Source organism: Manis pentadactyla, chromosome 12, assembly GCF_030020395.1.
Source record: "Manis pentadactyla isolate mManPen7 chromosome 12, mManPen7.hap1, whole genome shotgun sequence".
NCBI lineage: Eukaryota > Metazoa > Chordata > Mammalia > Pholidota > Manidae > Manis > Manis pentadactyla.
Genome location: NC_080030.1, coordinates 73,039,353 through 73,111,441, shown reverse-complemented (window position 1 = coordinate 73,111,441; position 72,089 = coordinate 73,039,353). Strand labels below are relative to the sequence as shown.

The 72,089-nt window shown below is 37.7% G+C and overlaps 1 protein-coding gene across 5 annotated transcripts; it reads right to left on the bottom strand.

Moving 5' to 3' along the window:
• Positions 1-28,885: 28,885 nt before the first annotated feature.
• LOC118916505 (amine sulfotransferase-like) lies at positions 28,886-65,701 on the bottom strand. Of its 5 annotated transcripts, XM_036893558.2 has the most exons (9): positions 65,605-65,659; positions 65,184-65,243; positions 64,072-64,130; positions 47,917-48,069; positions 37,824-38,035; positions 34,009-34,135; positions 32,996-33,090; positions 30,918-31,104; positions 28,886-29,145 (listed from the first exon to the last, which is right to left on the bottom strand). In XM_036893558.2, exons 4-9 carry the CDS (start codon positions 48,056-48,058, stop codon positions 29,024-29,026), a joined length of 885 nt encoding a protein of 294 aa, XP_036749453.2. In that variant the 5' UTR covers positions 48,059-48,069; positions 64,072-64,130; positions 65,184-65,243; positions 65,605-65,659; the 3' UTR covers positions 28,886-29,023. The 5 variants fall into 5 exon arrangements, with proteins under 5 accessions (XP_036749453.2, XP_036749454.2, XP_036749455.2 ...); XM_036893559.2 differs by lacking the exon at positions 64,072-64,130 and having other exon boundaries at positions 65,605-65,666; XM_036893560.2 differs by lacking the exons at positions 65,184-65,243; positions 65,605-65,659 and adding an exon at positions 65,073-65,146.
• Between the last annotated feature and the right edge of the window lie 6,388 nt (positions 65,702-72,089).

Genomic DNA, 72,089 nt, shown 5'->3' with positions numbered 1-72,089 from the left:
GGTTATCTTGCCTTGCATATTCTAGAGGTCCTCACCCTACCGTAAGCCCATGGTCCCTGTGTCAATGTTTCTAGACTTAATGGACATTTTAATCTCCGTTTCTTACTGGACTCCTCAGCAGACTTAAAGATCTTTTTAAAAAATCCTAAAATGATTTTTACACACATGCTTGATTTCTATATCAAGACAAATTCCTTATTTCCATTCTACCTCTCAGATTATTCCTTCTCTGTTTCCTTGTTCTCATCCCTCTCTAGCCACCCTTCATATCTTAAGGTCTTTTAGTAATCAATTCTAGCTCCCCTTTTCTTCTCCCTTCACCTCTCCTTCCCACACAATCTTATCCATGCTCATAGTTTCTTTTATATTGTATACAGTGATGATGCCCAAATTAGAATCATTAATATTTTAGCCCAGACTTCTTCTTTGAACTTTAGACTTGTGTTTTACACTTATTTCCAAATATATTCATTTGATTACCTCTAAATTGCCTTAAACGCTATGTCAAAATCCACCTCATAATCTTCTTCCTCTTGCCTCATCCTACTAGAGTGTTTCCTACTCATATTCATGAGTGACACCATAATCTACCCTGATATGTGAGCCAGAAATATAGGAAACACCCTTGTCAACTCTCTTATTTTTCCTAAATATAATATTTTTCCTTTTTACCTCATAAATATGACTTAAAACTATGCATTCTCTCTAATCCCAATTATATGATTCTAATCTAAAACTCCACTTATTTTCAGTGGATTAGCACACTGGTCTCTACCTAGTTTGCCTATATTTGTTAGAATTACTTTTCAACCCACTAACAGGAATGACATTCTAAAAATATTAATTCTATCACATTGCTATCCTTCATATAACTCTTTTAGGGCTCCTTATTGCCTTTAAGATTAAAGAAATTATTATCATTAACATGTCTGAAGACCTTGTCCAGTCTGTGTCCTACACACCTCCCTATTTTAATCTTTTATCACTGCTACCTTGCTCCTTAACTTTTTCCTTCATTTTTTAAATGATGTCATGCACTTTACTGCTTTAGGAAATTTACACATTCTCTTTCTTGGTTTAGCATTTTCTCTTACCTCACGTCCCTTTGTTAACTCATCGCCTATCACCTTTGACTATGCCAGACCCATAATTCCATGTACTGACTTCATACCCTCAGTTTTCCTTAATAACACTCAGGACAGTTTCTAATTATATACATCTGCTTGGTAAATGTGTCTCCCATGTTGAATTATAAGCTCTATAAATAAAAGATTCCGTCTTCTTGGAGTGAACCTCAAATGTGTATTTCTTGGTCTACACAAAGTTTTAAGACAGCTTGGATTTGATGCCAACATGTGATTTTACATGAAAGCTAGCTACATTTCAAGACTTTATTAATAAAACAGAAAGAAATTACATCACAGGGCATACATTCATCTCTGGCCAACTCACTGTATGTTAGCTCTTCGTACCCCAGTGCTCCACAGTACCCTTCATCTTTTTTAAGCTATGGCTGCTCTGTATAGTCAAGTTTCCCTTTATAGTTGTCTAGATATTTACATGAAAAGGAATCATGAAAGATGACTATGTACAGTGAGAAGAGAGCACTACAGAAGACCAGGAGCTAAGGGATGGGCAGGAAATTAGAAACCCAAAAAGAAGCCTGATAAAGGAATTAGGTACAAAGATAACTAGGAGAATGTGTTTCATTGAGACCAGATAAGAAAGCATTTCAAATAAATAATTGAAGAAGAAACCAACCTTCTCCTCTTACTTCTTCATCTCCTCATACATCATGAACAGAATATTGAAGTCATGTCTGTACTAAACAGAAAACTTCCCACCACTGATGGAAAAACTAACAAGTTATAAAATAAGGATGTTGCATTTATTGTGAAGCAAACTGCAGTCTTCTTTTCTGGGATCCTCAGGAAGAAAAATGAAGCTCCTACCTCTGGACATCTATGCTACGTTTTTTAAATGGTGTTTTGGGTTATGCTTGCAATAGAAACCTGCATTTCCTATGTATTTAGGAAAGCAGCAATGAAGAAGAAAGAAGTCCAGAACTAATTTTGAAGATTTCTTTAGTGCAAACTCCTTCCTTTTCATCTCTCTTCCACCTGTAAAAACATATCTGTATTTCTCCTCTTATTGTCCATTTTAAGATCTCTGGATAGCAACTTTAGCTATTTACAATGAGGCAGAGTTTGAATATAATCTAAAAGAATGGGAAAAGTGATTCCAAATTCTATAAGCCTGTTGCACCAATCTATGGTCCTTAGTAGAGGAATGAAAGTCCCACAGCACCCATATAAAGCCTACTACAGGTCCACCCATGACAGAGCACAAAACCTATATCCACCCTGAGCATCAGCTATTCTGGAACACATGGATCTAGCTAGTTTGAATTGCTAGAACATTTGGGGTTCTCATATGATCTAATCAAAATACTGCTTAAACAATATACCTTTGTGATCTTGACTACCCCCAAAGTGGTCCTGGTGAGGATAAAAAGTCCTTGGGCGGCAGATTAAGTTGATTGACAAAAGTAACCACATGTATATTTCACCTTCTATGATTAACCTTCTCTATCTCTCTAAAATATGTTCCCCAAATTTGAAAATTTGCCTAAATGGCAACATTGCCTCATAAAAATACTGCTTGACAAATGAATTGTTTCCTTTTCCATTCAGAAAGCTTTCCATGAACTGTTTTGTTATCTGAAGCTCCTAATGTAATCAACAAATTTGAAAAAATGAAAATATGAGGTCAAAATATCCTTGGGGTTTATGTAGATATAAACAATCTGCAGGGAAAAATAATAAAAGTTTTCACAATTCTTGGATAGTCTTACAGTTTTTTTTATTAACCCATGCATAGTATTTCATTACGTGGTTGCATAAAAATTTATTTTTCTAGCTTACTACTCATGGAAATTTAGGTTATTTCCAATTTGTGCTATACTAGGACAGTTGCAATAAAATACTTTATTCACATGACATTTCACATGTGCAAGCATATAGGACTAATTTCTACAAGTGTCATTACTTATTTATAAGATTGTTTTGTATTGCAAACTTCCTTGCATAGAACTGTTTCAGTTTACCCTCCATGAGCATTAAGTGACATGTGACATATAGCCAAAGTAGCATTGGAGATTAGTGAAAAAACAAACTGCCTAACAGATGATGTTGGGACAAAAATATTCATACAGAAAAAAGAAAAGGAAATGGATTTCTACTTCACACTATATACAAAAATCATTTACAAATGAATTAGGGTTGAAATATGAAAGCAAAACTTAACATCTAAAAAACAAAGAATATATTTCTGGTCTTGGGAAGGATTTCCTAAACAGGGAAAATTTTATTTTTAATAAGATTGAGCAATTGGACTACTTTAAGTTTAAGAATGCTATTAATCAAAATATACCATAAATTTACAAAAGCAACAAAATATGAGAGAACCTACACATATAACCAGTAATAGCTTTGTAGCCAGAATATATCTGAAACAAATCAGTAAGAAAAGACAAACAATGAAATTACAAATTGGGTAAAAGCCACAATCATTTCTTAGAAAAAGAAGTAATTGTGGCCAAGAAATATAACATAGGTGCTTAATCTCATTACTGATTAGAGAAATGCAAATTAAAATGAGTTTGAGATATTTTACAATTACTATATTGATAAAATTTTAAAGTCTAATTGAAAATATTAGTAGGAAAATTTAGAACTCATCAGTAAAAAAATGCTGATATCAGCGTAACATGGTACAACTGCTTTGGTTGAAACAAATAGCAACATCTTATAAAGTTGAATATTCTTGTACTTTGTAGCTTTACAATTCTATTCTTGGGTGTATGCCCTAAGGAAGCTTCTGCAGATTTACACCAGAGGACATGCTCAGGAATGTTTACAGCAAAATGTGTTATAATAACAAAATATTAGAATAACCTAATCATTCAATGAAGGGAATGCATAGATCTGATAGAATTACTTTCACTACTTTCTTTACATTACTTTAAGCTACCTTAAATACTGTCAACCACAATTAAGAACTATAACCAAGGAAATGAAAGACCTATACCCTGAACACAACAAGTCACTCTTGAGAGAATTTACAGAGGACACTAATAAGTGGAAATTCATCGCATACTCTTGGGTAGGAAGAATTAATATTGTCAAAATGGCCATCCTGCCTAAAGCAATTTACAGATTCAATGCAATCCCTATCAAAATACTGACAATGTTCTTCAATGAACTGGAACAAATAGTTCTAAAATTCATATGGAACCACAAAAGACCCTGAATAGCCAAAGGAACCCTGAGAAGGAAGAATAAAGCTAGGGGGATTATGCTCCCCAACTTCAAGCTCTACTACAAAGCCACAGTAATCCAAATAATTTGGTACTGGCACAAGAACAGACCTATAGACCAGTGGAACAGAATAGAGAGTCCAGATATTCACCCAAGCATATATGATCAATTAATATATGATAAAGGAGCCATGGATATAGAATGGGGAAATGAGAGCCTCTTCAACAGTTGGTGTTGGCAAAACTGGACAGCTACATGTAAGAGAATGAAACTGGATTACTGTCTAACTACACACACAAAAGTAAACTCAAAATGGACCAAAGACCTAAATGTAGGTCATGAAACCATAAAACTCTTAGAAGCAAACATAGGCGAAACTCAGTTGAATATAAACATGAGCCACTTTTTCATGAACATATCTCCCCAGGCAAGGGAAACAAAAGCAAATATGAACAACTGGGATTATATCTAACTAAAAAGCTTCTGTACAGCAAAGGACACCACTAGTAGAACAAAAAGGCATCCAACAGTATGAGAATATATTCATAAATGGCATATCTGATAAAGGGTTGACATCCAAAATATATAAAGAGCTCATGCACCTCAACAAACAAAAAACAAATAATCCAATTAATTAATGGGCAGAGGATCTGAACAGATACTTATCCAAAGAAGAAATTCAGATGACCAACAAGCACATGAAAAGATGCACCACATCGCAAATCATCAGAGAAATGCAAATTAAAACTACAATGAGATATCACCTCACACCAGTTAGGATGCCAACATTCAAAAGACAAACAACAACAAATGTTGGTGAGGATGTGGAGAAAGGGGAAACCTTCAACACTGCTTGTGGGAATGTAAATTAGTTCAACAATTGCAGAAAGCAGTATGAAGGTTTCTCAAAATCTCAAAATAGAAATACCATTTGACCCAGTAATTCCACTCCTTGGAGTTTACTTTAAGAATGCAGGAGCCCAGTTTGAAAAAGAGATATGCACCCCTCTGTTTATCACAACACTATTTACAGTAGCCAAGAAATGGAAGCAACCTAAGTGTCCATCAGTAGATGAATGGATAAAGAAGAGGAGGTACATATACACAATGGAATATTATTCAGCCATACAAAGAAAGCAAATGCTACAATTTGCAACAACATGGATGGAGCTAGAGGGTATTATGCTCAGTGAAATAAGCCAAGCAGAGAAAGACAAGTATCAAATGATTTCACTCATCAGTGGAGTATAACAACTGTTGGAGACGGCCTTTGTCTTCTCACATGTTTATAGGCAGAATGGGAAAGCACCTTCCCCCATGTCTGAATGCAGCATGGGAAAGCACAAACTTGAGAACAACCAGGGCAGTCCTTGGAAGTTATCTGCCCACAAAAACATATCTTGTCCTCGAAGTCAAGCCAGGACTCCTCACTCTGAAAATAGGGAGACCTTGAGGATGTGTGAAAACACCGCCCCTGCTTACCAGGCAGCTTCTAAGAAAATCAACAAGGTGCTTTGGCCTGCCCCCCCTGAGAAGGGAAAGATGAGTATAGCACTTGGCTGAGGTCCGAGAAAGGCAGTATGAAAATAAAGGTGCTGCACCACATCGGGGCTGCAGCCATTGTCTGTCTGTCTGTGTTGTCTGTGTTTTTTGTTCTCTCATTTAATCCAAAGAAGATGAGCGGCACACTACATCAGGTGCCCAAACGTGGGGCATCCTCTCAGAGGGAGTTTTACATATATTCAGCTCCACGCCTCCCCTTCAGACTGTTCGACTTCGACGGCAGGCACCATCAAACAACAAAGCAAAAACTGAAGGAAAACAGCACCAGACTCACAGAACCCAAGAATGGACTAACAGTTACCAAAGGGAAAGGGACTGTGGAGGATGAGTGGGGAGGAATGGATAAGGGGGAAAAAGAGGCATTACGATTAGCACACATAATGTTGGGGGTGCGTACAGGAAAGGCGATTTAACACAGAGAAGATAAGTAGTGGTTGTACAGCATCTTACTACTCTGATGAACAGTGACTATAATGGGCTATGTGGTGGGGAGAATATATACTGGGGGAAGTCTAGTATCCATAGTGTTGCTCATATAATTGTATATTAATGATACCAAAGCAAAAGAGCCTAATGGGAAAAAAAAAACAAGAACCAGTTAGGAGACTTGAAATAATCCAGGAAAGAAATGTAAGAATTAGGCTGGAATAATTAAAGAATCCATTATAGTAGTCCCCCCTTATCTGTGGGGGATACATTCCAAGACCCCCAGTAGATGCCCTAAACCATGAATAGTAATAAACCTTATATATACTAAGTTCCTTATACATACACACCTACGGTAAAGTTCACTTAATAAATTAGACATGATAAGAGATTGACAACATTACTAAAAATAAAATGGAAAAATTATAACAGTATGCTGTGAATGTGGTCTCTCTCTCTCTCAAAATATCTTATTGTATGGTACTCACTGTTCTTCTTGTGATGATGTGAGATGATAAAAAGCCTACATGGTGAGACAAATTGAGGGAATGATGTAGGCATTTGTGATGTAGTATTAGGCTTCTCTTGATTTTCTGTCCTAAATACCAACTGGTGTTCCTGCCTGGACCTCAGAGGACTGACAGCTTCATGTTTTTCCTAGTGCTTGCAGTGTAGTATCTTGCTATTTCTCACACCATCTCCTCAAGCCAGTCTAGAACTTTTCTTCACAAGTATTTCTTATTTAGTTTATTAAGGTATCATTAATATACAATCTTACACTCAGTTTTCATATGAGCAACGATGTGCTGAGTCTGAGAGCCTTCCCTCCTCATGATAACTTTGAGTAAGTGTTCACCGATCTTCAGGGCTTCCTCCTTCTGATGATGGATTTTCTGGGCCTGAATGCTAGTCAGTTATGGTCCTAACACCCTTCTCCTATAACTGGCATCTTCCTTGACCTCTTCTGTCAAGTTTCCTTCTGGTTGTTAGTGCTGAGTATTCAAAGGTTTCTCAACACTAGGGTCATACTACCACCCCACCTTCGGATCTGATTTGCTGTCCTAAATACCAATTGGTGTTCCTGCCTGGACCTCAGAGGACTGGCAGCTTCATGTTTTTCCTAGTGCTTGCACTGCAGCATCTTTCTATTTCTCACAGCATCTCCTCAAGCCAGTCTAGAACTTTTCTTCACAAGCATTTCTTACTTTTTTTATTAAGGTATCATTGATATATAATCTTATGCTCAGTTTTCATATAACGTTGTGGTTACTACATTGCCCCTATGATTAAGTCCCCCGGACATACCCCATTACAGTCACTGTCCATCAGCATAGTAAGATGCAATAGAGTCCTACTTGCCTTCTCTGTGCTATTCTTCCTTCCCCATGCCTCCCCTATATTATGTGTGCTTATCATAATGCCCCTTAATCTCCTTATCCCTCCTTTCCCACTCACTCTCCTCAGTCCCTGTCCCTTTGGTAACTGTTAATCTATTCCTGATTTCTGTGAGTCTGCTGCTGTTCTGTTCCTTCAGTTTTTGCTTTGTTCTTATACTCCATAGATGAGTAAAATGATTTGATACTTGTCTTTCTCCACCTGGCTTATTTCACAAAGCATAATACCCTTTAGCTCCATCCATGTTGTTGCAAATGGTAGGATTTGTTTTCTCCTTATGACTGAATACAATTCCATTGTGTATATGTACCACCTCTTCTTTATCCATTCATCTACTGATGGACACTTAGGTTGCTTCCATTTCTTGGCTATTGTAAGTACTGCTGTGATAAACAGAGGGGTGCATATGTCTTTTTCAAACTGGACTCCTGCATTCTTAAAGTAAATCCCTAGGAGTGGAATTCCTGGGTCAAGTGGTATTTCTATTTTTAGATTTTTGAGGAACCTCCATACTGCTTTCCACAATGGTTGAACTAATTTTCATTTCCCCCAGCTGTGTAGAATGATTCCCCTTTCTCTGCATCCTCGCCAGCATTTGTTGAAATTTGTCATATGGATGTTGGCATCCTAACTGGTGTGAGGTGATATCTCACTGTGGTTTTAATTTGCATTTCTCTGATGATTCACAATGTGGAGCATCTTTTCATGTGCCTGTTGGCCATCAGAATTTTTTCTTTGGAGAAGTGTCTGTTCAGATCCATACCGTAGGATGACTTTTTGTTCTGCTCGTGGTGTCTTTGCTGTACAGAAGCTTTTTAGTTTGATATAGTCCCACTTGTTCATTTATGCTTTTGTTTCCCTTGACCAAGGAGATATGTTCATGAAAAAGCTGTTTATGTTTATATTCAAGAGAGTTTTGCCAATGTTTGCTTCTAAGAGTTTTATGATTTCATGACTTACATTCAAGCCTTTGATCCATTTTGAGTTTCCTTTTGTGTGTGTAGTTAGACAGTAATCCAGTTTCATTCTCTTACATGTACCTGTCCAGTTTTGCCAACACCAGCTGTTGAAAAGGCTGTCATTTCCCCTTTGTATGTCCATGGCTCCTTTATCACAAATTAATTGGCCATACATGTGTGGGTTTATGTCTGGGCTCTCTATTCTGTTCCATTGATCTATGGGGTCTGTTCTTGTGCCAGTACCAAATTATTTGGATTACTGAGGCTTTGTAGTAGAGCTTGAAGTTGGGGCACATAACACCTGCTGCTTTATTCTTCTTTTTCAGGATTGCTTTGTCTATTTGGGATCTTTTTTGGTTCCATATGCATTTTACAACTATTTGTTCTACTTTGTTGAAGAATGCTATCTGTATTTTGATAAGGATTGCATTGAATCTATAGATTGCATTAGGCAGGATGGCCATTTTGACAATATTAAATCTTCCTACCCAAGAGAATGGGATGTAGTTCCCTTTATTACTGTCCTATTTAATTTTTCTCAAGTGTCTTGTAATTTTGAGGATTTAGGTCTTTTACTTTCTTTGTTAGGTTTATTCCTAGGTTATTTTATTCTTTTAGATGCAATTGTAAATGCAATTTTCTTCCTAATTTCCTTTCTGGTAGTTCATCATTAGTGTATAGGAATGCAACAGATTTCTGCATATTAATTTTGTATCCTTCAAATTTGCTGTATTCAGACATTAGTTCTAGTAGTTTTGAAGTAGATTCTACATGATGTTTTATGTACAACATCATGTAATCTGCAAACAGTGACTATTTAACTTCTTCCTTTCCAATCTGGATGCCTTTTATTTTTTTTGTGTTGTCTGATTGCCATGTCTAGAACCTTCAGTACAGTGTTGAATAAAAGTGGTGATTGTGGTCATCCTTGTCTTGTTCTCGATTTTAGAGGAAAAAGCTTTCAGCTTTTCATGGCTACGTATGATGTTGGCTGTGTATTAGTCATATATGGCCTTTTTTATGTTGATGTACTTGCCCTCTATACCCATTTTGTTGAGAGTTTTTATCATGAATGTCTTTTGAATTTTGTCGAATATTTTTTCAGCATCTATGGAGATGATCATGTGATTTTTGTCCTTTTTATTGACGTAGTGGATGATGTTGATGGATTTTTGAATGTTGTAACATCCTTGCATCCTTGGGATGAGTTCCACTTGATCATGATGTATGATTCTCTTGATGTATTTTTGAATTTGGTTTGCTAATATTTTGTTTAGCATTTTTGCATCTATGTTAATCAGGAATTTTGGCCTGTAATTTTCTTGGTTTTTGTATTAGAGTGATGCTGGCTTCATAGAATGAGTTTGAGTATTTCCTCCTCTTCTACTTTTTGGAAAACTTTAAGGAGAATGGGTATGATGTCTTCTCTATATGTCTGATCAAATTCAGCACTGAAACCATCTCATCCAGGGGTTTTGTTCTTGGCTAGTTTTTTGATTACCAATTCAATTTCATTGCTGGTAATTGGTCTGTTCATATTTTCAGTTTCTTTCAGGGTCAGTCTTGGTAGATTGTATTTTTCTAGAAAGTTCTCCACTTCTTCTAGGTTATCCAGTTTGTTAGCATATAACTTTTTATACTGTTCTCTAATAATTCTTTGTATTTCAGTGGTGTCTGTAGCAATTTTTCCTTTCTCATTTCTGATTCTGTTTATGTAAGTCTGATAAATCTGGCTAGGTGTTTATCTTTTTGTTTATTTACAAGAAGAACCAGCTTTTGGTTTCATTAATTCTTTCTATTGTTTTATTCTTCTCAATTTATTTATTTCTTCTCTGATCTTTAATATGTCCCTCCTTCTACTGATTTTGGGCCTCATTTATTATTCTTCATCCGTTTCAATAATTGTGAATTTAGACTATTCATTTGTGATTGTTCTTCCTTCATTAGATATGTCTGAATTGCTATATACTTCCCTCTTAGAACTGCCTTCACTGCATTCCACAGAAGTTGGGGGATAGATCTGTTGTTTTCATTTGTCTCCATATATTGCTTGATCTCTGTTTTAATTTGGTCATTGATCCATTGATAATTTAGGAGCATGTTGTGGTTAATCCTTCATGTGTTTGTGAGCTTTTTGTTTTCTTTGTGGGATTTATTTCTTGTTTTATACCTTTGTGGTCTTAGAAGTTGGTTGGTACAATTTCAATTGTTTTGAATTTTCTCAGTCTCTTTTTGTGGCCTACTATGTGATCCATTCTGGAAAATATTCCTTTTTCACCTGAGAAGAATGTGTATCCTGCTGTTTTTGAGTGGAGTGTTCTATAGATGTATGTTAGGTCCATCTGTTCTAGTGTGTTGTTCTGTGCCTCTGTGTCCTTACTTATTTTATGTCTGGTTGATCTACCTTTGGAGTGAGTGGTGTGTTGAAGTCTTCTAAAATGAATGCATTGCATTCTATATCCCCCTTTAGTTTTGTTAGTATTTGTTTCACATATTTGTGTACTCCTATGTTGAGTGCATAGATATTTATAATGGTTATATTTTCTTGTTGATCTGACCTATTTATCATTACATAATGTCCTTCTTTGTCTCTTGTTACTTTCTTTGTTTTCAAGTCTAGTTTATCTGATACAAGTTTTTCAACTCCTGCTTTATTCTCCTTATAGTTTGCATGAAATATTTTTGCATCCATTCACTATTAGCCTGTGTATGTCTTTGGGTTGGAAGTGAGTCTTTTTTTGGCAGCATATACATCATCTTGCTTTTTCATCCATTCTGTAGCTCTATGTCTTTTGATTGGTGCATTCAGTCCATTTATATTTAAGGTGATTATTGATAGATATATACTTATTGCTATTGCAGGCTTTGGATTCATGGTTACCAAAGGTTCAAGAGCAGCTTCTTTACTATTTAACAGTCTAACAACTCACTTACTATGCTATTATAAACACAATCTAAAGATTGTTTCTCTTCACCCCCTTCTTTTTCTTCCTGCTCCACTCTTTATATGTTAAGTATCATATTTAGTACTCTTTTGGTATCCCTGGACTGACTTTGTGGGTAGCTGATTTAATTTTTCATTTGGTTAGTATTTAATTGGTGTACTTCCATTGCTGTGGGTTTTTTTTCTCTGCTGATACATATTTAGCCTTAGACTCACTTCCATCTAGAGCAATCCCTTTAAAATACACTGTAGAGATGGTTTATGTCAGCTAAATTTACTCAACTTTTGCTTATCTGAAAATTATTTAATCCCTCCTTCAAATTTAAATGATAATCTTTCTGGGTAGAGTATTCTTGGTTTGAGGCCCTTCAGTTTCACTTCATTGAATATATCATGGCACTCCCTTTGGCCTGCAAGGTTTCTGTTGAGAAACCTGATGATAGCCTGATAGATTTTCCTTTGTAAGTCATTTTTTCTCTCTCTCTCTGGCTATTTCTTTTTATTTTGTTATCATTAATCTACACTTACATGAAGAACATTATGTCTACTAGGATCTCCACTGCCCCAAGTACCCCCCACAAACCCCATTACAGTCACTGCCCATCAGCATAGTAAGATTTGTAGAATCACTACTTGTCTTCTCTGTGTTGCACAGGCCTCCCCTTTCCCCCCAACCCCACATTATACATACTAATTGTAATGTCCCCTTCCTTCTTCCCTGCCCTTATCCCTCCCTACCCTTCCATTCTTCTAGGTCTCTTTCCCTTTGGTAACTGTTAGTCCATTCATGGGTTCTGTGATTTAGCTGCTGTTTTGTTCCTTCAGGATTTCCTTTGTTCTTATACTCCACAGATGAGTGAAATCATTTGGTATTTGTCTTTCTCCACTTGGCTTATTTCACTGAGCATTATACACTCTAGCTCCATCCATGTTGTTGCAAATTGTAGGATTTGTTTTCTTCTATGGATGAATAATATTCCATTGTGTATATGTACCACATCTTCTTTATCCATTCATCTACTGATGGACACTTAGGTTGCTTCCATTTCTTGGCTATTGTAAATAGTGCTGTGATAAACAGAGGGGTGCATATGTCTTTTTCAAACTGGGCTCCTGCATTCTTAGGGTAAATTCCTAGGAGTGGAATTCCTGGGTCAAATGGTAAGTCTATTTTGAGCATTTTGAGGAACCTCCATACTACTTTCCACAATGGTTGAACTAATTTACATTCCCACCAGCAGTGTAGGAGCGTTCCCCTTTCTCCACAACCTCACCAACATTTGTTGTTGTTTCTCTTTTGGGTGTTGGCATTCCTTTCTGGTGTGAAGTGATATGTCATTGCGCTTTTAATTTGCATTTCTCTGATAACTAGCTATGTGGAGCATGTTTTCATGTGTCTGTTGGCCATCTGAATTTCTTCTTTGGAGAACTATCTGTTCAGCTCCTCTGCCCATTTTTCAATTGGATTATTTGCTTTTTGTTTGTTGAGGTGCATGAGCTCTTTATATATTTTGGATGTCAAGCCTTTATCGGATCTGTCATTTATGAATATATTCTCCCATACTGTAGGGTACATTTTTGTTCTATTGATGGTGTCCTTTGCTGTACAGAAGCTTTTTAGCTTTATATAGTCCCACTTGTTCATTTTTGCTTTTGTTTTCCTTGCCCGGGGAGATATGTTCATGAAGAAGTCGATAACGTTTATCTCCAAGAGATTTTTGCCTGTTTTTTTTCTAAGAGTTTTATGGTTTCATGACTTAAATTCAGATCTTGGATGCACTTTGAATTTACTTTTGTGTATGGGGTTAGACAGTGATCCAGTTTCATTCTCTTACATGTAGCTGTTCAGTTTTGCCAGCACCATTTGTTGAAGAGACTGTCATTTCCCCATTGTATGTCCATGGCTCCTTTATCGAATATTAATTGACCATATACGTTGGGTTAATGTCTGGAGTCTCTAATCTGTTCCACTGGTCTGTCGCTCTGCTCCTGTGCAAGTACCAAATTGTCTTGATTATTACGGCTTTGTAGTAGAGCTTGAAGTTGGGGAGTGAGATCCCCCCTACTTTATTCTTTCTTCTCAGGACTCCTTTAGCTATTCGGGGTCTTTGGTGTTTCCATATGAATTTTTGAACTATTTGTTCCAGTTTGTTGAAGAATGTTGGTGGTAATTTGATAGGGATTGCATCAAATCTGTATATTGCTTTGGGCAGGATGGCCATTTTGACGATACTAATTCTTCCTACCCAAGGGCATGGGATGAGTTTCCATTTGATAGTGTCCTCTTTAATTTCTCTTAAGAGTGTCTTGTAGTTTACAGGGTATAGGTCTTTCACTTCTTTGGTTAGGTTTATTCCTAGGTATTTTTTTTTCTGATGCAATTGTGAATGGAATTATTTTCCTGATTTCTCTTTCTATTGGTTCATTGTTAGTGTATAGGAAAGCCACAGATTTCTGTGTGTTAATATTGTATCCTGCATCTTTGCTGTATTCCTATATCAGTTCCAGTAGTTTTGGTGTGGAGTCCTTAGGGTTTTCTATGTACAATATCATGTCATCTGCAAATAGTGACAGTTTAACTTCTTCTTTACCAATCTGGATTCCTTGCATTTCTTTGTTTTGTCTAATTGCCATGGCTAGGACCTCCAGTGCTATGTTAAATAACAGTGGGGAGAGTGGGCATCCCTGTCTTGTTCCCAATCGCAGAGGAAAAGCTTTCAGCTTCTTGCTTTTCAGTATGATGCTGGCTGTGGGTTTATCATATATGGCCTTTATTATGTTGAGGTACTTGCCCTCTATAGCCATTTTTATCATGAATGGATGTTGAATTTTGTCGAATGCTTTTTCAGCATCTATGGAGATGATCATGTGGTTTTTGTCTTCTTTTTGTTTATGTGGTGGATGATGTTCATGGATTTTCGGATGTTGTACCATCCTTTCATCCCTGGGATGAATCTCACTTGTTTGTGGTGTATGAACCTTTTGTTATATTTTTGAATTCTTTTTGCTATTATTTTATTGAGTATTATTGCATCTACATTCATCAGGGATATTGGTCTGTAATTTTCTTTTTTGGTGGGGTCTTTGCTTGGTTTTGTTATTAGGGTGATGTTGGCTTCATAGAATGAGATTGGGAGTATTTCCCTCCTCTTCTATTTTTTTGGAAAACTTTAAGGAGCATGGGTATTATGTGTTCTCTGTATGTCTGATAAAATTCCGAGATTAATCCATCTGTCCCAGGGGGTTTTTTCTTGGATAGTTTTTTTATTACCTCTTCAATTTATTTGCTCCTAATTGGTTTGTTTAGATTTTCTGTTTCTTCCTTGGTCAGTCTTGGATGGTTGTATTTTTCTAGACAGTTTTCCATTTCTTCTAGGTTTTCCAGCTTCTTAGCATGTAGGTTTTCATAGTAGTCTCTAATAATTCTTTGTATTTCTGTTGGTTCCATCATGATGTTTCCTTACCCTTTTCTGATTCTGTTGATGTGTGTTTATTCTCTTTTTCTCTTAGTTAGTCTGGCTAGAGGCTTATCTATTTTGTTTATTTTCTCAAAGAACCAGCTCTTGTTTTCATTGGTTTTTTTCTATTGTTTTATTCTTCTCAATTTTGCTTATTTCTTCTCTGATCTTTGTTGTGTCCATCCATCTGCTGACTTTAGGCCTCATTTGTTCTTCTTTTTCCAATTTTGATAACTCTTACGTTAGACTATTCATTTGGGTTTGTTCTTCCTTCTTCATATATTTCTAGATTGCTATATACTTTCCTCTTAAGACTGCTTTCACTGCGTCCCACAGAAGTTGGGGCTTTGTGTTGTTGTTGTCATTTATTTCTATATATTGCTGGATCTCCATTTTAATTTGGTCATTGATCCATTGACTAGTTAGAAGCGTGTTGTTAAGCCTCCATGTGTTTTTGAGACTTTTTGCTTTCTTGTACAATTTATTTCTAGTTTTATACCTTTGTGGTCTGAAAAGTTGGTCGGTAGAATTTCAATCTTTTTGAATTTACTGAGACTCTTTTTGTGGCCTAGTGTGTGGTCTATTCTGGAGAATATTCCATGTGCACTTGAGAAGAATGTGTACCCTGTTGCTTTTGGGTATAGAGTTCTATAGATGTCTCTTAGGTCCATCTGTTCTAGTGTGTTGTTCAGTGTCTCTGTGTGCTTACTTATTTTCTGTCTGGTGGATCTGTCCTTTGGAGTGAATGGTGTGTTGAAGTCTCCTAAAATGAATGCATTGCATTCTATTTCCTCCTTTATTTCTGTTAGTATTTGTTTCACATATGTTGATGCTCCTGTGTTGGGTGTGTATATATTTATAATGGTTATATCCTCTTGTTGAACTGAGCCCCTTATCATTATGCAATGTCCTTCTTTGTCTCTTGTTACTTTCTTTGTTGTGAAGTCTATTTTGTCTGATTCTAGTACTGCAACACCTGCTTTCTTCTCCTTGTTGTTTGCATGACATATCTTTTTCCATCCCTTGACTTTTAGTCCGTGCATGTCTTTGGGTTTGAGGTGAGTCTCTTGTAAGCAGCATATAGATGTGTCCTGTTTTTTCATCCATTCGGTGACTCTATGTCTTTTGATTGGTGCATTCAGTCCATTTACATTTAGGGTGATTATCGATACGTATGTACTTATTGCCATTTCAGGCTTTTGATTCGTGGTTACCAAAGATTCCAGGTTACTTTCCTTACTATCTAAGAGTCTAACTTAACTCACTTAGTATGCTGTTACAAACACAATCTAAAGGTTCTTTTCTATTTCTCCTCCTTTTTCTTCCTCCTCCATTCTTTATATATTAGTTATCAAATTCTGTACTTTTTGTCTATCCCTTGATTGACTTTGGGGATAGTCAATTTAATTTTGCTTTTGCCTTGCAATCAGCTGCTCCACCCTCCCTACCTTGATTTTACTACCTCTGGTGACAGCTATCCAACCCTAGGAACACTTCCATCTATAGCAGTCCCTCCAAAATAGACTGCAGAGATGGTTTGTGGGAAGTAAACTCTCTCAGCTTTTGCTTATCTGAAAATTGTTTAATCCTTCCTTCAAATGTAAATGATAATCTTGCCGGATAAAGTAATCTTGGTTCCAGGTCCTTCTGCTTCATGGCATTAAATACATCATGCCACTCCCTTCTGGCCTGTAAGGTTTCTGCTGAGAAGTCTGATGTTAGCCTGATGGGCTTTCCTTTGTATGTGATCTTATTTCTGTCTCTGGCTGCTTTTAACAGCCTGTCCTTATCCTTGATCTTTCCCATTTTAATTACTATGTATCTTGGTGTTGTCTTTCTTGGGTCCCTTGTGTTGGGAGATCTGTGGATCTCCATGTCCTGAGAGACTATCTCCTTCCCCAGACTGGGGAAGTTTTCAGCAACTACCTCCTCAAAGACATTTTCTGTCCCTTTCTCTCTCTCTTCTTCTTCTGGTATCCCTATAATGTGAATGTTGTTCTGCTTGGATTGGTCACACAGTTCTCTCAATATTCTTTCTTTTTCAGAGATCTTTTTTTCTCTCTGTGCCTCAGCTTCTTTGTATTCCTCTTCTCTAGTTTTTATTTCACTTATTGTCTCCTCCACTGTATCGAAACTTCTTTTAATACCCTCCATCATGCTCTTCAACGATTGGATCTCCGACCTGAATTCAATCCTGAGTTCTTGGATGTCTTTCCGTATCTCCATTTATGATTTTATTTTGAACTCCCTTTCAGGAAGAGTCACGAGGTCCATATCATTTAAATCTTTCTTGGGAGTTGTATTAATAATTTTACTCTGGACAAGGTTCCTTTGGCGTTTCATTTTTGTATATGGCGCCCTCTAGTGTCCAGAAGCTCTACTCTGGATCTTCTCAGCCCCTGAAGCAATGTCTGGGGTTTCAGGTGAGCATTACTGGTGCCTGGCAGGAGGAAAGAGCTGTTCCCCGCCTCCCAGTTGCTGTGCCTGTCTCCACTGCCTGAACCAGTGGGCTGGTCACACAGGTATAAGATTTTGTCCCAGAGAAGCCGGATATGGATCCCTGCTTTCCACAAGCAGCTGGAATCCCAGTCTCCCCAGGAGCCCCACCTGTATTAACTTTCCAACCCAGTAGTCTTGCGAGTCTCATGAAAGCACCATGAAATGTAGGTTTGTGCTCCCAGAGAAGGTCTCCAGAGTGAGGTATTCAGGAGTCCCAAGCCTTCCACTCCCTCCCTGCTCCATTTATCCTCCTCTCGCCAGTGCACTGGGGTGGGGGAAGGGCTCAGGTCCCACGGAGCCACAGCTCTAGCATGTTACCCCATTTGGTGATGTCTGCTCTTTTCTCCAGTTGTGTGCAGTCTGACTCCAGCTTCTTTCCTGTTGCTCTCTCAGGATTAGTTGTGCCAATTAAATTTTCTAATTGTATCCAGTTTTAGGAGGAAGCCTCTGTCTCTCCTCTCATGCTGCTATCTTTAATCCCCTCCTGGCTATTTTTAATACTCTGTCCTTGTCTTTGATCTTTGTCATTTTAATTATTATATGTCTTGGAATTGTCTTCCTTAGGTCCCTTGTATTGGGAGATCTGTGGGCTTCCACAGCCTGCGAGAATATTTTCTTCCCCTGATCCGGGGGATTTTCAGCAATAATTCTTCAGAGACACTTTCTATCCCTTTCTCTCTCTCTTCTTCTGGTACCCCTATAATGCAAATATTGTTCCATTTGGATTGGTCACACAGTTCTCTTAATAATCTTTCATTCCTAGAGATGTTGGGGATGTATATGGTACTCTCTCCTTGGGAAGTAGTGTTTCATTTCCACTTCTAGCTATATTCCTGAAGAAAATGAAAACACCAGCAACATTTGCTTTGGTCAAGGAGGAAAATTTAAACTCCTCTCAGATGGTGAATAAATAAAAGGTTGTATATCCACATGATGGCATATTATTCAGAATAAGAATGAACACAGTATTAATATAATGATGAGATTCAATGGCCAGAAAAGACAAATCAATAGAAGACTGATGCATTTTAGAATATGCTTGGTCTGGGGTATGAGAGTGGGGATTAACTCTCAGAGCACAGGGGACTTTGGGAGTTTGATGGAATGATTCTCAAAGTGAACTGTAGTGATTTTTAAATAACTGTGTAAATTACTAACAGCCACTGTGTCATATACTTACAATGGATGAATTCTATGGTATTAAATAATCTCCCAATAAGGATGGTATAAAATAGCTCAGAGAAAATTCAGCTGATATGCAATTCAGAACATAGCAACTATTTTTCACCTACCCTATGGTCCCATATAAGCTCTAGGTTTCAGGTAAATTACTTTTCTGCCTGTCTTCCCCCTCAAAGTAGGAAGAATACAATGATGTAAGAGTTTTGTCATTGAATGCAGGATTCTCATTAACTTGGAATTTTAAAATAATAGCCTCAGATTGTCAAACCTTTGGCTTCTTCATAGATGCACCATTTCTTTTTAAAATTATTTATTTATTTGAGTTATCATTGATATACACTCTTATGAAGGTTTCACATGAACAACACTGAGGTTTCTACATTCACCCTTATTATCAATTCCCTGCCCCCGCATCCCATGGCAGTCACTATACATCAGTGTAGTAAGATGCTACAGAGTAACTACTTACCTTTTCTGTGCTACACTGCCTTCCTTTTGAACCCCCCACACTATGTGTGCCAAACATAATACCCCTCAATCCCCTTCTCCCTCCCTCCCCACTCCCTTTCATTTAGTAACCACTAGTCCATCTGTTCTTGGAGTCTGGGAGTCTGGGAATCCTGCTGTTTTGTTCCTTTTGTTTTTCTTTGTTGTTATATTCCACAAATGAGGGAGATCATTTGGTACTTTTCTTTTTTTGTAATATTATTAATGTTAATTTTTTAAAATTTTGGTATCATTAATCTGCAATTACATTAGCAACATTATAGTTAATAGACACACCCCATAATCAAGTCCCCACCACATATCCCATAACAGTCACTGTGCATCAGCATAGTAATATGCTATAAAATCACTAATTGTCTACTCTGTGTTGTACAACTTTTCCCGTGCTCCCCATGACATTATGTCAGCTAATCATAATGCCCCTATTTCCCTCTTATCCCTCCCTTCCCACCCATCCTTCCCAGTCCCTTTCCCTTTGGTAACTGTTAGTCCATTCTTGGGTTCTGTGAGTATGCTACTGTATTGTTCCTTCAGTTTTTTCTTTGTTCTTATACTCCACAGATGAGTGGAATCATCTGATACTTGTCATTCTCTGCCTGGCTTATTTCACCGAGCATAATACTCTCTAGCTCCATCCATGTTGTTGCAAATGGTAGGATTTGTTTTTTTCTTATGGCTGAATAATATTACATTGTGTATATGTACCACATCTTCTTTATCCATTCATCTACTGATGGACACTTAGGTTGCTTCCATTTCTTGGCTGTTGTAAACAGAAGGGTACATATGTCTTTTTGAGATGGGGTCCTCCATTCTTAAGGTAAATTCCTAGGAGTGGAATTCCTGGGTCAAGTGGTATTTCTATTTTGAGTTTTTTGAGGAAACTCCATACTGCTTTCCACAATGGGTGAACTAATTTACATTCCCACCAGCACTGTTGGAGGTCTCCCCTTTCTCCACATCCTTGCCATCATTTGTTGTTGTTTGTCTTTTGGGTGGTGGCCATCCTAACTGGTGTGAAGTGATACCTCACTGCAGTTTTCTTTTCCATTTCTCTGATGATTAGCCATGTAGAGCATTTTTTCATGTACCTGTTGTCTATATGACTTTGGACAAGTGTCTGTTTAGATCCTCTGCCCATTTTTTAATTGGATTATTTGCTTTTTGTTCATTGAGGTGCATGAGCTCTTTCTGTATTTTGGATGTCAACCCTTTATAGGATATGTAATTTATGAATGTATTCTCCCATACTGCAGGATGCCTTCTTGTTCTATTGATGGTGTCCTTTGCTGTACAGAAGATTTTCAGCTTGATATAGTCCCAGTTGTTCATTTTTTATTTTGTTTCCCTTACATAGGTAGATGTGTTCATGAAGAAGTTGCTCATGTTTATGTCCAAGAGATTTTTGCCTATTTTTTTTTCTAAGAGTTTTATGGTTTCATGACTTACATTCACATCTTTGATCCATTTTAAATTTGTTTTTGTGTATGTGGTTAGACAATGATCCAGTCTCATTTCTCTTACATGTAGCTGTCCAGTTTTTCAAGCACCAACTGTTGAAGAGGCTGTCATTTCCCCATTGTATATCCATGGCTCCTTTATCATATATTAATTGACCATATATGTTTGGGTTAATATCTGGACTCTCTATTCTGTTCCACTGGTCTGTGGATCTGTTTCTTATGCCAGTACCAAATTGTCTTGATTATTATGGCTTTGTAATAGAGCTAGAAGTTGGGAAGAATGTTCTCCCCTGCTTTATGCTACCTTCTCAGGATTGCTCTGGCTATTCAGAGTCTTTTGTGGTTCCATATGAATTTTAGAACTATTTGTTCCAGTTTGTTGAAGAATGCTGTTGGTATTTTGATAGGAATTGCATTGGATCTGTAGATTACTTTAGGCAGGATGTCCATTTTTGACAATATTAATTCTTCCTACCCAGGAGCATGGGATGAGTTTCCATTTGTTAATGTATTCTGTAATATCTCTTAAGAGTGTCTTGTAGTTTTCAGGGTATAGGCCTTTCACTTCCTTGGATAGGTTTATTTCTAGGTATTTTATTCTTTTTGAGGAAATTTTGAATGAAATTGTTTTCCTGATTTCTCCTTCTGCTAGTTCATCCTTAGTGCATGGGAAAGCAACAGATTTCTGTGTACTAATTTTGTATCATGCTGCTTTGCTGAATTCAGATATTATTTCTAGTAGTTTTGAAGTGGAGTCTTTGAGATTTTTTATGTACAATATCATGTCGTCTGCAAATAGTGACAGTTTGACTTCTTCTTTACCAATGTGGATGCCTTATATTTTTTGTTTTGTCTTATTGTCTTGGCTAGGATCTCCAGTAGTATGTTGAAAAGTGTGGTGAGTGGTATCCTTGCCTTGTTCCTGATCTTAGAGTGAAAAGCTTTCAGCTTCTTGCTGTTAAGTATGATGTTGGCTGTGGGTTTGTCATATATGGCCTTTATTATGTTGAGGTACTTGCCCCATTTTGTTGAGACTCATTTTGTTGAGTTTTTATCATGAGTGGATGTTGAATTTTGCCAAATGCTTTTTCTGCATCTATGGAGATGATCATGTGGTTTCTGTCCTTCTCTTTCTTGATGTGGTGTGGATGATGTTGATGGATTTTCGAATGTTGTACCATCCTTGCATCCCTGAGATTAATCCCACTTGATCATGGTCTATGATCCCTTGATGTCCTTTTGAATTTGGTTTGCTAAGATTTTGAGGAGTATTTTTGCATCTATATTCATCAGAGTTATTGGTCTGTAATTTTCTTTTTTTGTGGGTTCTTTGCCTGGTTTTGGTATTAGAATAATGCTGGCTTCATAGAATGAGTTTGGAAGTATTCCCTCCTCTTCTATTTTTTGGAAAACTTTAAGCAGAATGGGTATTATGTCTTCTCCATATATCTTGTAAAATTCAGCAGTGAATCCATCTGGTCCAGAGTTTTGTTCTTGGGTAGTTTTTTGATTACTGATTCAATTTTGTTGCTAGTAATTGTTCTGTTTAGATTTTCTGTTTCTTCCTTTGTCAGTCTTGGAAGGTTGTATTTTTCTAGAAAGTTGTCCATTTCTTCTAGGTTATCCACCTCATTAGCATACAGATTTTCACAGTATTCTCTAATAATTCTTTGTATTTCTGTGGTGTCTGTTGTGATTTTTCCTTTCTTATTTATACATCTGTTTACTTGTGCAGATTCTCTTTTTCTCTTAATAAGTGTGGCTAGAGATTTATCTATTTTGTTCATTTTTTCTTCTCAAAGAACCAACTCCTGGTTTCATTGATTTTTTCCATTGTTTTATTCTTCAAATTTTATTCATTTCTTCTCTGATCTTTATTATGTCCCTCCTTCTACTGAATTTGGGCCTTAATTGTTTTTCTTTTTCCATTTTCAATAATTGTGACTTTAGAATCTTCATTTGGGATTTTATTTCTTTCTTTAGATAGTCCTGGATTATTATATACTTTCCTTTGCTGCTTCCCCCAGAAGTTAAGGCATTGTGTTGTTGTTGTCATTTATCTCCATATATTGCTTTATCTCTGTTTTAATTTTGTCATTGATACATTGATTATTTAGGAACATGTTGTTAAGCCTCCATGTGGTTGTAACCCTTTTGTTTTCTTTCTACAACTTATTTTTCATTTTATGCCTTTGTGATCTGAGAAATTGGTTGGTTGAATTTAGTCTTCTTGAATTTACTGAGGCTCTTTTTGTGGCCTAGAATGTGGTCTAGTCTGAAAAATGTTCCATGTGCACTTGAGAAGAATGTGTATCCTGCTGCTTTTGGGTATAGAGTTCTATAGATGTCTGTTAAGTCCATCTGTTCTAGTGTGTTGTTCAGCCCCCTTACTTATTTGTGTCTGGTTGAACTGTCCTTTGGAGTGAGTGATGTGTTAAAGTTTCCTAAAATGAATGCATTGCATTCTATTTCCTCCTTTAATTCTGTTAGTATTTGTTTCACATATGTCCTTGCTCCTGTGTTCTGTGCATATATATTTATAATGTTTATATCTTCTTGTTGAACTACTTTATCATTACGTAATGTCCTTCTTTATCTCTTGTTACTTTCTTTGTTTTAAAGTCTATTTTCTCTGATACAAGTACTGCAGCACTGCTTTTTTCTCCCTGTTGTTTGCATGAAATATCTTCTTCTATCCCTTCACTTTTAGTCTGTGTATGTCTTTGGGTTTGAGGTGAGTCTCTTGTAAGCAGCATATAGATGGGTCTTTCTTTTTTTATCCATTCTATTACTCTGTGTCTTTTGTTTGGTGCATTAAGTCCATTTACATTTAGGGTGATTATCGATAGGTATGTACTTATGGCCATTGCAGGCTTTGGATTCATGGTTTCCAAAGGTTTAAGGGTAGCTTCTTTACTATCTAGCCATGTAACTTTTACTCACTTTTTACACTTTTAAAAACACAGTGATGATTTTTTTATTTCTCTCCCTTCTTATTCTTCCTCCTCCACTCTTTATATGTTAAGTGTTTTATTCTGTACTCTTTTGTGTTTCCTTTGACTATTTTAGTGGATAGTTGATTTTATTTTTTGCCTTTAGTTAGTATTTGGTTGGTCTTCTTTCTTTGCTGTGGTTTTATTTTCTCTGGTGACATCTATTTAGCCTTAGGAGTACTTCCATCTAGAACATTCCCTTTAAAATACCCTGTAGAGATAATTTGTGGGAGGCAAATTCCATCAACTTTTGCTTATCTGGAAATTGTTTGATCCCTCCTTCAAATTTAAATGATAATCTTGCTGGATACAGTATTCTTGGTTTGAGGCCCTTCTGTTTCAGTGCATTAAATATATCATGCCTGTCCCTTCTGTCCTGTATGGTTTGTGTTGGGAGGTCTGCTTATAGCCTGATGGGTTTTCCTTTGTAGGTAATCTTTTTTCTCTCTCTGGCTGCCTTTAAACCCTGTCCTTGTCTTTGATCTTTGCCATTTTAATTATTGTATGTCTTGGTGTTTTTCTCCTTGGGTCCCTTTTGTTGGGAGATCTGTGGGCTTCCATGTCCTGAGGGATTATTTCCTTCCCCAGACTGGGGATGTTTTCAGCAATTATTTCTTCAAAGACACTTTCTATCCCTTTTCTATCTCTTGTTCTTCTGGTATCCCTATAATGTGAATATTGTTCCACTTGGATTGGTCACACAGTTCTCTTAATATTCTTTAATTCCAAGAGATCCTTTTATATCTCTCCATCTCAGCTTCTCTGTATTCCTGTTTTCTGATTTCTATTCCATTAACAGTCTCTTGCACATTATCTAGTTTGGTATTAATCCCTTCTATTGCTTGTTTCATTTCTGTTATCGCCCTCTGGACTTCATCCTTAGCTCTTGCATATTTCTCTGCAGGTCCATCAGCCTGGTTATAGCTTTTATTTTGAATTCATTTTCAGGAATATAGGTTATATCTATCTTACCAGGCCCTGTCTCTGGGGCTGTTTGACTGATTTTTGACTGGACCAGATTCTTCTGCCTTTTCACGGCAATAGAAGTGACTGCCAGCAGGTGGAGCACATGTCAGCTGGAAAACAAAGTCCATTCCTGCTTGCTGGTCACCTTGCCCTTCTCTGCTGCCTGTGCCTGTTACCCACCCCTGAGAGTAGTCTCTGTGTTAACTTCCTGAGCTACTGTCGGCGGGGCAGCCCTCAGAATAGCCTAGGACACTGCAGGGGGGCGCAGATGTGCCGGGTGTGTTTTCCTTCAAAAACAGCGCCCCTTCGTGCCTTCTGTACCTTGCTCCAGCTTCCTCTGCCTGTGCTGGGTAGCTGCATGGAGGGCACAGCCTCTGGGTCTGCCCCTGTTATCTTCACACTGGGAGGAGACTCTGGGTGGTTGCTGTGGGTGGTGTTGCTCCCTGGCTGCTCCACTACTGTGGTGGGTCAGCCGGTTTGCTTGCAGTGCTGGCTGTAGGGAATGAATGGCAGGCTGCTTATTGCTGTGAGGGGCTTCAGAGCTGCCTTGCCACCTAGGGGTTAGGGGACATGAAATTCCTTAACATTTCCAGCCTGCTGGGCTGAGTGTGCTGGGACTTTTTTGTCCATCTGTATATCCTTGTCCCTTTAAGACTTTTAAAGCCCCAGCTTTTCTTTTGTCCCAGGAGAGCTGGCTTTGGGGACCAGCTCACAGTTTCTGTCTTGGATTTTATTTTTCCATTTCTCTAATATGCAGTACACTATATGGTGTGTGTCTGTACTCCTTCTGCAGATTACTAGAGCTGGTTATTTAGTATTCCTGTGCTTCCACTACCTCCCCACTCTGATTCTTTTCCTCCCACCAGTGAGATGGGGTGGGGGGAGTGCTTGGGTCCTGCCCGGTCATGGCTTTGTATCTTAGCCTTTTCATGAGATGCTGAGTTCTCACAGATGTAGATATAGCCTGGCTGTTGTACTATATCTTCTGGTCTGTCTTTTAGGAATAGTTGTATTTGCTGTATTTTCAAAAGTATACATGGTTTTGGGGGGAGATTTCTTCCGCCCTACTCACTCCATCATCTTGAACTCCTCCTCATCTGGTACTTTTCTTTATACACCTGGCTTATTTCACTAAGCATAATATCCTCTAGCTCCATCCATTTTGTTGCAAATGGGAGGATTTGTTTTCTTCTTATGGCTGAATAATATTCCATTGTGTATCTGTACCATATCTTCTTTATCCCTTCATCTACTAATGGACACTTAGGTTGCTTCCATATCTTGGCTATTGTAAATGGTACTACAATAAACATAGGGGTGCATATATCTTTTTGAATCTGGAGTATTGTTTTCTTTGGGTAAATTCCTAGGAGTGGAATTCCTGGGTCAAATGGTATTTCTATTTTTAGTTTTTTGACGAACCTCCATATTGCTTTCCACAATGCTTGAACTAATTAATATTCCCACCAGCAGTGTAGGAGGGTTCCCCTTTCTCCACATTCTCACAAGCATTTGCTGTTCCTTGTCTTTTGGATGTTGGCCATCTAACTGGTATTAGGTGATATTTTATTGTCATTTTAATTTGCATTTCCCTGATAATTAGTGATGTGGAGCATCTTTTCATGTGTCTTTGGCCATCTGAATTTCATTTTTGAAGAAGTGTCTGTTCATATCATCTGCCCATTTTTTAATTCAGGTTATTTCTTTTTGGGTTCTGTGGTGTGTGAGTTCTTTATATATTTTGAATGTTATCCACTTCTTGGATATGTCATTTTCAAATATATTCTCCCATAATAGAGGATGCCTTTTTGTTCTACTGATGCTGTGCTTTGCTGTGCAGAAGCTTTTTACTTTGATGTAGTCCCATTTTTTACTTTTGCATTTGTTTCCCTGGCCCAAGAGGACGTGTTCAGGAAAAGTTGCTCATGTTTATATTCAAAAGATTTTTGCCTATGTTTTCTTCTAAAAGTTTTATGGTTTCATGAGTTACATTCTGGTCTTTCATCCATTCTGTGTTTTCTTTTGTGTATGGAGTTAGACAATCATCCAGTTTCATTCTCTTCCATCTATCTGTCCAGTTTTGACAACACTAGTTGTTAAAGAGGCTGTCATTTCCCTGTTGAATATCCACAGCTCCTTTATCATATATTAATTGACCATATATGCTTGGGTTTATATCTGGGCTCTCTATTCTGTTCCATTGATCTATGGTTCTGTTCTTGTGCCAGTGTAAAATTGTCTTGATTACTGTGGCTTTGTAGTAGAGCTTAAAGTCAGGGAGCCTAATCCCCCAAGGTTTATTCTTCCTTCTCAGCATTGCTTTGGCTATTTTGGATCTATTGCAGTTCCATATGAATTTTAGAACTATTTGCTCTAGTTAAAGAATGCTGTTGGTATTTTGACAGGGATTGCATTGAATCTGTAAATTTCTTTAGGCAGGATGGCCATTTTGACAATAATAATTCTTCCTATCTATGAGGACAGGATGTATTACTTCCAATTTAAGGACTTAGGAGAAAAATCTGTCAGGCTCTCAGTGGAATGGGGATTAACGAGAAGTAGACTTTAATCAAATTACCATGGCAACTCAGTCCTAAACCAAGGTAATAAATAATTGGGAACAAAAAGTTAAGGGGAGTGTTGAAGGTTTTTAGTTCTAGAGTGAGACAGTCAAGGGTTTGAATCATAGTGCTAAGTTACTGCCTATTTGTTCATGGGAGTTTAGTTTATCTCATCCTGTCCCCTGTTTTCTCAGTTATGAAACAGCACTGCCCTTGTAAGCCTTTTGTAAATAATCATGCACAGAATTCACATAAAATTCTAATGCCAATAAATTGTATACAGAAGGTGCCAATATTCACTCTTCTAAGCACAAGATTTCCTTCCCACTCCTAACCCAAACTTGTTAAAAAGAAATAAGGAGAAAAGAGGAAAGAATGAATGTTTCTCTCCAGATAAATGTCATGTCGTCTGTGCACACCTCGGAAGTTATGAGTTCAGAAAATAGGAGGTGCTGTACCAGGAGGAATCCTGGGGATTGATAAATCTTCTCCCAGTGCAAGAATCAGGGCCCTTTGTCTCCTTATCTAAAGCAGCAGTGATGAAATAATTTGTATGTGTTTCTTAGGAAAGGTGAGCAGAGCTTTGAACATATGGAAATAAAAGCAAGTGAGACATCCAGCCTCTCTAAATGGGCACCACTCAGCAGAGATTTATGCGGAGGTCTGCAGAAGCTGGAGAGTGGTGATGGCAATGTCCAGACTACTGCTGGCCTCAGACCAACTGCACTGCTTCCCATTCAGCCAAACTGGGAACCAGAAACCCCGATGATGAATAAGCAGGCAAAAATCCATGAGCAGCAATAACAACCAGGTAAAAAGTGTAACTGATAAAATTTCCTACTTACCATTAACTGCAAATGTTATATATGTTCTAAGGAATAAAGTGAGCAAGAAATGAGCCAGGCTTTTATTAGGTTCATGTATCTTTACCAAATATCCTGGGAAAAAAAAAAAAAAAAAGAAACACATGAATGGTGACTAAAAATTCCTGAATGGTAATACTCAATTTATTATGGCTTCAATTTTTAAATCACTTTTAAGTGTAAAGCAATGCCTAGCATAAAACCAGTTGTTATTTTGAAAGAGTTTATGGCTTTATTTTAGCAATTTAGATATCATGATTTTGAGAGAGAAAAGCATATTAGGAGAAAAAAAATTTTACAAAACTCAACTTACATGTTTACAGTTATGTAGAACATGATAATGCCTATTTTAATCAGTAAGAAAATGATGGACTACTCAAATAATTTAGGTCAATTAGTTGTCTATTAGAAAAATAGTTTTCTTACAATGTAAGTATATTATCTAGATCAACTATAGATATGATATACGAACATAAAAATATTTGGTGTGGCAAACTTCCTAAGTTACACACAAATCTAAAAGCTTTTAAACAAAAGATTCACTCATTTGGTTATGTAAATACTAAGCTCTTCTTACATGAAAAAATACAGTGAGTCAATGTTTCCATTTCGAGACAGTAAACTGATCACATGTTGTGATTTCCTCTTTTGTTCAAGAATCTCTGAACTACTAAAAAAAATAATAAATATTCCATAACTATTTGCCAACAAATAAGGGGGTTCCTCTTCTGATCAGAAACTGAGGCGTCCCTGGAAATGGAAAACAGGCCACATATAGCAAATGATGTAAAATTACTAATTCTTATTTATTAATCACTAGGGTTTTTCTATTGTGATACAACAAAAGTCAAAGATTATAGTGTATTGTTAAATATGTTTCTTTCTGAAAGTGTTTTTTTTTAATGTTTTCACTGAGTTCAGTACTCTATTCTTCATTTATATCCCAGATGAACTTCAAGGGAAAATCTTTCATCTCCCTTTGGAAAATCTTGTCAAACCTTTCATTCTGTTCAACAGTCATGTGATTTTTCCAGTCTCCAATGGTACCTGGGAGGAGATATAAACAAATTGCTTCAGTGAAGTTTCTGTGCTGGGGGTGCAGGTGTGAGACCTTAGCTTTGGGATAAACATGATTTTTTCCACTTTTATTTTCTCTCCTCTCCAAGTTCCCAGTTCCTCCTTCCCATAGCCATGATTTCACTCTCTCATTTTGGGCAAGCTGGTAAACAAACTTATCACTGCAATTATACTATAACTTGATGTAATTAGTCCACCTTCTAAGCTGTCAGACACTTGGTAAAAAATAAAATCACTGCAATTTAATCACTCTGTTGTTCCATGCTAACACTGGTTATGGTGTTTTTGCAAAAGTCTTATAAAAATCCATTAACAAATATCACTGAGCTAATAATTATTGATGAAGACATGGATGCTCTGAAATATTTTAAGTATAGAAAAGGTCATAGAATTGACAAAGGCAGGGCTGAAATTATTTCATCTTTACCCAATTTAGGTATGACACAGCCTCAAACTAAATTTACAGACGTACAGAACTATGATGGCAAACAGCAGCAGAGGAAAGAAGAGGTAAGAGAGGAAACACTAGTTTTAAAAATACACTGGTTGGAATGAAAATAAAAATCTGAAAAAAACTGAAAACTCAAAGAAATCTTAGGGCAGCAGTGGTCATGCAATGCAAATAACATTTAAGAAGGTAACCTTAATGAGAGAAGTGCTTTTGAATCTGCATAATAAACATATGGGAATATACTTCACTACTACAAATAAATTTTGCTCACTCTGATCTCTATATTCACTATTTCAGCCTCTCTTGTTCAGGTTCATTAAAGACATAGGTACACAGAAAATTTTCTTTTTTCAAAGAAAATCCAAATGCAAGTACAGCAATAGTGACAAATTACAATGGTCATAGCATCTAGAAAACAAAGGTCTGTGCTGGGGCTAAAGGGAAAGAACACACCCCCTCTTCAGGTTGGCTCCCTGTTACCACTGCTTCAATTTTTAAAGACAAGGGGGAAGATAAACCTAAGAGATGAAGGGATACAAAAAATTTTCAAGAAATCAAAGCCAGTATTTATTGCTATTTGATATAGAGGCATAGAACCTTATAATTAAGTGCAAAATCTATGTCTATAATTCTGATTACACATTTTCTACATTCTTAATTAGAAGATCATAAAATATAATTTGCAATGCTTGTTTAAAATAAAAATAATTTAATGTATTCAAGTGTATCAGTTGTATAATGATTTCATTCATTCTAAAATCTCACTCATTGTTAGGGCACATAAATGAGATATTTCTGTGAGTTGTTACAATGTGAGATTCTGGTTTGATGTAAGACACTCCTGATGACAAAAGAATAACAAATGTGTGCTGTTAATTCACCCTTGATAGATGCTCAGAAAAAGTCGTGGAGTTATAAAAGCAGCCAGCAATGGCCAACAGATCCATCATTAACTCATCATCAGAATGTGGCCATGTTAATGAAGCAATAGTGTCTAACACTGGATAAACATCCATTTGTGGCAGGCATTGTGCTAGGCATTGGTAGATTTTTCAGGGTCCATGTAGAAGGACTTGTGATTGTAGATTACTCCTCAGATACCTTCAGGGACCAAATATTATAGTCTCATGAAGAGCACAGAGTACAAATCATGGAAAATCAACTGTCTGGAGGATGGAAGGGGATAAGTAGAGCTCCATTTTGGAAAACTCTGGCAGGAAGTCTAGAGTCTACACTTTGGTTCATTTGCACCACAGACCAAAACAAAAACAAAACAAAAACCGAACTTCACCTTTGCGAAGGAAAATTTCATAATTCTTTAAATGTTCAGCTGAAGTTCTTAATATAGTTGTATAATTTGCAAGTGGGTCAGACTTCATGTTCTCAAACGTGGCCTGCCTCATAACAGCATCCACTTCCTCTTCATTCAGTTTCTTCCCCAGAAATTTACAGACTCTCAAGATAGAACTTCTGAGATCCTGAAGTAAATCAGAGATTCATACATTATGCAAATCATAACAAAGAAGACTTACATAAATGTCACAACTAAATAACATCACGGAAGGTAAAGTGTAACTGCTTAGGCTGGTTATAAATTTGGAATTATATGGTGAGAAGGGACTTCATTATTCTTTCTTGGTAAATTAATCTTTCCTTTGTCTGGAGTTTTACTCCTTATTTGGGGTTATTTCTGGATTGCTCACATTTCATTTCATCTGTGTTCACTAGACTGCCTTGTGAGAGTAGCATGGCCCTGGATAACAGTGCAAATGATTAGATGGACAATTACAGAATCAGAGCTGGGAATTGAGTATACCAACATATGCAGAGACAGCTAGTATGAAACAGATTTCAAAGCCAGTTTCAAGGAGTAAGAGAAATTTGTTGTAGGTCTTAAACAGAAATGTTTTTCTAGGAAGACAAAGCTGGAGACATAAGACTAGACTAAAAGAACAGTATATGCATTATTGCAGTTGCAGGAAAGATGTCAGGTGACAGCAAAGTTAGAAGTTGGGTTTCCTTGGAGCTTGATGGAAGCAGGCGTGGGATGAGAAGGTGGGGAGACATGGTTGGAGGCACTGGAAGAAGCCTTATTTTGAAGAGTGTTGCAAAGCCAGCCAGATACTTGTGTCTGGTCTTGGTAGCTGATAAAAACTAAACAGGAGAGTCTAGGCTTCTATCATCACCTAGGGGCCGACTTTAACCAAAGCTAGTGATGAATGCTCAGCTGGTGGCAGCCATTAGTTGTTGCCTGCATTTCTGCTTTTCCTCTTCTTTCTTGTTAAGAGATCCCTGGTGATATTCTGGCATCAGTGTCCAGCCCCATTCCAGGAATGGTCCTGTTTGAGATGAGATCCTCCTTGTACTCCCATTCTCCTTTATGAGATTTTTGTCTTGAGTGGTGACTGATAGACTTTTGGCATTGAAACAGAAAGACAAAGTCACACAGAAGCTTCTGAGATTGATTTTCCTCCTGGGGTAAAACCAGGAACGTAGCAAAGGAAAAAGTCCTTTATGTCTCTGTTTCTTTTATTTCTACTTTAGAAGTTATCTATCCTATCCTCAAAGGACATGAGATTGGCACCGTGACAGCCATCTTATATGAAGGGAAGCATCAGTGCCACACAAAACATGGCAAAAAAAGAAAATACAGAATTCCTGGGACATTCATGACATCCTTGAGCTGCCATACCCAGACTCAGGGTAACTTGCCTCTGGATTTCAGTCAATAAACAACAGAATGCCCTTTTAACAGATGCTTTAATCCACTTATGGTTGACTATTGTTGGGAGCTGCATTCTTCCTAATGGAACACAAAAATTTTCACTTTACTTACCATGTCATGCTTACTCAACATAAGGCTCACAAGAATGAATTTCTCAAGAAATACATCCCAGTGTGATAAACTAAATCCAGAATGTTAAAAGGGTTAATAATGCAGAAAATTTTTTTTTCTTATAAATATATTTTATATAAAGATAAAAGCATATTAAGGTGGGATTTGGAGGGACCAAAACCAAACAACAGTCATAGAAACATATCCTCTCCATCCCACTCCTCCCACTGGTTCAAAATAATCAGACATATACATGCCTGCTAATACACAGAAATCCCTCATACACATATTATTTATTAAAATGAATTGTAAATTAAAACCTGGTAAACAAAATAAAGAGATGACATGGAAACACTCTTCTATGACACTGAACCTTGTATCTCTAATTCTGTATTGTCCTTTGGGGACTCTAGACATGAACCATTAGTTTGTTAGGCCAGACTGAGTTACCATTTGGGAAACCAGAAATATAATCTCTACTCACAGAAATATATATACATAATCTGGTATACAGACAGACCATCTGTACTCACCTTCTTCATATCCTCATACATTATGAATTGAATGTTGAAGTGGCTTTTGTGCTCATACCATCCTTTAATGTGGTCAAACCAAAGGCTTCCTACCACTGTGGGAAGATAGAAAAGGAATTAGGGAAACATATTGAACAGGTTGAGAAATAAGCTATTGCATTCTTAAGGGGTGCAGGAATGTTTAGTAACAAAGGAAAGACAAGGAACTCTGTTGCTAGATTCCACTTTGTTCTCTGTCACATGACTAACAGGAGACTCACACTGCTGCCACCAGGGAGCTATACATTCATTAAAGGAGAAATCATTTTCTTATTAATATATTTTATATAAAGATAAAAGCATATTAAGGTGGGATTTGGAGGGACCAAAACCAAACAACAGTCATAGAACATATCCTCTCCATCCCACTCCTCCCACTGTCCCCAAAGACACAGAGAGTTGCTCCCCTCAATGGACCAGGTGGGCTCCCTGAGGAGTCCCTTCAGCTCTGCACAGTGGTTTAGATTTTAAGCTTATTTCTCCTGTGTCAGACCATCATCTCTATGTCAGCAGGCCTTGCTCCTACTCAGCTACCTAAGTTGACTCCTCAGAACAGAATGGGGAACAGAACTTTGTCACATAGAAGCCTCTGGAAGTTGCCACATGCAGTATGCACTGCCAAAGCCCCAAACCTACTGTGATCTACACTGAGCTCCCTTCTCAGCTGAGCTAGAACAGAAACTTCTGAGTTCCTGAAACACTAATCTGTTCACACTTCTTTCATAGCTCAGAGTAAATATTCCCTTTTAATATGATGTAATCTTAATGATCTCCTGAGTTTGGGTGAATGTGAATAGAATTTGCAAGTATGGCAGGACATAGTCATCCAGACAACCCCAACAATGGCTTGATAAATTGTCCACTGAATCCATTTTACTCTATTTCATGATTGTCTTTCCCTCTGTCAAATTCACTAAGCTTAAGAGCTCACCTCAGTTCTGAAAACTGATAGCTCAATTTGTAAGTTCAGTTACCTTTTCCTTCTAGAAAGTCTTTCATGAATTCCTCAATATTGGCTGTAGATTTGAAACTTCCCAACATGTTTGAAAAATGAAAATATGAGCACAAAACATCTTTAGGGTTCCTGTATACATAAATAAGCTGCAAAAAAAAGGAGGAAACCATTGTTTCTGTTGCTTTCATTTTATATTTACCTCCTGCAGACATTTCAGTTGGATGAGACCCATTATTTTAAGCTCTCACAATCTCCTAATCATATCATAAACACGCTCAGCCCTCTCCTCTGTATTCTGGGTTTCTCTTTCTCTGTAAGTCCTCTCTCTCCGTGCTTGGCCAAGACTATCAATTACTCTTCTAGACACATCTCAGAAATTACCTTTTCTTAAATCACAAAGGCAAAGAGAACTACACCATTCTTTTCCCTTATACCAACTAGCTAAAACACATGAGAATGCTTCATAAACTACAAAATAATATGAGAACTCGAATACTAAACTAAAGTGTTTTCAATGTACAAGTGCAGTTTACACCTTCCTCACTCTCATATCTTGATAGAGGAAAACACAAGTCTTTGGAACATAGAGGTTACTTTTTAGGAATTTTTTACACTGAAGGAATAGAGAATTCATTAAAAAAAGGTTTATGATAATCAACTGGAAGAAATAGTTTCTTAACAACAATATTACATGAATACAAAATACATTAATATCTGCCCAGCCCACATTTAAGGGACTTACTCTGTGTGTGTACAGAACATTCAGGGTCACCCGGTAAACCCCAGGCCTTGCATCTCTATTGAGAATTGACATGTATATCTGTTGTTTCTCCTCTTGGAGAATATCCAGTTTAAGTAAAGAGAACGTTTCATCCACCTGCCCCCTCCCTGTGCAGTGCCTGGAGACAACCCTTCATGCCAGGAGATGAGTTGATGGACTCTTGGTATGTGTGTGCAGTTCTCATCCCTCAGTGACCCACACTGCCCTGGAATGAGTCCTACAGCCACGGCACTTGTTTGGTACCAACAAAGTGGTTATAATATCAAACAAATAACAATGACGATTGATATTTCTGTAAAGAAATTAATAGTACTCCTCCAAAGGGTGAAATATAAAGAAAAAAAGTCACTTTCAGTCCTTGCTATGATTCTTTGTGTCTCTAACTATGGATTGGGAATTGCTTCTTGTCATATATCTGTTGGCTTATGTCAAAGTGACAGTGTTATCACAGAGTAAAAGGTCCTGCCTCTTTGGGTAGACAATCATGCAAGTTATCAGTAGAGGAAAACTAGGAGTTCATATCATGTAGAATTAAAGGGAGATGTTACCATATACATTTTATTTAAATTTGTGGTATTAGATAATGTGACCTAGGTAATAAGTGCAGAGCGAGCAGAGGAGAAGGCCAGGTCAGATACCTCCAAGTTCAACACTAGATGGTTAGACAGACAAGAATAAGCCAGAGGGAGGAAGGAACAGTATCTCAGACGCCCATTGTACTATTAGAGAAAACCCTAAATAATGCAGGGATTGATTTTTCTGTAAAACACAAAGGCTTAATATTAGAACCAACAGGTTAGAATTAATTCATTATCTCAATGTTTTCAAACAGTTAAAGGGTTCCCACATTTCTACTCTGACATGCTAAGGTAGGAAAAGAAACATTAAAGAAGGAGAAAATGATCAACTATGTCAGATGCATGGATAGGTTCAAAAAAGATGATAGATGATTCCTTGGTTTATAAAATATAAGAATTATGTGTTATTGACTTTGAGGTGTCAATGAAAGCTGGGGGCAGAAGCCAAATTGAGGAAGTTTAGATCAAAAGAACAGAGAAGCAGCAGCTAAAAATCAATATGGAAAAAGAGGAGTTCTGTCTTACTTCAAAATGGGTAACATGACATCTTGATTATGGGCCAAAGAGAATGATCAGGAAGCAAGAAGAAATTGATGATGAATTGAAAAAAGGAAATTACTGTTCATGCCAAATCTTCGAGGAGAGAGCAAGGTTCCCAAAGCAGCCTGACTAACATTTTGGACCAATTAGTTCTCTGTGGCAGGGGCGGCCCTGGGCACTGGAGCATATCTAACAGCATCCCGGCCTCGTCTCCCTCCGCACCAGCAGCGCCACCACAGGCCCAGCCAAAAATGCTCCAGACAGTTCTGGGTATCCTGAGACAAAATCACCACCATCTGAGGCACACTGGGCAGACAAAAACAGCCCCTGACCATGAGTGGAGGGGCTGATCTCTATTAGGAGAAGACACAGTCTACTCATTACATTTTTTCATTTAAGGAGGGAAGGCACTGAGGGGACACCAGTGCAGGTAACTTTCTGAATTGCAGGTCATTAACCGGGGCCAGTGGAGGCACAGAGCAGAATGTTGTTAAGGTTTCCAAAGAGAGAAAAAGTATCAATTAATCCTTTTGGAAACTGAGAAAGCAAAACATATAAAAAGCAGAATTTGAGAACTGTGGTAATAAGTATAAAAACCAGGCACAGTGTTGAAGTGTTTAGGTTTTTTGCAGCCACTCAGATCCCTGAAAAAGGCAGGAATGCATTCCAATTGTGTTGAACCAGATTTTGGATTTGCCAGCTTATTATAACATGGATAAATGGAGCAAGGGGATTTAGACAGAAGAGATTATAGTGCTAAGAGATAGTGAAGAATTGGGACTCTTTTCTGCAAGAGAGTGGAGGGGATGGTTCTGAATCCCAGTGCTGACACACACTGGGCTGGGAACACCAGAAAGGGGCAGGCCCATGAGGAGGCAGCAGTCTGAGTAAGGTGAAGAAGTCACAATTTAAGTTAGTGTAATCACTGGTGATGCCTTTCTTCATTCATTCAACTCCACTATCTGAAGGCCACTAATCTCAGCACTGTGAACACAGCCCTGAAAAAACCTCTACCTCTCTCATGGGTTTTACATTTGGATCAGAAAGATAGATATTAAACAAATGTATATATTACAGTAGAGGGGCAATGAGTGTCATAAATAGAGGGTGGTTTATAAGCAGGTTAGAAGGGTAGCTGAGGTCAGTGGAGGAAAGACCATTGGAGTTGGGAAGTCCTCACTGAGGCAAGAAAGGGCAGAGCCTGGGGGCAAAAGTTGAAGGAGACCCATCCTGCTTCTGCTCATCCCTGAGAGTGAGCGCCTCCTTAACATTTGGGCCTGGTGCCTTGCTTGCCTCTCCTTTTCTGGCCCTGCCAGAAGACCATTCACAAGAGTTTTCAAATTATCATGTGAGTGATGGGAGAAGAGATAGAGAGGTAAGTATGGAGCCAAGAGCTGATATTATCAATGGATGGAGGTCACTGATCCAGGGAGAGATGGAGAGAGGAAGAGAATCACTGTAGAGAAGACTGACTTGGTTTGAAGTTCCTTTGAATTTCATGGAAGTAGCTGCCTTGAGGGAGAATGGGGGCAAAATATTTAGAAGTATCCAAGGGAAGCAGGGAAGACCCTAAAAGGAAGGAGGTGAGAAATTGCTAGTATTTTATGTATATACATAGTGATAAAGCTAATTTAAAATTAGGGAGTTATATATTACATCTATTTTATATATGCTATCATAATGTATTTTAATATAAACTATATGAATGTCTATATATGCTTTACTTATTAAATGACCTACATTATTATTATATAATCAGAAAAATGACAGGATGAAAGTAAAATTAAATATTATAAATGAGAATGCCAATGGTATTGAAAATTAAAGTTTGCAAATACTGTATTAACTAGCAACTGGATGAATGTAGTATCAGCATAATGAGCAAATTAAATAATGGAAAGAGTAATCATTCAGCAAGCATAGCCTATTTCCTACTTTGGCTTTTTTCTTCTTCAGCCCTCTGGGAGCCAAGTAGTATGGAATGTGGCTACAGAATAGACGAGGAGATGGTCTTTTGTTAAAGTGAATTTGTAGTCGAAACTTGTATTCAAGAAAGGGGACATAATCAATTGTGTCCACATTTGCAGTTCTTTTGCGATGCTCTTCAAAATAAATCAAGCTTAGTAACTGCTGAGTCCAGATGGTTCCTGTAAAAGAAATAATTTCTTTTTCAAGTTCAAGAAGTTCTCAAAATGTTCAAAACTAAGGCATCAGTTTTTAAGTTGTGTATGTTATGTTATTCAACCAAGGGTAATGATAAAGATGTCTGCATGGATTATTTTACATATGTAAAGTGCAGTAAAGGTAAGAGACAACAAACATTGTTTTTATTTTGCTTTAAAGAAAATGGGGCCATTTGTCACACAAATTCATTCTTTGACTCTTTATCTGTGCTTTCTTCTTCTTCATATGTTACCATTACATTAACTTCTATGCCTGCCACTCTACTTTCTTCCTCATTCCTGGATCATTAGCTAATATAAGCACAGATCTAAACAAACCCTTCAAAGAAGTAACTTTTAAGTTTTCCAACCTTCCCTCTGTTTTCTCACTTTGCCCATGATCTCTACTTAAGGAAATACTGTTTATTACAAATACCCAAGGGAGAACTTGTGACACCCACATAGACAGAAAGGAAAGATGCTACCTGAAGTTGGACCCTGGCTTCCAGTACGATTTGAAAAATTCTAAGATAACTCTTATGTCTGTGGCCAATATGCACATGTAATTGCTGGTGTTTGTTTCCTTACAGTTCTTTGCATGCTTCATATATGGGACTATTGAGATTTAAGACAAACCCACTATGAGGTTGTGCTTGTAGTATTTCCAAGACAATACTTTCAAAGAGTCTATCCCACCAGAAGGTACAAGTCCCAGTTAGAATAGTAATCTGAGTTCTGAAGTGAATAAATGTACTGGACCCTCATCAATTCCCATATAGCCTTCCCAAAGACTTCCAGTGTCACCCAGGAAAGATTATGCCATGTTAGCACTGCTGGAGCTAAAACTCAATGAAAACTCAGAATGTAGCTCTAAAAGGGTATCTGTGAAGAATATTTTTTCTCCTTCACAGACAAGAGTTACTTTTCCTTCAGGATATAGCACAGCTTCAGGATGGTGGACCAGTTAAAAATCATGACCTGACGGGGCCACAGGTCTCCAGAGACTCAGGAATATGAGGACTGCAGCACTGTACCCCAGGCAAAACAGGCTGCACTTTCCCCTCTCCTCCTCCTCCTCTTCTGCGGCTCCTCACCCTCTCCCTTTCCCATCCTGTCCTTCCCTTTCTTTTTTCTTTTCTGCCCTTTCAGCATTACATGGTAACAACACCACACAAGGACACTACAAAAAAAGAAAATTATAGACCATTATTCCTGATGAACATAGATACAAAGATCCTTCAAAAAATTATTAGCAAACTGAATTCAATAATACATAAAAGCATCATACATCATGATCAACTGGAATTTATTTGAGCTTTGCAGAAAGGCTCAACATTCACAAATCAATCAACATGGTATATACCACATTAACAAAACGAAGGATTAAAGCTGTATTAGCAGTTCAATATATGCAGAAAAAGTATTTGACAGAATTCAAAATCCATTCATGATAGAAACACTAAACGTAGTGGGCATTGTGGAAATTTCACTCAACAAATTAAAGGCCAGAGATAAGCCCACAGCTGACATCATTCTCAATGGTAAACTGGGAGTTTATGCTTTAACATCAGGATTATCACAAGTGTGCCTATTCTTATCAGTCTTTTGGGGAATCCTTGCCAGAGCAATTATCAAAAAAGGAAATAAAAGTCATCCAAAGGGGGGAGGAAGAAGTTAAACTGTCTCTATTTGTAGGTGACATGCTATTACGTATAGGAAGCAAAGCTCTTAAAACTCCCTGAAAATAGAAATAAACTGTACAAAGAAAGCAAAGAGGCGCACAAACACATGTAGGCTTAACAACACACTCCTAAATAATCAATGGATCAATGACCAAATCAAAATGGAGATCCAGCAATATATGGAAACAAATGACAACAACAACACAAAGCCCCAACTTCTGTGGGACACAGCAAAAGCAATCTTAAGAGGAAAGTATATAGCAATCCAAGCATACTTAAAAAAGGAAGAGCAATCCCAAATGAATGGTCTAACGTCACAATTATCGAAATTGGAAAAAGAAGAACAAATGAGGCCTAAGGTCAGCAGAAGGAGGGACATAATAAAGATCAGAGAAGAAATAAATAAAATTGAGAAGAAAAAAACAATAGCAAAAATCAATGAAACCAAGAGCTGGTTCTTCGAGAAAATAAACAAAATAGATAAGCCTCTAGCCAGACTTATTAAGAAGAAAAGAGAGTCAATACAAATCAACAGTATCAGAAACGAGAAAGGAAAAATCACGACGGACCCCACAGAAATACAAAGAATTATTAGAGAATACTATGAGAACCTATATGCTAACAAGCTGGGAAACCTAGGAGAAATGGACAACTTCCTAGAAAAATACAACCTTCCAAGACTGACCCAGAAAGAAACAGAAAATCTAAACAGACCAATTACCAGCAATGAAATTGAAGCGGTAATCAAAAAACTACCAAAGAACAAAACCCCCGGGCCAGATGGATTTACCTCGGAATTTTATGAGACATACAGGGAAGACATAATACCCATTCTCCTTAAAGTTTTCCAAAAAATAGAGGAAGAGGGGATACTCCCAAACTCATTCTATGAAGCTAACATCACCCTAATACCAAAACCAGGCAAAGACACCAACAAAAAAGAAAACTACAGACCAATATCCCTGATGAACGTAGATGCAAAAATACTCAACAAAAAATTAGCAAACCAAATTCAAAAATACATCAAAAGGATCATACACCATGACCAAGTGGGATTCATCCCAGGGATGCAAGGATGGTACAACATTCGAAAGTCCATCAACATCATCCACCACATCAACAAAAAGAAATACAAAAACCATATGATCATCTCCATAGATGCTGAAAAAGCATTTGACAAAGTTCAACATCCATTCAAGATAAAAAATCTCAGCAAAATGGGAATAGAGGGCAAGCGCCTCAACATAATAAAGGCCATCTATGATAAACCCACAGCCAACATTATATTGAACAGCGAGAAGCTGAAAGCATTTCCTCTGAGATTGGGAACTAGACAGGGATGCCCACTCTCTCCACTGTTATTTAACATAGTACTGGAGGTCCTAGTCACGGCAATCAGACAAAACAAAGAAATACAAGGAATCCAGATTGGTAAAGAAGAAGTTAAACTGTCACTATTTGCAGATGACATGATACTGTACATAAAAAACCCTAAAGACTCCACCCCAAAACTACTAGAACTGATATCAGAATACAGCAAAGTTGCAGGATACAAAATCAACAAACAGAAATCTGTGGCTTTCCTATACACTAACAATGAACCAACAGAAAGAGAAATCAGGAAAACAACTCCATTCACAATTGCATCCAAAAAAATAAAATACCTAGGAATAAACCTAACCAAAGAAGTGAAAGACTTATACTCTGAAAACTACAAGTCACTCTTAAGAGAAATTAAAGGGGACACTAACAGATGGAAATGCATCCCATGCTCGTGGCTAGGAAGAATTAATATCGTCAAAATGGCCATCCTGCTCAAAGCAATATACAGATTTGATGCAATCCCTATGAAACTACCAGCAACATTCTTCAATGAACTGGAACAAATAATTCAAAAATTCATATGGAAACACCAAAGACCCCGAATAGCCAAAGCAATCCTGAGAAAGAAGAATAAAGTAGGGGGGATCTCACTCCCCAACTTCAAGCTCTACTATAAAGCCATAGTAATCAAGACAATTTGGTACTGGCACAAGAGCAGAGCCACAGACCAATGGAACAGACTAGAGAATCCAGACATTAACCCAGACATATATGGTCAATTAATATTTGATAAAGGAGCCATGGACATACAATGGCGAAATGACAGTCTCTTCAACAGGTGGTGCTGTCAAAACTGGACAGCTACATGTAGGAGAATGAAACTGGACCATTGTCTAACCCCATATACAAAAGTAAACTCAAAATGGATCAATGAACTGAATGTAAGTCATGAAACTATTAAACTCTTAGAAGAAAACATAGTCAAAAACCTCTTAGACATAAGCATCAGTGACCTCTTCTTGAACATATCTCCCCGGGCAAGGAAAACAACAGCAAAGTTGAAAAAGTGGGACTATATTAAGCTGAAAAGCTTCTGTACAGCAAAAGACACCATCAATAGAATAAAAAGGATCCCTACAGTATGGGAGAATATATTTGAAAATAACACATCCGATAAAGGCTTGACATCCAGAATATATAAAGAGCTCACACGCCTCAACAAACAAAAAACAAATAACCCAATTAAGAAATGGGCAGAGGAACTGAACAGACAGTTCTCCAAAAATGAAATACAGATGGCCAACAGACACATGAAAAGATGCTCCACATCGCTAATTATCAGAGAAATGCAAATTAAAACTACAATGAGGTATCACCTCACACCAGTAAGGATGGCTGCCATCCAAAAGACAAACAACAACAAATGTTGGCGAGGCTGTGGAGAAAGGGGAACCCTCCTACACTGCTGGTGGGAATGTAAGTTAGTTCAACCATTGTGGAAAGCAGTATGGAGGTACATCAAAATGCTCAAAACAGACCTACCATTTGACCCAGGAATTGCACTCCTAGGAATTTACCCTAAGAATGCAGCAATCAAGTATGAGAAAGATCAGTGCACCCCTATGTTTATCGCAGCACTATTTACAATAGCCAAGAATTGGAAGCAACCTTAATGTCCATCAATAGATGAATGGATAAAGAAGATGTGGTACATATACACAATGGAATACTACTCAGCCATAAGAAAAGGGAAAATCCAACCATTTGCAGCAACATGGATGGAGCTGGAGGGTATTATGCTCAGTGAAACAAACCAAGCAGAGAAAGAGAAATACCAAATGATTTCACTTATCTGTGGAATATAAGAACAAAGGAAAAACTGAAGGAACAAAACAGCAGCAGAATCACAGAACTCAAGAATGGACTAACAGAGGATCAAATCCTAATTGGGCTACCCCGAAAATGAACTAAGATACGATATGAAAAAGAACTTCCAACATCAGCACTCTCTGGAAGACTCATGCCAGAAGATGATCATCAAAAAACCCCAACAAAGATCCATGCACTGCTACAGCTGTAGATGCACTCATCCCACCAGATCCTGGACTTGCCATGGGAATGAAGAAGGAGATATCTAAGCTGGCCTGTGCATACAGTAAAACAACAAATTTGACTGGATCTATACTGTTGGAACTCAACCAAGAATTAGGAGAAGTGCAAATTGTAGCACTCCAAAATCTTAAAACTACAGACTATTTACTGTTAAAAGAACATAAGGGATGTGAACATTCCCCAGGAATGGGTTGTTTTAATTTGTCTGATTTCTCTCAGACTGTTCAAGTGCAGTTGGGCAATATCTACCATATCATAGATAAGTTTTCACAAATGCCTAAGGTGCCTAACTGGTTTTCTTGGTTTCACTGGAGATGGCTGGTAATTACATGTATGCTTTGGTTATGTAACTATACTCCTATTATGTTAATGTGTGTGCGCAATTTAAGTAGTAGCGTAAAACCTATACATGCTGAAGTTACTCTACAAGAAGATATGTGAAAAATAATCAGTCTTCCCATGTTTTCTGTCGCCTGCTACTTCTATAGCTTTTCTTCTTCCTTCCCAATTACAACCCTTAAATAGAATTCGTGCCTCATATCAAATTTACCGAGTATCATAATTCTTCCAAGTGGTAAAGATACCTCAAGACAAATGCTGGGCATAGAAGCTACAGGGCATAAATATGCAAAGAAATAAAAAGCTAACCATTTCAAACAATAAGGCTTCTCTCTCACTTACCAATTTACATTTCCCTGTATGGCCCCGGAAGATGACTGGTTAACCAGAGACGGGTAAGATTCCTCAAGGAAGGAACAACCTAATACAGGCACAGTCGCAGGGGAGTCATCAGGTGAGAAATTTGGGATCAACAGAGGTGAGGCTTAGAACCTCACCCCCCCTGTTCTGAGAGAAATCTTCTGCATACGTGGATGTTTTATTGCCCTTGTCTAGCTTGGATTAACACATAGTCTACAGGCACACACCTGATCATCTACATTTGCTCTCTTACAACACTAAACTATGTTTTCTACCTTTTTCTTGTATCTACCTACCACCTCAGCATTTTATTAAAAATAATAATAATAAAGAGAGAAATGTGGTATCCACATATAAATCAAGTATAAAAATCCAATGAGTATTCATATTTGAACTGACTGTTTATAGTTCATAATGCATGAGCAAAACCAAAAGTTTCTGTGATGGCTGCCCTTGTAGTGTTCACCATGTAAGAACTTATTCACTATGTAAGAATTTGTTCTCCATGTAAGAACTTGTTTGTTATGCCTCAGAAGATTGGAGACTGACGAAAATTAGGCTTGGGATGGATTAATGATTGTACATTGAGCATTGACTCCCCTAGACAGAATTTTATTGTTGTTAACAACCATTTGATCAATAAATATGAGAGATGCCCTCACAAACAAACAAAAAAAAAAAAGTACACACTTCCAGTGGTAAAATAAATAAGTAACCAGGATGTAATGTATAGCATAAGGAATATAGTCAAGATATTGTAACAGCTTGGTATGGTGATAGCTGGTACCTAGAACTGTCATTTATATAAATGTTGAATCACTATGTTGTACACCTGAAACTAATGTAATGTAATACTGTGTGTCAACTACCCTTCAATAAAAAATAATTATCTACAAAAAAAAAAAAAACTCCCTGAAAAACTGTTAGAACTATTCCAAGTACTCAGTGAAGTTGCAAGATTTATAATAAATATGAAAAATAAATTTTTAAATATACCAAAATATCATTTCTGTGCACTAAAAACAAAGTATCAGAAAGAAAAATTAAAGATACAATTCCACTCATGGCAGCATCAAAAAAAATAAAATGGAGAGGAATAAATTTAACTAAGTTTATGAAAAACCAGTACTGAATATGATGACACTAATAAAAAATAATTGAAGGATACACAAATAAATTGGAATATACTCCATGTCATGGATTATAAGAATCAATATTTTTAAGATGTCCACACTCCCCAAAGCAATATACAAATTCAGTGCATTTCCTATGAAAATTCCAGTGGTATTTTTCACAGAAATAGAAAACACCATCCAAAATTTTGTAAGGGACCACAAAAGTCTTGAAATAACCAAAGCAAGGGAGAATATAGCTGGGGGTATCACACGTCTTGATTTCAACTTATGTTGCAAAGTTTAATATAATAAATATAATATAATATAATATAGTAAATATAATATAATATAATATAATTAATATAATATAATATAATTAACAAAATATAATATAATATAATATAAATATATCATGAAATTATACTATTCAACACAGTGTGGTATTGGCATAAAAAACAGACACACAGATCAATGAAACAGAATGGAGAGTTCAGAAAGAAACCCATGCATATATATGGTTAATTAATTTAATGACAAAGGAGCCAAGAACATGCAAAGGAGAAAGGATAGTCTATTTAATGCGTGATTAACTGAAACATCCATTAAGAAAACTGAGGAAAAACTGAACATCCATTAACAAAAGAATGAACTGGACCACTACTTACAACCTACACAGAAATCCAATCAAAATGGATTAAAGATGTGAATGTAAGACCTGAAACCTCAGAACTCTTAGGAGAAAACATAGGCAGTAAGTTCCTTGATGATTTGATGCACAAGGACTTTTTGATTATGCCACCAAAGCTAATGAAAAAAAATAAAAACAAAAAAGTGTATACATTAAACTAAATGGCTTCTGTGCAGCAACGGTAACCATCAACAAAGTGAAAAGGCAACCTACAGTTTGGGAGAAAATATTGGCAAATCACATATCTAATGAGGGGTTAATATTGAAAATAAACAAAAATAAACCCCTCAGTAGCAACAAAACAGAACCATCCAGTAAAAAAGTGGGCAGAGGATCTGTACTGACTTCAGTGTGCATATACATTTGTATTTATATGTGTATATTTATATGTTTATATGCATAGATGCATATATACATACACATAAATATTTTTGTCTGATCACAGAGCAATGACAGAAGAAACTCCACAGTGCAATCATAGTGCACAGACCAGGTAGCTTATAAATAACAGAAATCTATTTGTCACATCTCTGGAGACTAGAAGTCCAAGAGCATGGTGCCGGCAGATTCAGGGCTCTCTTCCCAGTTCAGCTGTGGCCTCGTACTCACATGGTGGACGGAGATAAGAATCTCCTCGAGTTTCTGTTGTTAAAGTATTAAACCAAATCATTGATGTTCTTTTCTCATGACCTAATTAATCATTTCCCAAAGGCCCCATTTCCCAATACCATCACCTTTAGGGGTTAGGATTTCAATACATAAATTTTGGGTGGACACACACATTCAGACCACAGAATAAAAAAGAAAAAATGGACGTACATATAAATTATCCCTCCTTTCCCCTAATAAATAAATAATATGGTAGCAGGAACTCCATCCCTAGGTCTCTCTCTGAATTCTTTGATAGACATTAAGGTAACCTGATGTTTCAAGGAGAACTTCTGGGCCACCAGAGTCCAACTGTTCATTCCATAGCCCTCAGAGATCCATAAGAGACTAACCTGAATCTATGCTCGTACCCTGTGTCAGGCTGGCTGCCAGTCACAACAGGACTCTCTCTACATTGCATTGATTGGGCACATATGCCTTCAAATGGAATTGAAAGGTGTTCATAAAATTGAAAGTCCCTGCTGCTGACCCGCAAAGTGCTGACTTGGCTTTAACTTAGGGGGACATCCAGGGAGAGTGCATGAGACTCTTAGGGCTCCCCTAGAGCTGTACTGCACACTGCAGGGTTTCTCAGAGTCAGCTGAAGCATCAGAAATATTTTTAAAGACTCAGACTCTTTTTACTTCTCCTATAAACCCTTCCAATTTACTACTATGACCTGTTGGAAGCTAAAAATGACTTTTGAAGATCAGGATACTTTCTTATTAATTAATGCTTGTTTTATCTTATATTCAAGCATTATTTAAAATATGTATGATCTTCCAAATGATGGTTGTTTTCTATCATTTAGATACAATATTTTTGAAAAGCTAAGAGTCACCATTCAATCACACCACTTGAGAAAGTCAAAAACCCATGACATTGGAAATGGGCGTAATGGGGTGAACTATTGCATGGACTGAATGGATGAGGATGGGAAGGGGCAGAAATAACGTGTCCTCAGAAAAAAGTTCAAGGTATAAAGCTGGGTTATCTGAGAGGAAATACACAATATAGAAAGTGATATAAAAATCAGACATTTGTCGTATTGGGTCATCAGGAGGGAAAAGGTAGGATGAAGGAATCAGGGCCTGAGGTTCAACCATAGCAGTGAGGTGGGAGAACAGCCCCTAAGATCTTCCTATGCAAATCACTACTTAGGATTTTGCTTTAAGCCACTCTATGACTCAGAGACAAGTTTAAAATATTTGGGATATATTTAATACAGTTGTTATTAGTATAAGTTAATTGTCCTTCTTCTCATGTCATTAAATACAGTTTCAAGCATCTGACCCAACTCCTTGCCTGAGGGTAAATATTCCTGCCTCCTTTCCCAGCCGCTTTACCACTAAGTTTTTGATACATTGTCTTCAATTGAATTGCTTCACCATTTTGTCCCTGTCACTTGCCAAAATCCACAATAACTTCAACTACATTGTAAAAATCTTATTTCGTGAGATATTAAATTCTCTTAGACTTATAATACCCAATAGGTTTAGAATATATATGATCATACATAATACTACTGGAAAAACTAAGTTCCCATATTACAGAAAAGTTATTTGTTTACTAGGTTAGCTGTTAGGGTAGAGAACTTACCAGATTTGGGATATGTGATTATGAAAACATCATCATCTCTGATTTCAAAATCATCTAAATTTTCTACAAAGTTCACATCAATTAGTTCAGATTTAAAATAATATCCTTTAAACTTGAACAAGGTTGTTTCTGCTTCTTCCATAATTCAGGTGCCTGACAAAGACAGATAAAATTCTTTGCAAGAAATTTAGTAGAATATTTTTCTCCCTTTTCATTTTTTGCTTTATGTTTGTATACTGAGAAAAGAAATTGATTTCTTGTTTTCTCCACAGACTCTGATAACCTGCTAGCTCTGGAATCTACTATCCCAGTTTCTGAATGTGTGGCTTTGCCTCAATGCCCACGAGCCTGCTGTTCGTAGGCTGGGTCTTGATTTTACATGTGTGTGTGCTCCATTCATGTAGCTACAATGGAAACAGTTAAAAGTAATAATTGTGATCATTTCAAAAGTGATGCTTAAGTGAGAATTCTGATGTGACTTAAACAGTAAAATGAATACAAAAATATGATGTAAGCCAGATGCAGAAGCACTTGTCCATTCCTCTAGCCTAACAGTCTGTGAGCTGGGCCTTTTTATTCCTGTAAAGGAACTACAATGCTTTAGGGTCGAACAGGATTTCAGAACAATTTCAACATAAATTTTCTGGGTAAGGTTTACCTGTTTATGATATTTCTGATATCTTTAATTTTAATTTAATTTTATTTCTTAATTTTTAACTTGTTTAGGGAAATTCTGAAAGTACAACTATGAAGTAACAGACATGAATATAAAAAAGGAAGCCTGAGAAATTGCAAGTGAGCTATTGTATTGTTCATAATGACAATTTCAATTACGACACAGAAAAAGTGTGAAGGAAAACATTCAAATAATGGGTCATATGTGGAATGTGCATCAAGCCTTGTCATCCTTTATGTGTATATTTGGTTTTCATTATAATCTGTCACTAGCTTTCTGGTAAAATCTCTTATGTATTAAGAACTCTGTGGTTAGTTGATTTTGAGTCTCATCAAGAGGAGTGTCAAGTTCTTTTTTTAAATTTCTTTTTCCCAAATAGGTAATCCCAGGAATAGCTGACGAAGAAGAGTACCAGAATTACACAATTTGAAAACAATTCAAGGTAGCCTGGGCCAAGGGCCATTATAAGAAAAAGGAAAATAAATAATCTGTAAAATATTTTAACAGTCACACTGTAATTGCAAAACCTACTTTTGATAGTCTCTCTTCAAAAATGAGATATATGAAATATATAAATTGGTTGGAACAATAACAGCCAGGAATTCTGGAATTCCTGGTTGGAATTCATAGCCAGGACTAGAGTAGGGGGCCATGAAAGGGAAGGTGGAGTAACAGAGAGAAGGTTTATTCTGTCAGTAGGTTTATTTAAAGAGTCTTTCCTGGGCTCTCCTCCAGGGTTCAAGAGAAATAACCTGACTGAGACAATGAGGCTCTGATTTGGGCTTGAATACGGATTCTATTATAATGAAGCAGTGCTTCCTGAGGAGCAGCTGATTCCATGTCTTGTGATGAAAAAAGAAAGATGAGCCTGCAACATCTTCTCTTATTCTTTTAGAGCTATTGGGGAGAGTGCTAAAGGGTCAAAGGACTGCTAGTCACGCAGGGGTGACATTTGGAGCATCAGTGGGCATACAATAATTGCAATCAATTAGAACAATGAAATGTCATATGAAGTAGCATGAATTCATGATGATGCTTTTAAGAGGAATGCGCACAAAGTTGATGTGATGTGAAACAAATTTTTTAACTTCCTAACAGAAATTATGTGACTTCCAATATAAATCTGATTTTTAAAAATGTAAATCAATTACCATTTTTAATAATGTTAAGTAGGACATGTTTAGAATGCATTTTAAAATAAATATGCATAGTTTATTAGTTTGAATGAAGGAATAATGAGAACTACAAATAAGAATCTGTATGGTCAGGGGATTAAAGATGGCAGCATGAGAAGTGAGACAGAAACCCCTCCCAATACCACATATAATATGAACATGTAGCAAATACAACTAATCCTGAAAGAGCAGCAGGAAAGAAGACTATGACAGACTGCCTACATCTGGGAAAAGATAAAATCTCACAGAAAAGTGTAAAGTAGCAAAGCTGAAATCCAGAGAGACCCAAGCCCTTCCCTGACCACAGCTCACAGGTGGGAGGAAAAGAGATGGAGCAGGGAGGGGGTGGAGGCCTAGTACTGCTGAACAACCAGCCCTGGAGATCTGCTCTTGGAGCACAAGCCTACATTACGTGGTGCTCTGGAGATTAGTGGAGTTGTAAAGCTAAGACAGGTGGAATATTGAGAGACTGAGATTCCAGTTACTTGTGGAGAACAGGTACCAACAAATGGCTGCTCTGGGACAAAAGAAAGGCAGGCACTCTGAGAGACTTCCTAACAGTGAGAGGGCTGCTGAAGGGGCAAGGACTGCACAGAGTTTGCTGCTCAGGAGAAAGGACAGGTGGACAAAATTGTCCCAGTGCACTCAGCCCAGCAGATTGGGAACATTCCGGAGCTTCAGGCACTCCATTCCATTAGCTAGCAACAGAACTCTGAAGCCACCCACCATGATACACAGTGTGCTGCTCCTTTCTTCCTGCAAGCACTGGCTTGCAAATCTGCTTCCCCCACCATTGCACCAGCCCAGACAGAGGGCAGCCCCACCTATGGCAGCTACAAGGGCATAGCATAGAGGCTCCTCCCTGTGCATTTGGGCCACTGGCCTTGGCAGTGGAGGCAGGCAATGCACCCAGTAAGCAGGAAAGATCACTTTTCTCCAGGCAGGCACCAGCACTGCTCACCTGTGACCCCACCATTGCTCCAGGGACTGAGCAGCTGCATAGTGTAAAGCATCTGGACACTAGAGGATGCCTCCTACAAATACAGAATGTCAAAGGAAACTGTTTCAGACCAAAATCTCAAAAACACCAGACAAAGAACCAAGTGAACCTGAACTCAGCTAACTTCCTGAAAGAGATTTCAAACTAAAAATTATAAACATGCTCACAGAGCTACAGAAAAATATTCAAGACCTAAAGAAGGAATTCAATAAAGAGATAGAAACTTTGAAAAATACAGTATCTGAATGAAAAATACAATGGAGGGATTTAAAAGCAGATTAGATGAGGTAGAGGAAATGGTAAATGAAATAGAAATTAGAGAACAGGAATACGAAGAAGCTGAGATACAGAAAAAAAACTCTAGAAATGAAAGAATATTAAAGTACTGCATGAATAATACAAATGGCACAATATTCACATTAAAGGAGTATTAGAAGAAGAGAGAGAAAAAAGGGACAGAGAGGGTCTTTGAGGAGGTAATTGTTCTCCAGTCTGGGGAAGGAGATCATCTCTCAGGTAATGGTGGTGCACAGATCTCACAAGACACAAGGGACCCAAGGAAGACAACACCAAGACATATAATAATTAAAGTGGCAAACATCAAGGATAAGGAGAGAGTATTAAAAGCAGCCAGAGAGAGAAAAAAGATCATGTAAAAGCTAAATCCATCAGGATATCATTAGCAGAAAACTTGAGGCCATAAGGGTGTGGCATGATATATTTAATGCAATGAAGCAGAAGGGCCTTTAACCAAGAATACTCTACCTGGCATGATTATCATTTAAATTTGAAGGAGGGATTAAACAATTCCCAGATAAGCAAAAGTTGAGGGAATTTACCTCCCACAAACCATCTCTGCAGTGTATTTTGTATTGACTGATCTGGATAGAGGTGCTCCTAAGGCTAAATAACTGTCACCAGAGAAAATAAAACCACAGTAAAGGAAGTAGACCAACTAATTACTAAGCAAATGAAAATTATATCAACTACCCCAAAAGTCAGTCAAGGGATCCTCAAAGAGTACAGAATATGGCACCTAATGTATAAAGGATGGAGGAGGAAGAAAAAGAAGGGAGGGGAAAGACTTTTAGACCATATTTGAAATCTTTGGTAACAATGAATCTAAAGCCTGCAATGGGAAAAAGTACATATCTATCAATAATCACCCTAAATGTAAATGGACTGAATGAGTCTATCAAAAGACATAGAGTTGGTGAATGGATAAAAAAACAAGACCCATCTATATGCTGCCTACAAAAGACTCACTTCAAACCCAAAGATATACACAGACTAAAACTGAAGGGATGGAAAAACATATTTCGTGCAACTAATAGGGAGAAAAAAGCAGGAGTTGCAGTGCTTGTATCAGACAAAGTAGACTTCAAACAAAAAAAGTCACGAGACAAAGAAGGACATTACATAATGATAAGGGGGTCAGTCCAAGAAGAGGATATAACCATTATAAATATCTATGCACCCAACACAGGAGCACCTACATATGTGAAACAAGTAGTAACAGAATTAAAAGGGGAAACAGAATGCAATGTATTCATTTTAGGAAACTTTAACACACCACTCCCTCCAAAGGACAGATCAACCAGACAGAAAATAAGTAAGGAGACAGAGGTACTTAACAACACATTAGAACAGATACACCTAACAGACATTTACAGAACACTCAACCTAAAAGCAGCAGGATACACATTCTTAAGTGCACACGGAACATTTTCAAGAACAGATCATATTCTGGGCCACAAAAAAAGGCCTCAGTAAATTCAGAAGGATTGAAATTGTACCAAACATCTTCTCAGACCACAAAGTTATGAAACTAGAAATAAGTTATACAAAGAAAACAAAAAAGCCCACAAACACATGGAGGCTTAACAACATGCTCATAAATAATCAATGGATCGATGGCCAAATTAGAACAGAGATCAAGCAATATCTGGAGACAAATGAAAACAATAAATCAACACCATAAAATCTGTGGGACACAGAAAAGGCCGTGCTAAGAGGGAAGTATATTGTAATACAGGCTTACCTCAGGAATGAAGAACTATACCATAAGAGCAGCCTAAACTCACAATTAATGAAATTAGAAAAAGAAGAACAAGTGAAGTCCAAAGTCAGTAGAAGAAGGGACATAATAAAAATCAGAGCATAAATAAGTAAAATTGAGAAGAATAAAACAATAGAAAGAATCAATGAAACCAGGAGCTGGTTCTTTGAGACAATAAGCAAAATAGACAAACTCCTAGCCAGACTTACCAAGAAAAAAAGAGTACACACATAAAGAGAATCAGGAATGAAAAAGAAAAATCACCATGGTCACCACAGAAATACAAAGTATTAGAGAAGTCTATGAAAAATTATATGCTAACAACCTGGATAACCTAGAAATAATGGAGAACTTTTGAGAAAAATACAACCTTCCAAGACTGATCCAGGAAGAAACAGAAAATCTGAATAAACCAATTACCAGCAATGAAATTGAATTGGTAATCAAAAAATTACCTAAGAACAAAACTCCTGGACCAGGTGTCTTCACTGTTGAATTTTATCAACCATTTAATGAAGACCTAGTACCCATCCTCCTTAAAATTTTCCAAAAAGTAGAAGAGGAGAGAATGCTTTCAAACTCACTCTACATGACCAGCATGAATCTAATACCAAAATCAGGCAAAGACACTTCAAAAAAAGAAAATTACAGGCCAATATCCATGATGAACATAGAAGTAAAAATACCCAACAAAATATTAGCAAACTAAATTAAAAAATACATCAAAAAGATCATCCAAGCCTACTCCTCTCTCTGAGGCCGCCTGTATTTTCTAAGTACGTAACTAACTTTTCCCAACCTTTCAGGGTTCTCCTCTCTCTCTGAGGTTGCCTGCACTTTCTAAGTAACTTTAAATAAAACTTTTACTCTGCTTCACTACTGTGTCTCTCTGCCCTCCCATTCTTTGTTGTGGCTGGGACAAGAATCAAGGAAAATTCACAATGCCCTACTACCAACATATTTGGTTCCATGACTCGGATGGAATTCCATCCCTGGTAAGCCAAACCGACCTCTCCCACCTATATATTGTGCTGTGTGTCTTGGATGGATTTCCACCCCCAGTAAGCCACATGTGCCTTGCTCCCTGCCTTGAGGCACTCACTCACTATCTACCTCTTCTCTGGGATTTCTTCCCTTCATTCTCTGTCTCTTGTGGATCAAAAGCAGTCACACTCTGGGCACTGGTCGAGCAGTAAAGGCCCCAGAGCATTTGCCAGAAGACTCTCATGACAGGAAAAGTTGGTCACGGACCAGGAAAGATTGCGTTAGGCCCCCTGCTGACTACAAGACAATGTCCATGTAATGGAGGCATACTGTAAAAGCACCCACTTCCAATCCCATGGCAAATCCCACACAGGGTTTAATATGTCCACCCAGAGGCTTCCTTTTCTGTGTTCTCGGATTTTTCCTACTTACTGCATTTCTTTTCTCCCCTCCTCCAAGCTTTTTGTGTTATCTGCTGTTAAGCTAACTGGGGCAAACCCCAGGGACCCCCATCTCCTGATCTCCTTGGCCATGAGATGTACACCAGACCCAGCTGGACGCAATATCCACTTGTACTCACCTTGTGGGGAACCCCTCCCTAGGAGGCAGGTCACATTTGGATCCTAGGGAATGTCACCCAGAGCAACCAGGAGATTTCTCCCTTTACTTTTCTCTTCGCCAACAGCTCCCTGCAGAAGCTAAGAGCCTTTTCACTCACCTTGATTCTATGGCCCTTTGTCTCTTCTGCACTAGGTTCTTTCTATCATCATTTTTGCTCTATTTGCCCTATTTTCCATTTAGAGGGAAACAGAGATTTTTACTCTCATGGGATCTGCAGGTCTGAATGAACTCTGACTTCCCATTTAGGGCTCACTTCTCTGGCCTAGCCTGCCGTCTGCAGGGGCACATAGCCTAGGGCCAAAACCTCTTTCTCAGTACAGCACTTTTGTTTTCTTCACAGCTGCCTCCTTCAGCCCAGGCAACTGGGAGATGATCTTTCCTAACTAGTTTAGTAGCTTCCCCAGGGACCTTGACCTCCTATTGTCCCCTGAGAAGGCTCTCAGATCTCCTGGAGTCTTGCCTGGCCAGAAAACTTCTTTATGCCTTTTGCTGACTCTAAAAGCTCAGTTAAGAGCTGCCACTCTGCTTCTCCCACCGTTACCCGAGCACCTGTAATTACTACTAAAACCTTAACCAGTTAAGACTCAGCAAGTATAAAGACCAAAGTTTCCTTAGAATCCTAGAATCCTATTCTCCCATTTCCTCTGCACTTGTACCTCCTTCACTGTTCTCCTCTCATAAGCCTTTCTCCTCACCTGCTTATTACAAGTCAGCGTTCTAGCTATTTGCCTAGCTTGGTTGAGTCTCCTTCAGGGCCCCCATAAGACCTCACTGTCAGCCTTTGACAACACCTGCTATGTCTCATAGGACCACTTGTGGTAAGCCCCCTTTAACCCTTTGCTAGTAAGCCATGAGACTCTAGGAATCCATATCCCACTCGGAAACATCTGAGGCGGGACGCATTAGGTCTTGAGGAGCCAGCTGTGCCAGGACCTCTGGGATAGACCCTGGGATGCTGGGCTCTCTAACCCATTCCTCAGGACTGCAGTCTTCTGTCCTCCTCTCCGAGATGTCCAGGACAGGAAGAATTAAATTTCCTTTCTTCCTAGATGAGCCACACTGTTGGGCTGCTTTCTCTCCCACTGATCCCAATTCCACCCTAAGACTCTCAAACTGTAAGTGGATGGAAAATTGAGCAGAGGTCCCTTATGTTCAGGCTTGCTTCTATCTCAGAAGCAGAAAGAACTCTGCCAAGCTAGCAAACTTGATACAGTCCTCTCCTTGCTCCTCTCCCTACTTTACTTCTGCCCCAATGTCAGCTTAAAACCGACCTTAGCTGAGCAAAAGAGTTATTAAAAAGGCTTGTAAGTCTGCTAGCAGCCTTCACTTGTCTGATACTAAGTTTCCCATTAGAAAGACTGCTGTTCCCTCAGTAGATCCTAACTGAAGTTTTAATGACAAAGATGCTCTGTGGAAAAAAATTCTTCGGTGCATAGAGACAGGCCTAAAGAATGCTAGTGTAACAGTTTACAACAGCTTACTCTTGGGCTTAATGTCTCAGTAATATGTTTGCTTACTCAAAAAGACAAAAGTCTTAATATTAAAAGAGCTAAGTTTGGCCAACTATGTAATTTTCTGTATCTTCCTTTAAAATATTTTATTGTCACTTTGGTTAAATAAATAACTAAGTATTGTTTCTTAATGACCTACTTAAGCAAGTGCCTTAAAAACTTTCTTCCCAAAATCAAATTCGAAAGGTACTTTTGCCTCAGGTTAACTCCAAGATTTTTCAGAGGTCAGAAAATTTCCTCCTCATACAGGAAAATGTTTTAGCTAATTCACCTTATACATTTAATATGTAATTACTTGGGAACCACTGTGAAATGAATGATGCTAAACTTTAGATCATTAAACTGTTACACATTACAGAAATAACCAAATTTCCTTGTCAACTGTAACCTTAGCCATTTCCAAGTCTTTTATCATTTATAATTGCTGCTGTTTTATTCCAAAACTAGTAAAAAACCTAGATTCAAGCTAAGCAAGAATTACCTAAGACTTAGTAAACTAAAGATGATAATTTTAATTCTCATGACATTTTGTTGCAAATGTTGCTAACCTCTTAAACAGAAAAAAGTGTTATTGTAAACTTTTAATCTGTCTTACAAAAGTTTAGTAAATTATACCTTTAAAGCAGAATTGAAACATGTATCTTTCTTTCTCTACCTTACCTGATCCCTACAGAATTTAATATGAATATTTTCATATTGTATGGAAATATTTTTATTTGCATAAAGTCAATAAGAATATGCTCTCCTTGAAACATGACATGATGGAAAACACTGGTTATTACCAAGGCTTTGACTGGAGGGTCATATTTGAGACACATGCATAGACTCAGATATGACCAGACAGCTTTAAGGAACTAAGGTTGACTTTATGGAGCCAACAAAGTCCCTTGGAAGGACTGGCCTAATACCTTGCTTACAGGGTTCCCAGCAGCCTTACCAGGTGAGTAAGGAGGGTCACTTCCTGGCAGGTGCAGGAACCTCAGAATATCTTGGGAACCTCAGGAAGAGAGGAATTCACCCAAATCTACAGGTACTGCAGGCAAAACCTGATGGCAGGTCTGGCTCAGCCTTCCTGGCCTTGAAAGACCTTTAAAAGCTCAATCTGAAATTCCTTATGAAAAAGTTCCAGCAGAACACATTTAAAAGATCCTATATGATCAATTTATTTTCTTGCTGCACTTATGTAAATAATCAAGCCAAGTGTTCTAAAGCTAAATTTATTTTCTTAATATGGTTACCTGTAATAAAAATGAGGATGACTTTAGAGAGAAAAGTATTGTTTCAATAATGCAGCTTTATCTATATTAGATTCTAATGATGCCAGGGTTCTTGTGTGCGGAGTCGAAGAATGAGCTTAGCAAACACCCAAGGTAGGAGAGCCAGGGAGAGGCTTTTATTTAGAGATAAAGTGAGAGGACAGAAATCCTGGCTCATACCAGTAGGGGACAAGAGAGCCAGGGGTTATGCATTGTCTAGGGGATTTATAGGCAGTTGAGGATTTTTGGTAATTGATAAAGGGCTTAGGGGGTGGACTTGTTAAAAGTGGTCTTAGGACGTTTGTCCTTGATGAGACATTAAGTCCCTTTTAGCATTCCAAAGTGAATCTTACACATGATTAGCATAATAAAAACATGGGCTATTTCCCTTTATCTGGGGATTATTAACTGATCTCACTGAAGAATGACTCTAGAGCTTAATGTTTAACACAGAGTTTTGGTAGGGGTTTCCTTGCATGTTGTTACATTGCTCTGACTGTAAATATCCTACCTTGCTTTTTCTGGAGGCTCTCATCCTACTCTGACTACACCACGGTCCCTGTCTCACTAATACCAGTCACTGTGAAATAAACTAAATCCTAAATTCTAGTTTCCTCTAATAGCTACCTATGACTCTCAAAATATTCCCAGTTTTCTCCCATCTCAATTAGAAATCTTACTATTCCTAATCCTCATATTTGGCCATGCATTCTCAATCTCACTGTCAATTTTGTTCTTCCAGAATGGAAAGTCCAACTTGAGATGTTGCTCAGACAAGGATTTCGACCTCTGTCTCTGACAAGCAGTGAAGAATCTACTAGCTGATCAAGTTTCTCAGACTCATCAGAGGCTCTCAGAATCATGAGTTTAGTTTCACTTTTAGAACTGGGCATCCTGGCTACTACCCTTTGCTAAACTCCTAATGATTTTACTAGCCCCACTGTGTGATCCATGCTTACTAAACCTCTTAACTAAATTTATTTCTTCCAGATTATAGTCCCTTGAAATTAAAGTCCTGTTGTCCTGAAAGTTCAAGCCCTTACCAACTGATAAGTCAGTAAACTTCCTGAAGCCAGTGCCTTATCAGAATATGCCACATATATACATCAGTCCCAACAGGCTTTAAGAGAATTTGGACTTGCTCAGATCATAGCCTGACCCATCAGAGGACAAGCCTCTCTATAGCCCTGGGACCCAAGTTCTCATCAAAGTATGGAAAGATAGGTCACCCCAATTTCAATTGCAACCTATTTGGAAAGGACCCTACCCTGTCCTTACGTCTACCCCCTCAGCTGTCACGGTTCCTGGAGTTTCCAGCTGGATCCATCATTCTTGTGTAAAGAGGTGGAAAGATCCAGCAGTGCAGAATCATGAGACCCAAGAATCCAGCTACACCTGTGAGCCTGTAAAAGATCTAAAATATTTCTTCAAGTGACAGCCACCTAAGATAAGTGCTCCATAACTTCAGTTCCCTAACTCTTTTTAGGCATCCTTGTGAGAGTGGAACTTATTATACATTTCCTATGTTATTGTGAAACTCCTTTGCTTTAGACAGCAAAATTCCTGCCCTTGTTAGGTTTATACCTTAAAAAGAAAATGGTCATAAACATGCCATCATTACTATTATTATCCCTCACCTATTAGTTCCTCTCCTGGCTAAACCAAATCTTCAAATCCTTCACAGGGTAGGTGTGGCTATGGCTAGCACATTTCATCCCCCTCCTTGTAGTAATAGTATGAGCTCTCAAATTCAGACACTGCTAACTTAACCTTCTAATACAATTTGTGTCTTCTTGCCTAGAAGCAATCTAACTGCAGATGGTCATAAGACAAGGATTCCAACCTGCTCCAATGACAATAACACCTCCATCTTCGTGGGACCATTTGACAGACACTCCTACAGCCAGACTGAGTCCTCCTTGCCTCAACAAACAACAAGCAGCTAAAACCCCTACCTGGGTGCTCTTCCTGTCCTAACCTCCACCATCCCAACAGTCAGCAAACAGAGGGACCCAAATAACTACACCATCCATCACAAGCAGCCAGAGTGGTCATTGCCCCTCACTCCAATGATTTGTTAGTCACAACTAGTTGAGGGGGGAATGTTAGGTAGGAAAATAGATATGAGCAGAGTGGAAAGAACAAGGTCAGTAAAGCCCCCTAGAAATGATTTGTAAGGGCTAAAAATTAACTTGCATTTCTGCTTCTGTATTAGTGCTTGTCTCAGTAGAAGTGGCAGACAGCCATATCCTGTTATTGCAAAACTGTTTTATTGAAAGAACTGTTATTTCAAACTGGTGTGTATTAGTCAACCTAGGAAGAGGCAATTGACCTAGAAACTAGTCTCAGGCAACCAAGCGAAACTAGGACAGTTAGCCAAAAGGAAGTTCAGAGAGTATAAAAACGTTGACCAAACTCTTGAGGTTTGCTGTTAGCTGATCTAAGGCTGGCAGTCCCTGTGCAGGTGGTCTTACTGCTAATAAATAACTTCTTTTTCTCCCGTAATCTGGTTGTGGTCTGGTGTGTCTGTGCTCTCCCAGTACAAGCAGTTGGTTCTGTGAAATTCAGGACTAGCAGGATTCAGTTAATCAGTTAAAACTAGATAGCCAGAAATACTCAGAATTAAAGTTAATCAGTTAAAGCTCAAAAGGTCAAGAGCAACTTGGCCTTGAATGTTTGAATATTCCCCAGATAAAGAGAAGTATCTGAGCACAGCCCATGTCTTCATTGTGTCAACTAGATCATTGTAAGATTTACTTTAGCCTGCTAAAAGGCCCACCTATAAACAGCATAATAAAGACAGGGAGATCCCAACTTAAAGCCAAAATTGTATGCAGGAAGTTAAGAAAAATTGTTAACATACTGTTTAGTAAAAAACAAATAACTCTGCCCATCCTGGAAGAAGGGCAGACAGTCTTGATTGATATGTTCCCAAACCAGGAAGCTGCTATCCTGGGAAGGGACCAAAGCAGTAAATTTCTTGTGTTAAGTTAATTTTGCAGAATTACCTACAGGACTGATAAGAAACTTAGTGTCTCATCAAAGATACTTGAGACCACTTAACAAGTACATACCCGTAGCCCTTTGTCACATTCCTGAAAATCCTTAAAAGGGAGAACCCTGAACCTTTCAAGTGCTCCTCTCTCTGAGGTCACCTGTACTTTTTAAGTGCATAACTAATTTTTCCCAGCCTTTCAGGGCACTCCTCTCTCTCTCTCTCTCAGGTTGCCTGCACTTTCTCTCTAAGAAACTTTAAATAAAAATTTTACTCTGCTTCAAAAGAAAGAAAAAAAGATCATCCATCATGATCAAGTAGGATTTATTCCAAGGATGCAAGGGTGGAACAGTATTCAAAAATCCATCAACATCATCCACCACATCAACAAATCAAGGACAAAAATCACACAATCATATCCATAGATGCTGAAAAAGCATTTGACAAAATTCAACATCCATTTGTGATAAAAACTCTCAACAAAATGCATATAGAGGGCAGGTACCTCAACATAATAAAGGCCACATACAACAAACATACAGCCAACATCACACTTAACAGTGAAAAGCTGAAAGGTTTTCCTCTATGATCAGGAACAAGACAAGTATGCCTACTTTCCCCACTTTTAGTCAACATAGTACTGCATGTCCTAGCCACAGCAATCAGACAACACAAAGAAATAAAAGGCATCCAGATTAGAAAAGAAGAAGCTAAACTGTCACTGTTTACAGATGACATGATATTGTACATTAAAAAAACCCTAAAGAATCCACTCCAAAACTATTAGATCTAATATCTGAATTCAGCAAAGTTGTAGAATACAAAATTAATACACAGAAATCTGTTGCCTTCCTATACACTAATGATGATCTAGCAGAAAGAGAAATCAGGAAAACAATTCTATTCACAATTGCATCTAATAGAATAAAATACCTAGGAATAAACCTAACGAAGGAGGAGAAAGTCCTATACACAAAAAACTACAAGACATTCAAGATAGAAATTTTAAAAGACACCAATAAATGGAAATATATCCCATGCTCATTGGTAGGAAGAATTATTATTGTCAAAATGGCCATCCTACCTAAAGCAATCTACAGATTCAGTGCAATCCTTATCAAAATACCAACAGCATTCTTCAATGAACTAAAACAAATAGTTCTCTCATATGGAACCACAAACGATGCCAAATAGCCAAAGCAATCCTGAGAAGGAAGAATAAAGCTGGGGAGATTATGTTCCCTGACTTCAAGCTCTACTACAAAGCCACAGTAATCAAGACAATTTGGTTTTGGCACAAGAACAGATCCATAGATCAATGGAACAGAATAGAGAGCCCTGATATAAACCCAAGCATATATGGTCAATTAATATATGATAAAGGAGCCATGTATATACAATGGGGAAATGAGAGCCTCTTCAACAACTGGTGTTGGCAGAACTGGACAGCTACATGCAAGTGAATGAAACTAGATTACTGTCTAAACTCCATACACAAAAGTAAACTTGAAATGAATTGAAGACCTGAATGTAACTCATGAAACCATAACACTATTAGAAGAAAACAGGCAAAAATCTCTTGAACATAAACATGGGCAACTTTTTCCTGAACCATCTCCTTGAGCAAGGGAAACAAAACAATAAATGAACTAATTGGAATACATCAAACTAAAAACTTCTGTACAGCTAAAGACTCCATCAGTAGAACAAAAGGCATCCTACATTATGGGACAATATATTCATAAATGATATACCCAACAAGCAGCTAACATCCAAAATATATAAAGAATTCACATACTTTAACACCTAAAAAGCAAATAACCTGATTAAGGAATGGGCAGAGTATCTGAACAGATGCTTCTCCAAAAAAGAAATTCAGAGGGTATTATGCTCAGTGAAATAAGTCAGGCAGAGAAAGAGAAATACCAAATGATTTCACTCATTTATGGACTATAACAACAAGACAAAACTGAAGGAACAAAACAGCAGCAAACTCACAGGCTCCAAGAAGGGACTAATGGTTACCAAAGGAGAAGGGTAAGGAAGGGTGGGTGGGGAGGGAGGGAGGAGATAAAATGGCATTATGATTGGTACACATGGTGTGTGTGGGGGTCACTGGGAAGATAGTATAGCACTAAGACAAGTAGTGCGTCTGTGGCATCTTACTATGCTGATGGACAGTGACTGCAATGGGGTGTGGGGGGGACTTGAAATGATGGGTGAATATCATAACCACAGTGTTGATCTTGTGAAACATTCATAACAAACAGTGTATATCGGTGATACCACAATAAAAAAAAAGAATATGTATCATCAAGGTGGCTAAAATAGAACTTTCATTATAAGGCTTTTATAGAACTAAAAAAGAAGTGTTATAAGGGTTTTAAAGGTAAGTTTTAATATGCTGTGCCCATGTTAAACTGAAAGTTAATTTTCTTTCATTGCCTATGTGGACAAAGTTTCCCTAGTCTATAAGAATATGAAACATTTTTCTTTACCTTTTACCAATCTACCTATAAAGGAAAGATTTTATGTCTTATCTAAGTAATTTCCCATGCTTCATGTTGTTTTTACCACATCTTTGATTACCTTAGAAAACTGAGGCTCAAAATTAAAAGAGCAAATTTTGCTCACAACTTTGGATCCTATTTATTGGCTTTTAAAATATGTTGTCACTTCTATTAAGTGGGTAACTAAGTATTATATATAAGTGGCCTATGATCCTAATTAATCATGTGTTTTAAAACTTTTTGATATTTTTGACAAAATCATGTGTTTTAAAACTTTTTGATATTTTTCACAAAAACCAAATTGTAAATGAAGTCTTGTTGACCTCCTAATAATTTCAGGACTTTACAGAGAATCCCTGAAACATCTCAAAAGATTTGTTCTCTCTCCTTATAATAAGAGAGAATAGAAACTAATTAGGCTTATTTGCTATGTTAACTTACTTGGAAAATATTATTAAATAAGAAGTGATGCTAAACCTCTTTAGATTGTATTAGTACAGAAATATCAAACTTCCTTGTCATGTGCTTTATAATAACATAGAATCAGATCTTAAACATGGCCAATTTTAAGTGTTTCATCTATTTTCTTTATTAACATAATAGATCAGTTTATGGACAACATTAGGGGACAGAGTGGGAAGGTGCCAGGGCCCATAGCAATGAGCTTCCCAGGAATAGACCAACAGACAGACAAGACAACAGAGGAACAGACAGGTACTGTTTTACTTTAATGCTTTGAAAAAGTGTTTGTCTTCAGTAAGATTTATGATGAGGATTCTAACAACCATAGGTTTCTGATGACATTCAGATCATACCACCAAGCTGGATGAGAATTTAAAGAACTCTAAAGGAGAAGCTGATGGCTTCATAAAACTGCTGACAAAAGATCAAAATCAATGAGATTTTAATTTCATGGGACTGAATAAAGTGAGGGTGAATATAATTTCTACGAGTTTTGGCTTAAAACATCTCTCTTTCTTCAATGTTTGTTTCACCATATCTAAGGAAACCTTTTCTCTTTTCTATTAAGCAATCAGCAATTTGGTAATGGGTACCTTTTGGAACAGGATGAAACAATTACTCTATCACCCTACCTCATTCCTCTAGAATTTAGAAACTTTTAGTGACTATTCTAATTTTTTGGTAATGTATTCATTTGTATAAGATTCTGTTCCTCTTCTAACAGGGCACAATTGAAAACACAGGTGATATTATCAAGTCTTTGGCTGGAAAGCCATATTTGAGGGAGATAAACAGACTCACATGACGAGACAGCTTGAGGTAACTAAGGCTGACTTTATGGACCCAATACGGTCCCTTGGAGAAATCACTCTGGTACCTTGTTTGTAGTGTTCCCAGCAGCCTTACCTGGTGAGCAAGGAAGGTCAATTCCTGGCAGGCTTAGGAATCTCAGGATATGTGGGGACCTCAAGAAAAGAGGAATTAATGCAAATTTAGGTGTTTTACAGGCTAAATTTGATGGCAATTCCTTGGCTTGGCTTCCTAGTCTCAAGATATTGTTAAGAGTTTAAATTCAGACAACTTTTGGCATGTTCCAACAAAGTCAGCTGTCAAAGAGTCTATATGGTTAATCTATTCCTACTGCACTTATGTCAGTATTCATGCTAAGATTAATGAGACTAGATGTAAATTGCAAACAAATTGGTCTGATTTTGATTACCTCTGTTAGAAATGGGGCTAACTGTAGAGAGAAAAATTATGTTTCAGCAAAGTCTATACCACAGCTTTGTGGATGCCAGACTCAAGTCTTGTACATTGTCTGTGAGATTTTTTTTTTGATGTGTAAACTGGACTGGGACCAAAATTCTTGTAGTTTCCTTCAGTATTTGGCTATACCCCTCCAAACAAATACTTCCAATTTTCTTCCAACCTTCTGACTTGGAGTCACCGAGAACTAGAACTGCCCTTTTCCAGAAGACATGCACGTTAAGTTGGAAATCTTGGTTTAAACTTCAGTGAAATTACCACAGCAGCTATGGACCATGCCCGCTGCTATATAGCCACTGAGAAAGATCACCAGGGACATTAAGGATGCATACCAGGAAAATTTGTCAGATTACCACTGCCTGGCCTCACCCTATCTGAAGATGTTTTAAGCCTGATGTGTAAAAATCTTTTCAACCTGCTGACTTCAACTCAGAAACTGGAATTGTAATCTGCTCCAATCATTATCTATTGTTTTTCTTTGATTACATAGAAATGCTATTGTTAAATATGCAATGGCTTGCACAATATAGGCATAATTTTGGGAGCTGACATGCATCACTGCCTCCTTTAGTGAGTTTAACTGAACTTATCTAATATCAGGGCTAAGGGACTGGTTCCATGGGGTAGATCAGTGTACAAACCCAACTTCAAGCCTGGGATACTTCTTGGACTTGAGCAGGAGCAGAATACATCACCCCAGAATGTGCTACATTGGCAGGTAAATTCTTTAGCTGGAGGAAAGAAAGACCCACCAGAAAAAGTAACAGCTTTTCACATCTTCCTCTATTGCATAAAGAAGTTAAATAGGTAACCTGTACCAGGAAAAAAGCAATTAATAAATATACTCTTTTATATCAGAAAGACTTATGTGCATGGCAGGACAGGAATATGTTTACCAAACAATTGCTCTTCTTATCTGGAGTGAATCATTTTCTTCCCATTTGAATCCCCACATCCCCACTTCCCTCCCCTTATCTTAGGCAGTATATAAGCCTCAGTACATGCCTAAATGTTTTTAAACCTTTGTGTCTTTGAGGTGCTCCTGTATATTGGTATTTAAGATTATTTTTCTCTTGTTTGTCTTTTGTAAACATAATTACAGAACTACCCAAAGAATGCAGAAGAGAAGAAGAGAAAAGTTTTCTGCCTTTATACAAGAATAAACCTACTCACCTTAGGAATTAGTTTAAATGATGAGTTAACTTCTGATGTAAATGCAAGAGTAGAACAATTATGTTGCCACAGGTAAAGAAATAGAGATGAAGACTAAATATTCCACAGAGATGTAATGATTGACTAATTGGAAATGTTCCCAGAATTAATAATTCTCTCAAGAGGGTGATTAGGCACATGTCAACATGCATTTTCCAATACATGGGTGAATATCTGTTCTATTTACCACAAATAATGGATGGTAATGATTCAACCAAATCAAAGCTATTCAGGCCTCCTGGAGAGGGTTCAAAGTCTCTGTTTAGGAATAGCTCCAGAAAGGAATGATGTTCTACCTGGTGTCCCATCCAACCTTCTGGTGTCCAAAGGTCACCAGTACAATGGATCAAGCTGTTTCTACTTCAAGGTCACTATTTCTGTGATATTTACATCTTTGTAAGAGGAGAAAGCCATATATAGAGGTAGTAAATAGATCTCCTTTGAAGGATTAGACATTTTCCCAATTTCTGCAATGTTTCACACAAATCTAATGCTCACCTAACTACTGGTATCCATTTATCTGCCATCATCCCATAAGTATGCAAATGTTAGTAAGATCTTCATAGCATTCCATCACAGAGGTAGAGTTAGGTACTGGGGTCGGTCCTTCAAATAGTTTGTGTCATCTTACTCATAGTTTCATACTCTATCCACTCAGTTTGTCTTCTAAATAGAATGGCCAGAAAGGTATATATTCTAAGGCCTACTCAAATTCCATCTATATTCACCAGGGTTATTGACCTTATTTGTAGCTTTGCTTCTATTGCTTCTTTGATGACAGATACTTCTTCCTGTACACTAAGATAATTCAAGAATCTTTTGCATCTGTTGACTTTGCACTGCACATGCAATCTGATTTGGAAAATAACACACGCTCTTCTTAACATAACTCCCATAACTTCTATTCAGTAGCACTATACCAGGCAAAGCCAGCTTGTATTTCTTACTTGAAACATTTCTTAATATCTTTGGAATTCATGAGTACATCTCTCCTATCAACACATTTCATTAAATAAACAATTGATTCAAAGGAAGGCTTCATTCCCTTTTATTGGAGAAATTTTAACTGTTAACAAAATGAGACTATTGTAACACAAGTTTGATTTTGTAATTATTCAAACTGCCTATTTCTCTCTCTCAGTAATTTATAAATTAAAAAAATAACCCACTACAAGAAGACAAAGGTTGTTACTGTGTTGAAAAAATTAAATATGACTCATTTATTAAAATGAATAACTTGAAGAAAGTATACGTGAACTTGTGGTTATTGAAATTTTAAATTATTTACCAAGTGTAAAGTATTGCAAAGGCTGAAATCCTACCCACTGAAGGTTTTGAGCAAAAACCCTGACCAAATATTAATGGCTAATAAATTGTGGCCCAGACATAATAATAGAAAAGAATATTAAAAATATTTTTACGAGGGTGAAGCCAAGATGGTGGCGTGAGTAGGACAATGGGAATCTCCTCCCCAAAACATATATATTTTTGAAAATACAACTATCCCTAAAAGAGAGACCAGAAGACACACACAATAGCCAGACTACACCCACACCTGCGAGAACCCAGCGCTTGGTGAAAGGGGTAAGATATAAGCCGCAGCCCGGCAGTACCCGAGGCCCCTCACCCCAGCTCATAGTGGGAGGAGAGGAGTCAGAGCGGGGAGGGAGAGGGAGCCCAGGACTGCTGAACACCCAGCCATAGCCATCCACACCAGAGCGTAGACACACAGTGCATGCGTGAGGTGTTGAAAAGTAGGGAAGCAGGACAGTAAGACCTGTGAGTGGGTCCCAAAGCCGGCGCCCCTGGGACAAAGAAAAGTGAGTGCTTTTTGAAAGTCTAAAAGGGACAGCGACCCCACAACTCGACGGAAGCATCCCGAGTCACAGTCCAGCAGCTGGAAATTCCAGGGAACTCCGGGCACACTGAACCCCTGGGCAACAGCTATGAGACCCCTCACGGAGGTAAACAGCAAAACAACCCCCGTCCATTACCCCTCTGGGGCCCTACCAGAGCAGAGTAGCAGCCTGAGGCTGGCCATGCCCATCAGAAAGGGAGCTTCCTCCATACCAGCTGGGCAAGATACAGAAAACCAATCTACATGCAATTGCCCAACACAAGTCACTAGGGGTCACAGTTGTCCCAGTAAAGAAAGGCCAGGAGCAAGTGGAAAGTCTTGACACTCCCAGCTAACAGACAAGTCAATAGCCCACCACTGCACCTATCAACATGAAAAGGCAAAAAAATGTAATCCAGACAAGACTAACCCAGACAGCTTTGACAGCTTCTACATCTTACCCTGAGAAATAACCTGGGGAGACAGACTTAACCAATCTTCCTGAAAAAGAATTCAAAACAAAAGACATAATCATGCTGATTGATTTGCAGAGAAATATGCAAGAACTAAGGAGAGAGAATACAGAAATAAAACAATCTCTGGAAGGACTTCAAAACAGAATGGACAAGATGCAAGAGACCATTAATGGACTAGAAAACAGAGAACAGGAACGCAGAGAAGCTGATGCAGAGAGAGATAAAAGGATCTCCAGGAATGAAAGAATTTTAAGAGAACTGTGTGACCAATCGAAATGGAACAATATCCGCATTATAGGGGTACCAGAAGAAGAGAGAGAAAAAGGGATAGAAAGTGTCTTTGAAGAAATCATTGCTGAAAACTTCCCCAAACTAGGGGATGAAATGGCCTCTCAGACCAGAGAGATACACAGAACTCCCATGACAAGGGATCCAAGGAGGGCAACAAAAAGACACATAATAATTAAAATGGCAAAGATCAAAGACAAGGACAGAGTATTAAAGGCACCCAGAGAGGAAAAAAAAAAGGTCACCTAAAAAGGAAAAGCCATCAGGCTATCATCAGACTTCTCAACAGAAACCTTACAGGCAAGAAGACAATGGCATGATATAGTTAATGCAATGAAACAGAAGGACCTCGAACCAAGAATACTGTATCCAGCACAATTATCATTTACACATGAAGGAGGGATTAAACAATTCCCAGACAAGCAAAAGTTGAGGGAATTTGCCTCCCACAAACCATCCCTACAGGGCATCTTACAGGGACTGCCCTAGATGGGAGCACTCCTAAAAAGAGCACACAGCAAAACACCCAACATATGAAGAAGGGAGGAGGAGGAATAAAAAGGGAGAGAAATAAAGAATCATCAGACCGTGTTTATAATAGCTCAATAAGTGAGATAAGTTAGACCGTAAGATAGTAAAGAAGCTAACCTTGAACCTTTGGTAACCACAAACTTAAAACCTGCAATGGCAATAGGTACACACCTTTCAATAATCACCCTAAATGTAAATGGACTGAATGTACCAATCAAAAGACACAGAGTAATAGAATGGATAAAAAAGCAAGACCCATCCATATGCTGCTTAAAAGAGACTCACCTCAAACCCAAAGACATACACAGACTTAAAGTCAAGAAATGGAAAAAGATATTTCATGCAAGCAACAGGGAGAAGAAAGCAGGTGTTGCAGTACTAGAATCAGACAAAATAGACTTCAAAACAAAGAAAGTAACAAGAGATAAAGAAGGACATTATGTAATGATAAGGGGCTCAGTCAAACAAGAGGATATAAGCATTATAAATATATATGCACCCAATACAGGAGCACCAACATATGTGAAACAAATACTAACAGAATTAAAGGAGGAAATAGAATTCAATGCATTCATTTTGGGAGACTTCAACACAACACTCACTCCAAAGGACAAATCCACCAGACAGAAAATAAGTAAGGACACAGAGGCACTGAACAACACACTAGAACAGAAGGACCTAATAGACATCTACACAACTCTACATCCAAAAGAAACAGGATACACATTCTTCTGAAGTGCACATGGAACATTCTCCAGAATAGACCACATACTAGGCCACAAAAAGAGCCTCAGTAAATTCCAAAAGACTGAAATCCTACCAACCAACTTTTCAGACCACAAAGGCATAAAACTAGAAATAAATTGTACAAAGAAAGCAAAAAGGCTCACAAACATATGGAGGCTTAACAACACGCTCCTAAATAATCAATGGATCAATGACCAAACTAAAATGGAGATCCGGCAATATATGGAAACAAATGAAAACAACAACACAAAGCCCCAACTACTGTGGGATACAGCAAAAGCAGTCTTAAGAGGAAAGTATATAGCAATCCAGCCATATTGAAAGAAGGAAGAACAATCACAAATGAATGGTCTAATGTCACAATTATCAAAATTGGAAAAAGAAGAACAAATGAGGCCTAAGGTCAGCAGATGGAGGGACATAATAAAGATCAGAGTTGAAATAAATTAAATTGAGAGGAATAAAACAATAGCAAAAATCAATGAAACCAAGAGCTGGTTCTTCGAGAAAATAAACAAAATAGATAAGCCTCTAGCCAGACTTATTAAGAGGAAAAGAGAGTCAACACACATCAACAGAATCAGAAAGGAGAAAGGAAAATTCATGACGGACCCCACAGAAATACAAAGAATAATTAGAGAGAAACATGAAAACCTATATGCTAACAAGCTGGGAACCCTAGGAGAAATGGACAACTTGCTAGAAAAATACAACCTTCCAAGACTGACCCAGAAAGAAACAGAAAATCTAAACAGACCAATTACCAGCAAGAAAATTGAATTGGTAATGAAAAAACTACCCAAGAACAAAACCCCGGGCCAGATGGATTTACCTCGGAAATTTATCAGACATACAGGGAAGACATAATACCCATTCTCCTTAAAGTTTTCCAAAAAATAGAAGAGGAGGGAATACTCCCAAACTCATTCTATGAAGCCAATATCACCCTAATACCAAAACCAGGCAAATACCCCACCAAAAAAGAAAACTACAGACCAATATCCTTTATGAACGTAGATGCAAAAATACTCAACAAAATATTAGCAAACCGAATTCAAAAATACATCAAAAGGATCATACACCATGACCAAGTCGGATATTTCCCAGGGATGCAATGATGGTACAACATTCAAAAATCCATCTACATCATCCACCACGTCAACAAAAAGAAAGACAAAAACCACATGATCATCTCCATTGATGCTGAAAAAGCATTCGACAAAATTCAACATCCATTCATGATAAAAACTATCAACAAATCGGTATACAGGGCAAGTACCTCAACATAATAAAGGCCATATATTATAAACCCACAGCCAACATCATACTGAGCAGTGAGAAGCTGAAAGCTTTTCCTCTGCGATCAGGAACAAGACAGGGATGCCCACTCTCCCCACTGTTATTCAACATAGTACTGGAGGTCCTAGCCAAGGCAATTAGACAAAACAAAGAAATACAAGGAATCCAGATTGGTAAAGAAGAAGTTAAAGTGTCACTGTTTACAGATGACATGATACTGTACATAAAAAACCCTAAAGACTCCACTCCGAAACTACAAGAGCTAATATCGGAATTCAGCAAAGCTGCAGGATACAAAATTAACACACAGAAATCTGTGGCTTTCCTATACACTAACAATGAACTAATAGAAAGAGAAATCAGGAAAACAATTCCATTCACAATAACATCAAAAAGAATAAAATACCTAGGAATAAACCTAACCAAGGAAGTGAAAGACCTATACCCTGAAAACTATAAGACACTCTTAAGAGAAATTAAAGAGGTCACTAACAAATGGAAACTCATCTCATGCTCCTGGCTAGGAAGAATTAATATCGTCAAAATGGCCATCCTGCCCAAAACAACATACAGATTTGATGCAATCCGTATCAAACTACCAATAGCATTCTTCAATGAACTAGAACAAATAGTTCAAAAATTCATATGGAAACACCAAAGACCCCGAATAGCTAAAGCAATCCTGACAAGGAAGAGTAAAGTGGAGGGGATCTCGCTCCCCAACTTCAAGCTCTACTATAAAGCCACAGTAAACAAGACAGTTTGGTACTGACACAAGAACAGATCCACAGACCAATGGAACAGAATAGAGACTCCAAACATTAACCCAAACATATATGGTCGACTAATATTCGATAAACTGGCCATGGACATACAATGGGGAAATGACAGTCTCTCAACAGATGGTGCTCGCAAAACTGGACAGCTACATGTAAGAGAATGAATCTGGATCACTGTCTAACCCCATACACAAAAGTAAATTCGAAATGGATCAAACACTTGAATGTAAGTCATGAAACGATAAAACTCTTAGAAAAAAACATAGGCAAAAATCTCTTAGACATAAACATGAGTGACCTCTTCTTGAACATATCTCCCCGGGCAAGGGAAACAAAAGCAAAAATGAACAAATGGGACTATATCAAGCTGAAAAGCTTCTGTACAGCAAAGGACACCATCAATAGAACAAAAAGGTATCCTACAGTATGCGAGAATATATTCATAAATGACAATTCCAATAAAGAGTTGACATCCAAAATATATAAAGA

Coding starts and splice junctions, on each gene's coding strand:
- LOC118916505 (XM_036893557.2), bottom strand. CDS start 48,058: ATGGAAGAAGCAGAAACAACCTTGTTCAAGTTTAAAGGATATTATTTT. Junction 38,036..47,916: donor AATCACATATCCCAAATCTG/GTAAGTTCTCTA, acceptor TTTCTTTTACAG/GAACCATCTGGACTCAGCAG. Junction 29,146..30,917: donor TGAAATTTTCCTTCGCAAAG/GTGAAGTTCGGT, acceptor ATCTCCTCCCAG/GTACCATTGGAGACTGGAAA.